Source organism: Nothobranchius furzeri, chromosome 13 (genome assembly GCF_043380555.1).
Source record: "Nothobranchius furzeri strain GRZ-AD chromosome 13, NfurGRZ-RIMD1, whole genome shotgun sequence".
In the NCBI taxonomy this organism is placed as follows: domain Eukaryota; kingdom Metazoa; phylum Chordata; class Actinopteri; order Cyprinodontiformes; family Nothobranchiidae; genus Nothobranchius; species Nothobranchius furzeri.
In genome coordinates this window covers 53175493-53246920 of record NC_091753.1, presented here as the reverse complement: position 1 = coordinate 53246920, position 71428 = coordinate 53175493, and the positions used below count along the sequence as shown (strand labels likewise).

General features: G+C 41.5%; 8 protein-coding genes across 8 annotated transcripts; all 8 read left to right on the top strand.

The window, feature by feature from the left end:
- Positions 1-8257: 8257 nt before the first annotated feature.
- LOC107380549 (olfactory receptor 10A3) lies at positions 8258-13214 on the top strand. The gene is made up of 2 exons (XM_015951851.3): positions 8258-9190; positions 12990-13214. Exons 1-2 carry the CDS (start codon positions 8258-8260, stop codon positions 13212-13214), a joined length of 1158 nt encoding a protein of 385 aa, XP_015807337.2.
- Positions 13215-17714: 4500 nt separating this feature from the next.
- On the top strand, positions 17715-18732 carry LOC107380551 (olfactory receptor 52E8). The gene has a single exon (XM_015951852.3). The coding sequence runs from the start codon at positions 17716-17718 to the stop codon at positions 18730-18732; it is 1017 nt and encodes a 338-aa protein (XP_015807338.3). The 5' UTR covers position 17715.
- A 4849-nt stretch (positions 18733-23581) lies between these two features.
- On the top strand, positions 23582-27530 carry LOC107380552 (olfactory receptor 2AT4-like). Its single transcript, XM_070543268.1, has 7 exons — positions 23582-23696; positions 24151-24245; positions 24985-25015; positions 25720-25786; positions 26024-26074; positions 26133-26160; positions 26547-27530. Exons 1-7 carry the CDS (start codon positions 23582-23584, stop codon positions 27528-27530), a joined length of 1371 nt encoding a protein of 456 aa, XP_070399369.1.
- A 12263-nt stretch (positions 27531-39793) lies between these two features.
- LOC107380553 (olfactory receptor 52N5-like) lies at positions 39794-40756 on the top strand. Its single transcript, XM_015951854.3, has one exon. The coding sequence runs from the start codon at positions 39794-39796 to the stop codon at positions 40754-40756; it is 963 nt and encodes a 320-aa protein (XP_015807340.1).
- A 10393-nt stretch (positions 40757-51149) lies between these two features.
- Positions 51150-53088, top strand: LOC129163790 (piggyBac transposable element-derived protein 4-like). The gene is made up of 3 exons (XM_054742461.2): positions 51150-51332; positions 51497-52435; positions 52522-53088. Exons 1-3 carry the CDS (start codon positions 51150-51152, stop codon positions 52930-52932), a joined length of 1533 nt encoding a protein of 510 aa, XP_054598436.2. The 3' UTR covers positions 52933-53088.
- Positions 53089-54892: 1804 nt separating this feature from the next.
- On the top strand, positions 54893-55867 carry LOC107380643 (olfactory receptor 2AT4-like). The gene has a single exon (XM_015951940.3). It carries the CDS (start codon positions 54893-54895, stop codon positions 55853-55855), a length of 963 nt encoding a protein of 320 aa, XP_015807426.1. The 3' UTR covers positions 55856-55867.
- Positions 55868-62034: 6167 nt separating this feature from the next.
- On the top strand, positions 62035-63326 carry LOC107380554 (olfactory receptor 52N5-like). The gene has a single exon (XM_015951856.3). It carries the CDS (start codon positions 62076-62078, stop codon positions 63033-63035), a length of 960 nt encoding a protein of 319 aa, XP_015807342.1. The 5' UTR covers positions 62035-62075; the 3' UTR covers positions 63036-63326.
- A 6855-nt stretch (positions 63327-70181) lies between these two features.
- Positions 70182-71141, top strand: LOC107380555 (olfactory receptor 1E16-like). Its single transcript, XM_015951857.3, has one exon. The coding sequence runs from the start codon at positions 70182-70184 to the stop codon at positions 71139-71141; it is 960 nt and encodes a 319-aa protein (XP_015807343.1).
- The last annotated feature ends 287 nt before the right edge of the window (positions 71142-71428 follow it).

Below are 71428 nucleotides of genomic sequence, written 5' to 3'. Positions count from 1 at the left end.
TATGTAAAAACAATAGAGTAACAATATATAGTTTTTTTTAAACTTTGAGCAAGTGCTTTATATTTTGACCAGTTTCATATTTGACACCATTTTGCAGCCTTCTGCTAACCAAAACTGTACAGTTTTGTGGAGCGAGTAGGTCAGTGGTACTCACTCCTGGTCCTGGAGAGTCAGTATCCAGCATGTTTTAGTTTTAACTCTGTTTCAACACACCTTATTTCAATCAGCAGGTGGTTGATAGGAATTTGCAGAGCTTGATGGGCTGCTGCACAGGTAATTCAACCACTGAATTAGGTGTGTTGGAGCAGAGAAACAAGGAAAACTTGTTGGATACCGGCTCTCCAGGACAAGGAGTGAGCACCACTGGGGTAGGTGTTCTAAAGGGCACTCTTTACGAATGTTAGCTGTAATGCTAGCAGTTGGCATTTTCCAATTTCAAACATTGAAGCCTCATTAAAAGCACAAGAAGAAGAAAAAGAAAGAAATGTTTTGTTTCTGTTGGCATCATGGCAGAGCCTGGAAGTAAAAGCTACAGGGTAATGTTTCTGGAGGCAAAGCAAAGAGCTAAAACCAGAGTGAACATTGGCGCAGCCTATACTAGTTTGACAGAGCTAAAGGTGGCTACAAAATCACCAACTGATGATGGCCTGGCTTTGTTGCTACTGGAGGTGTGAGTAATAATATTTTTTGTCGAACAGCGTGAATCTTTTAAATCTGTGGTTTATTGTAGTATTAGTTGAGTCATGTCACTGTTAGCCTGTTGTTAGCACTAGCTACAGCAGGCTGCAGCAGTTCTGTTCATGACAGTTGGAGATCCACTTTCAACCAGTAGGGCGGAGAAGCGGAGGAGCCCTATTGTCATGAAAACTGAATAAACGAGCATGTGGTGTCTCTGACATGATTCATTATAACATTACAATATGAGTGTGTAAATGTGTGTGTGAATGAAGGATACTGTAGTGTAAAGCGCTGTGAAGTTCTCTGACTCTGAAAGGCGCTATACAAGTTTATGTTTATTTATTTGGCAGATGCTTTTATCCAAAGTGACTTACAATTTATAACCTATAGGGCATGTTGTGATCTGTGGGGGAAACCGGAGTACCCGGAGGAAACCAACGCATGCATGGGGAGAACACGCAACTCCACGCAGAAAGGCCGCAGCCAAGTTTCAAACCTGCAACCTTCATGCTGCGAGGCAACAGTGCTAACAACTGTACCACCATGCAGCCATTTATCATTTATAAAAGTTGTTTGTTTTACATTTATACATGCATTTTCCATCTTTTATTTTTAATATTTTATACATGTATACCTTCATTTTAGATTTAAAGGAAAAAAAACTGATCCGCTACTAAATTCACTGCAGACTGCAATCTCTGTTTTTCAACTTGAAATGGATTCAGTGTAATTATATTCTAGGATGTTTTCTTTATTTCTAGAACTTTATCTGCATCATTTGAGTTTGGCAGTTTATAATAAAACAGCTAATTCATCAGACTGTTTTTCAATAATAAAAACCAAAGAATTTCTTCATTAAGTCTGCAGAGTTCACAGTTTGGGCTTCAACGTAATCCTCCCTAGGTAAAACGAAACATGCTTTGAGACTTCAATTAAACACCTGGGATATTAAAACCAATTTAACCGCACCACTGAGAGTTGGTAGGATATCATCCAGAGGGATTATTAAACCATTATTGTTATTAAATCAGTGGTTGCTCCATTGGGCACAGTAAGGTATGATTTGGTAAAACTTTTTATGTTCAATATTTAAATTTTATATTAGTTATTAAAGCATTTTTACATATTAGAAAACCACCTTTATCAAAAACTCCAGAAGATGTATGAAGGTAGGAAAAATGTATGCAAATTCAATGCAAATGACTTGTTTTGTGTTGTTTTTGTTTCTTGACAAATAAAATGTCACACTGGGCATTTTTTTATTTGTGCAAAGAAATTCAGTTGCAGAATTTATTTTGCATGATACATGCGGCATAAGTATTGATGCTTTTATTTTTTGCATAATAATTTAAACATGAGTTGAATGTTAAGCCTGTAAAATTATTCACACAAAGTGTTTGTTGCAACAGAAAACAGTAAAGGTTCTAAGCATGTAGATTCTTATACTTTTGGCAAAGCAGCACAAATCATTTACTTACCTTTACTTTGAATTTTTATAATGTTAATAATTAGAGTTTTGATGCAGAACAAAGTTGATACGCGAGGCTACATTTTATCATCATTTCCTGTTACTTTTTGGACAGAAATCTTGAATTACAACTTAAAATCTGGTTTGTGTGCTTTTATAGATAGAAAAATGACAAAGAAAATGACTTTAAAATGATTTTCTAATGAATTTTCTTAACATATATGGCAGAAGAAGTAGAAGAAAGTATCATTTCTATAGCGCCTCTCAAGATAAAAATCACGAGGTGCTTAGGCGAGAAAGAACCAGTCTGTAATGAAATTTGAACTGTTGTATATCTACACTCAACAAAAATATAAACGCAACACTTTTGTTTCTGCTCCGATTTTTCATGAGATGGACTTAAAGATCTAAAATTCATTCCAGATACACAATATTACCATTTCTCCCAAACATTGTTCACAAATCAGTCTAAATGTGTGATAGTGAGCACTTCTGCTTTGCTGAGATAATCCATCCCACATCACAGGTGTGCCACATCAAGATGCTAATCCGACATCATGAGTAGTGCACAGGTGTACCTTATACTGCCCACAATAAAAGGCCACCCTGGAATGTTCAGTTTAGTCTCACAGCAAAATGCCACAGATGCCACAAGCATTGAGGGAGAGTGCAATTGGCATGCTGACAGCAGGAACGTCAACCAGATCTGTTGCTCGTGCATTGAATGTTCATTTATCCACCATACGCCGTCTCCAAAGGCGTTTCAGAGAATATGGCAGTACATCCAACCAGCCTCACAACCGCAGACGACATGTAACCACACCAGCCCAGGACCTCCACATCCAGCGGGTTCACCTCCAAGATCGTCTGAGACCAGCCACTCAGACAGCTGCTGAAACAAAGGTCCACGTGGCAGGGGTGAGGTGATGCTCACTCCTCACCCCTGCCACGTGGACCCAAGGGATAAACCATCAACCCTGCTCAATGGTCAACTTTCCTCATGGGGTCACACCCATTAGGACAGTGGGAGGGTTAATAAGGACGACATCAAGTGTGGAAGAAGCCTGTTGGTGGGAAACATCTAAAACATGTAGGACATGGTGGTGTTGAGGACCACGGTTGAGCAACTCCGCTCTAAGCTTTGGAACAGTCTGCTAGTTAATTTTCAAATTGCTTCAGATTTTACTTTTGAATCGAACATCTGACTGCATGGACCATCAACTACCTCACCAACAGGACACAGTTGGGGAGGATGCACAATTGTACGTCTGAGGTGGTAACCCCAAAATTCCACTACCTCCGCTCCGCCCCCGCCTTCCGCAGCCGCTCGCTTCCGAACTCAATTTTTACTGGTACCCGCTCTACAATGGCTCCGCTTCGGTGCGGAGACCTGAGGTGCGCAAATAGGCATGCGCGGAATTTTCGAGATCTTGCGACAGTCCGAGCAATAAACGCGGAAGTTAGATCCAAACACCCGTTGTGTGGGAGAAGCATCAAAATGAACTGTTTAATCTGCCTACCATTTGTGTTGAGAGATCAGCAGTGTTTGGATCAACAAAGGGCGACTACTTTGATGGTGGAAACTGTATTAATGGCTTATTTTTGTGCATTTAAAGTTCAGCCGCCATTGATAGTTGTTAAATGTTGTTAAACCTGTGCATATGAAACAAAAAACGCTTTTTGTTTATCGATTTATTGTGAAATAATGGAAGTTGTGCTTGCTCCCTTTCCTGTTGGGCGGTTGTGATTTCTGTCCATTGACTGCGGAGGTACTCCGGCGTCCAGCAAAAATAGAATCGATCCTATTTTTGCCGGATGGCGGAACGGCAGGCGGCGCACTGCGCCGCACAGCCGTAGTACTGGAACAGCTCTGATTGACCACAACGGGACTGATTTTGCTGCGGAGTTCGTGCCGGAGCGGAGCGGAGGTAGTGGAATTTTGGGGTAAGTGTGCAGTACTGGAGCTCCACAGGGTATGGTGCTCTCACACTTTCTCTTCCCGTTTACACCTCTGACATCACCTACAACATCAGCAGCTGTCACCTCCAGAAGTTCTCTGGTGACTCGGCCATTGTCGGCTGCGTGTCATCATTGAATTTGTGGACTGGTGTGAGTGTAACCATCTTCACTTGAACACCAGTAAGACAAAGGAAAAGGCGATTGACTTCCAGAGAAACACTCCTCACTCACCAGTAAACATTCAGAGAGCAGACTTTGAGGTGGTGGATACCTTTAAGTACCTGGGTGTTCACTTCAACAGTAAACTGACCTGGTCCAACAACACAAATGCTCTGTATAAGAAGGATCTAAGCCACCTCCGCCTCTTGAGGAGGCTGAAGTTCTTCGGAGTAAATTCCCAGCTGCTAAAATCCTTTTATCACTCTGTGGTTGGCTCTGTTATGCATTCTGCTGTGGTCTGTTGGGGTGCAGGCAGTGGTCTGTTGGGGTGCAGGCAGCTCTGACCGAAACAGGAAGAGACTGAACAAGCTAGTCCACAAAGCTAGCTCGGTTCTGGGCTGCCCACAGTTGAGGAGATTTATGAAAGGAGGATGCTGGGGAAGGTGACCACCATCTTAAAATAAACCTCCCACCCACTGCATTCCACTGTGGAGACCATGGACAACTCCTTCAGAGGCAGACTGAGACATCCCAGATGTAAAACCGTAGATCTTTCTTCCCCTCTGCTGCAAGAGTGTATAACTCCTCAGTTTAAGCTGTACTGGCAATATTATGATACACAATACCACCAATGCAATACCGGACTTACATTGTATGTCTGTGTCTCTTGCAGTAGGCTGCATGTTGGAACCCAAGTTTTTTCAGTTTTTTAATTTTTTTATTCGTGGTTTTTAGTGGTCGTAGGTTACAATTCTAGATTACTGCCTATGTGTATATACATGTACCTTTGTTATTATCTTTCTTCAAATAATCCTCTTAAGCACTGGTGCTGCTGCAACAAGTACATTTCCCCACTGTGGGATCAATGAATTCTATTCTATTCTATATTTAAACACATATTTTATTCCTTGGCTCTAAAGAGTGTGACACTGTCCCTTTATTTTTATAATTTCCTAATTGTTCGTTTGTTCGACTAAGCGTAACATTGTATGTTATTTGCTGCTTTTTTCCAAGGCAGTTTCCGTTTTCAGGGTCTTTTATGTTTTATTTTTATCTTTGCTAAACACTTTGATTGGTAAAGTGTTTTTTTAAGTGCCATAGAAATAACTTTGATTTGATTTAATTTAATATAAAAATGTCTACAATACAAACCAAAGCAAATTATATATTATTAGTGATAGAAGACAATAATTGAAACTTATTGGTAACATAGTTTGTTTAATGATGAAAGTAGTACGGATTATAGTACATAGGGCTGCTTCAGTGTTCATTCTTCTATTTTATGTTTAACACTGAAACTTGGAACTTCCTGTTTAGTACAAAGTAAAGCATGCTAAACAGAAACATAAAGATCCTTGTCATACTGACCATCCAAGTAATTGGTATTGATATGTAAAAGTCAAATAAATATGGAAGGGTTAGTTTCTGTCATTCATTTAAGGAAAGTTTAAATCCTAGAGAAGAAATGATGACAATAACTCCACCTTCATCATGGAGCATGCAGGAGAAAGTCCTTTAAGCCAGTAACCAAACAGAAGACAAATCAGTGTTTTCTAGTTCTTTGTTATACTTACTTCTTAACTAAACAGACACACAATAGTTTAATATGTACTTCCTTGTAATAAGACAGTCTAGTAGTGGAAATACAAAACAATAAATATGTGAACAATGAATGAATGATTAGAGGTGGGTAAAAATATCTGTAAAATGAACAAATTGAAAGGATAATTGTGATCATATGTATTCTGCCTAATTTAAATGTCCGATGTTAGGGTTAAATGGTAGTTAACATGTCTTGAATGAGTATCTTTTGTTTCTTCAGCATGCTGTCAGAAATGAATAACAGCAAAGTGACGGAGTTCATACTAACTGGGTTCCCTGGCCTTCAACCTGAATACTACGGTCTTGTTTCTACTGTTTTGTTCTTAGTTTACTTTGTGGCTCTTCTTGCAAATATTACAGTTTTTTACTTATTTGGAACTAACCGTTGTCTTCACAAGCAGATGTATTTTATCATTTTAAATCTGTCAACATGTGACCTTCTCTTCAGAACTGCAACTTTACCTAAAATCATCAGCAGATACTGGTTTCAAGCCAGGACAATTTCTTTCACTGCTTGTTTTGTACAAATGTTTGGCCCAGCACAGTTCACTTCCCAATTACAGCAACAGCCTTATATCATAACCACATATGTGGAGAAAATGTTCAGTAGCAATGAGAGAGTTTGCTGTTGCATGTAAGTGATGTTAACTATTATTTAACATTTAAACTTATTTTCTGATTTTTTTTATTTCTTCAAAAAACCCTGGTAAGGGATGTTTTTCTGTATTTGGAGCATCAGAAAAAGTTTTATGGTGGTGGTGATGTTTTAAAGTCGCTGAGAAACTGCATGCATGCAGTTTGTTGTTTTGCTGCTAATACAGTAGCAGGTTCAGCTGCATATTTTTGCAATAAAAATGTTATGTTGTAATGGAATTCATGCATTAGTTTTTGTTTGCTTTGAACCCAGAGCAGACGTCACACGCCAGACGACATCAACACTGCATTCTTTAGTATTTGTTCATTTATTGTGAGTAATATCGATATCGCAATATTAAGCACTGTTATCGAACATCGCAGGTTTTCCTAATATCATACAGCCCTAATATATATATATATATATATATATATATATATATATACAGTATATATATCATCATGCCTAGTACCTATTGTACAAGCCTGTGTGTGTGTGTGTGTGTGGGGGGGGGGGGGGGGGGGGGGCAGTATTATGATCTGGGGTTTCTGCAGTTGGTCAGGTCAAGGGTCAGCAGCAGGATGTGCTCCAAGAATGACCAGGTTATTCCATCTTCCCTGATGGCACGGCCATATTCCAAGATGACAATGCCAGGATTCATCAGGTTCAAATTGTGAAAGAGTGGTTCAGGGAAGATAAAACATCATTTTTATACATGGATTGGCCATCGCAGAGTCCAGACCTGAACCCCCTTGAGAATCTTTGGGATGTGCTGGAGAAGGCTTTGTGCAGCAGTCAGACTCTACCATCATCAATGCAAGACCTTGATGAAAGATTATTGCCACACTAGATGGAAATAGATCTAGTGACATAGTGGAAGCTTATCAAAACAATACCACAGCAAAAGTGTGCCGAAATCAAAGCTGACGGGAATCTGACAAAATATTAGATTATGTGAACTTATTTTTGGTGGCGACTTTTTTTTTGCCGGCCAGCATACTTCCCCATTAATACAGAGAAAATAACTGATTTAATAAAATGTGTTAATAAAAACAATTTACCCTGCTCATCAACTATTTTCTACTTAGCACATTAGCTTCACCATGTCCATGCATTTCCTCACCTGCCAATACTGGGCATTTTACAGATTTCTGAGAGTATTCACCATTATTCCAAGGGTTACATACGTTTTGTCATATTTTTGTCTTTTTCTGCCACTGTTTAATACTAGCTCTGTGATTACGTTTGATCTAGTGTGACTTCCTGTCCGACCTGAGAATGTTTGCGTGTTAAATTGGGCAGTGTGTAGTTTTTCCTCACTGTAGGAAAAAACATTTCTGTTATTTTTCATCCCCGTGTGTGGTCTCTCATGCTTTGAAAATTGTCCAACAAATCCTGCCATGTGAACAGGGCCATAGAGAATAGGAATGACGGACAATAACTCCACCTTCATCATGGAGCATGTAAGAGAAAGTCATCTTAGGCCATGACCAAACAGAAGAGAAATCAGTGTCCTGCTGCCCTGTCTGTGAAATAGGTACTTGCACTTTGTGTTAGTTCATAAATAGTAAAGAACTGTGTTTGTTATTGCAAAGAGTACATATCATTAAAAATAAATCACTGGTTAAGTGTTAAAGTTAAAATAACTGTTTTGTTAAGAAAATATAAATTGTTGTTTGTTAAATTTCCAAAATGAAGGTTCAATGTGAGTTCTGATGTCTTGAATGAGTTTCAGTTTTTAAAGGATCTTTCACAACATGTCAGAGATGAATACTAGCAGAGTATCAGAGTTCATACTGACTGGGTTTCCTGGGCTTCATCCTGAATACTACGGTCTTGCTTCTGCAGTTTTGTTCTTGGTGTACTTTGTGACTGTTCTTGCAAATATTACAGTGTTTTACTTATTTGCAACTAACCGGTGTCTTCACAAGCCGATGTATTATATCATTTTAAATCTGTCAGCATGTGACCTTCTCTTCAGCACAGCAACTTTACCTAAAATCATCAGCAGATACTGGTTTCAAGCCGGGACAATTTCCTTTACTGGTTGTTTTGTACAAATGTTTTTTGTTCACTATCTCGGCTCAGTAAATTCTTTCATTCTGTTTCTGATGGCTTTTGATAGGTATTTGGCAATCTGCCATCCTCTCAGATATGCAACGTATCTTAAACAAACAACTTTATTCTTTCTCAGTCTGAGTGCATGGATCATTGCTATCATAGTCCCAGTGATATTAGTTATTAGAGCATATCCTCTCCCATTTTGTGGACCAAATAAAATCAGTCACTGTTTCTGTGATCATGTTGGAATAACAGGACTAGCCTGCACTGACAGGACACCTTACTCCTTTGCTGCATTTGTTGGTGCAATGATTACTCTTCTTGTACCTCTTTCCTTTATTGTTTTTTCATACTCTGCTATACTCATAGATGTAAGTAAGATAGCAGGTTTCAAAAATCGTATTAAGTCTCTGTCTACATGTAGTACTCATTTGATAATTATCTCACTCTATTATTTACCCAGATGTTTTGTCTATTTAACCAGCTATGTTGGGATTGTATTTAGCACTGATGTGCGAATAGTGATTATAATGCTTTATAGCCTCGGCCCTCCAATGGTCAATCCACTAATTTACTGCCTGAGAGCTAAAGACATACGACAATGTTTGTGGAAGCATTTTTACAGAATGGCACCCCCAAAAACAATTTCAGCAATCACTAACTGATAAATAGGTGGAATTTTAACATCATATTATGAGTTTGTTGTCAGTTCCAATCATGTTGTAGCTGAAACTAAGTTCTATTCTGAATAAACAGGCTATTTAAATAAAGAAGTGTTTGTTTTTACAATATTTCACAGAAATACCTGATACTATCACAGACCTAACATGTTTTCAAATGGTTCCTTCCTTCTGACATTTTGGATCATTATTTATTATGTTACAAAGAGCACAATGAAAATGTTGTTAGGTAATCTAATATTCTGTTTGTTTTGTGTTTGACCAATTTGGACATGCCTCATATTTTAAAACGTCGTCGTCGTCGTCTTCCTCCGCTTATCCGGGTCCGGGTCGCGGGGGCAGCATCCCAACTAGGGAGCTCCAGGCCGTCCTCTCCCCGGCCTTGTCCACCAGCTCCTCCGGCAGGACCCCAAGGCGTTCCCGGACCAGATTGGAGATGTAACCTCTCCAACGTGTCCTGGGTCGACCCGGGGGCCTTCTGCCGGCAGGACATGCCCGAAACACCTCCCCGGGGAGGCGTCCAGGAGGCATCCTGACCAGATGCCCAAACCACCTCAACTGGCTCCTTTCGATCCGGAGGAGCAGCGGTTCTACTCCGAGTCCCTCCCGAATGTCCGAGCTCCTCACCCTATCTCTAAGGCTGAGCCCGGCCACCCTACGGAGGAAATTCATTTCGGCCGCTTGTATCCGCGATCTCGTTCTTTCGGTCATTACCCAAAGCTCATGACCATAGGTGAGGATTGGGACGTAGATCGACCGGTAAATCAAGAGCCTGGCTTTCTGGCTCAGCTCCCTCTTCCCCACGACAGATCGGCTCAGCGTCCGCATCACTGCAGACGCCGAACCAATCCGCCTGTCGATCTCCCAATCCCTCCTACCCTTACTCGTGAACAAGACCCCGAGATACTTAAACTCCTCCACTTGAGGTAGGACCTCTCCCCCGACCCGGAGGTGGCAAGCCACCCTTTTCCGGTCGAGAACCATGGTCTCAGATTTGGAGGTGCTGATCCTCATCCCAGCCGCTTCACATTCGGCCGCGAACCTACCCAGCAAGAGCTGAAGGTCAGAGCTGGATGAAGCTAGGAGGACCACATCATCCGCAAAAAGCAGAGACGAGATTCTCCTGCCACCAAACTCGACACACTCCACACCACGGCTGCGTCTAGAAATTCTGTCCATAAAAGTGATGAACAGAACCGGTGACAAAGGGCAGCCCTGGCGGAGTCCAACCCTCACTGGGAACAGGTCCGACTTACTACCGGCTATGCGGATCAAACTCACGCTCCTCTGGTAAAGGGACTGAATGGCCCTTAACAGAAAGCCACCCACCCCATACTCCTGGAGCGTCCCCCACAGGGTGCCCCTGGGGACACGGTCATAAGCCTTCTCCAAATCTACAAAGCACATGTGGATTGGTTGGGCAAACTCCCATGCCCCCTCCATCACCCTATCAAGGGTATAGAGCTGGTCCACAGTTCCACGGCCAGAACGAAAACCACATTGCTCCTCCTCTATCTGAGATTCAACTATCGATCGGACCCTCCTCTCCAGTACCTTGGAGTAGACCTTTCCAGGGAGGCTGAGGAGTGTGATCCCCCTATAGTTGGAACACACCCTCAGGTCACCCTTCTTAAAGATGGGGACCACCACCCCGGTCTGCCACTCCCTAGGAACTGCCCCCGATGACCACGCAATGTTGTAGAGACGTGTCAACCATGACAGCCCTACAACATCCATAGCCTTGAGATACCCAGGACGAACCTCATCCGCCCCCGGGGCTCCGCCGCTGTGTAGTTGTTTGACTACCTCAGCAACTTCTGCCCCCGAGATCGGACAGTCCATCCCCAGGCCTCCCAGCTCTGGTTCCTCCTCGGAATGCGCATTGGTGGGATTGAGGAGCTCCTCAAAGTATTCCTTCCACCGTCCGACTATAGCCTCAGTTGACGTCAGCAGCTCCCCATCCCCACTGTAAACAGTGTGAGCGAGTTGCTGCCTTCCTCTCCTGAGGCGCCGGACAGTTTGCCAGAACCTCTTTGGAGCCGATCGATAGTCTTTCTCCATGGCCTCACCAAACTCCTCCCACGCCCGAGATTTTGCCTCGGCAACTGCCACTGCTGCACCCCGCTTGGCTATCCGGTACCTGTCTGCTGCCTCCGGAGACCCACAGACCAGCCACGCCCTGTAGGCCTCCTTCTTCAGCCTGACGGCTCCCCGAACCTCTGGTGTCCACCAGCGGGTACGGGGGTTGCCACCACGACTGGCACCGGCCACCTTACGACCACAGCTAGCAACAGCTGCCTCGACAATCGCAGAGTGGAACAAGGCCCACTCGGACTCAATGTCCCCCACTGCTCTCGGGACGTGGTCAAAGCTCTGCCGGAGGTGGGAGTTGAAGACCGTCTTGACAGGTTCTTCTGCCAGGCGTTCCCAGCAGACCCTCACTATGCGTTTGGGTCTGCCAGGTCTACGCGGCATGTTCCCTTGCCATCTGATCCAACTCACCACCAGGTGGTGATCAGTTGACAGCTCCGCCCCTCTCTTCACTCGGGTGTCCAAAACATACGGCCGCAGGTCAGATGATACGACTACAAAATCTATCATCGACCTGCGACCTAGGCTGCCCTGGTACCAAGTGTACCGGTGGGCATCCTTATGTTCGAACATGGTGTTCTTTGTATTTTAAAACGGTTGAATTTTATTGTTGTCTTAAATCATCAATCCTTAATCAGGCTCTTTTTGTCACAGCTTAGTTTGCATCACCACATTATTGGCAGGTAGGGCTGCTCGATTATGGCAAAAATAATAATCACGATTTTAGTGACTGAAATTGAGATCACGATTATTTAGGACGATTTTTCAATTTATGTTGATGTTATTTGTTTTTATTCAGTCATAAAATTGCTCAGGGCACAATCAGGACAAAAATAAGAAACAAGATGATCACTAAAATAACTCCTGATTCCCAGTATTAAAAGACCAATATACTTATAGCTCATAGTTTATGACCCAAGGGCTATAGACCTTGGTTTAACTCATTTAGGTCTAACCAGTACAGACCCAAATACCAATATCTTGCAAATACTGACAGCAAGAATTATACAGTGGCATTTATAACAAATAAATGCAAATAAATTGATGTTCACAAAATGTTGCATAACATTTATTGAGTCGTGTCAAGGTGCTGTAGGAGAGTGCACTAGCACCGTGTCCTCAGAGAGATTAGTTATTAGTTATCAGCGTGAGGAACTTATTTCTACCTTATTTATAAACTATTTATTTACAGGTCCATCAGTTAATGTAATAATTGTCCCAACCACAGCTGCACCCCCCACCCCCCAACCCGGTCTCACAGCAATCGGGGCAAGCTGCGCGTGTGTTTAGCACGCTGCACGCGCACATTTAGCTGTTTTTAGCTGCTCAGGAGTCCGCAGGTGCGGTGTGTGTGTCACTCACTCTGGTTAATCCAACAAGGAGCCGGCTCCGAATTTGTTTCCGGCTTGTCTCCGGCTTTATTTGCAACTCAGGGCAGCACAAGCGGGAGGAGCAAATAATCGGCTTGTTTTGTTTTTTATAATCGTTCAAAACTCAGATCGTAATCGTGATTAAAATTCGATTAATTGAGCAGCCCTATCGGCAGGGATGGCAGCTAAGGGGTACTGAAGTTCGCAGGCTTCATTTGTGTAAGCCTAAAATATTCCCCAGCTAGCTGAAACATAGTCCCTCCAGTGTGTCCTTAGTCTTCCTTTAGGTCTCTTCTCAGTTGGACATGCCTGAAATATCTCACCAAGGAGGCATCCCTAACCTGATGCCCAAGCCACCTCAACTGGCTTCTTCTGATGCGGAGGTGCAGTGGATCTACTCAGAGCCACTCCTGGATGAACAAGCTTCCCACTCTTTCTCTAAGGGACAGCCCAGAAACCCAGCAGCGAAGACTAATTTCAGCCGCTTGTACCCGCACTCTCACTTCCCATAGCTTGTGAACATAGAAGACAGTTGGAACATAGATTGACTGCTGTCTCAGCTCTCTCTTCACAACGACAGACTAGTACAATGCCCACATCACCGTGGAAGCAGCAGCAATCCACTTATTGATTTGCTGCTCCAATTTTCCCTCATTTGTGAAGAAGGCCCTAAGATACTTTAACTCCTCCACTTGGGGCAGGACCTTGTTCCTGACCTGGAGAAAACAGTCTACCCTTTCCAACTCAAGACCATGGTCTCGCATTTAAAGGAGCTGATTCTCATGCCAGCCACTTCCCACTCGGCTGTGAACGTCTCCAGTGACAGCTGGAGATCATGTTCTGATGAAGCCAACAGGACCACATCATTTGCAAAAACAGGCCTGATCCTTAGTCCACCCAAATGGAACCTCTCAACATTTTGACTGCACCTAGCGATACTTTTTATGAAAGTTAAACATAATCGGTGACAAAGAACAATCTTGGTGGAGTGTAACGAGAACAAGCTGTAACTCTCTTCAAGTTGAATCACGGACACAAGGCGCTCTTCGTTAACTGGCATTTATTAACACGTTCGTGCCATTGACCATGCCGTGAGAACTCATTGGCCACATGAACTCAAAGGGGTTAAGAAAGGTTACATCCTGCAGTAGAACTCTTGATTCTTGATGGAGGAAAATGGTCTCCTTTAGCTTAACGTGCCTTACCAAGTGCACGTCTTGTCAATAAGAACGCTGCCCTCCGTTGACTGAAGTGCGTCACAATTACAGACCGGACCGCAACAACATATATAACATTAGTTCCACCTCGAAGAATAGAAAATAAATGCCTATTTAAATGTATGCTTAAAACAAACCTAAATAAACCATATTTTCATTAAACATAAATTGCTCTTTCAACCATAAAAAGAAAATCGTATAACTGTCTCTGATGGCAGCGACACTCCCACCAAATCACTGGAGATTTCTAATCAAAGCTAAAGTAAAGTAAACTATTCAGCTTCAAGCAGGGTTACTGTTTTATGAATTGGTCTCTCAAGATACACTGGCTTGCTGAGCCTTCGTCCTTGATTGTCCAGTACAGCATCACTCATTAGAAGCTAGAGTTTCCTCACAAATCCGTCGTCACTGGGATACACTTTAGTGACCTTGGCCAGCTTCCACTCGTTTCTGGGAATATTATTGTCCATCAAGATCACTATGTCATTAATCCTCGCATTTCTGTGCTTCTTGTGCCACTTTTCTCTTTGCTGCAGATTTAGCAGGTACTCTCTCTTCCACCTATTCCAAAATTCGTTTGCCAAATACTGTATCCGGTGCCATCTCTTTCGAAGATAAAGATCTTCCTTTGTGAACACACCAGGAGGTGGCAAAACAATTGATGACTTCACTGTCAGAATGTGATTGGGTGTGAGGCTGTGGACCAGTACGATCATAAAGTAGGTGTGCTTTTAAAGGTCTACTACCATAAATCCTCTAATATTAGCCTGTATTTAATTAACTGCCGGGTATCATATTTTGGTCGGTGTCGGGAATCGGCGGAGGTGAATAATGGCCGGTTTTTTATTGTGGCCGGGTGGAATGTGGTAACAAGCAAGTACGGGGGGCGGTTGTGTCATCCGTCTCACTTTTGATTTGCCAGTGATAGACCGCGAGGGTAACTTTAACCGTGCGGAGACGAAGAGGAGGCGAAAATTTGATATCAAGTTCAAAGAGAACGTGCTGATTATGCTGCAGAACACTCTGGGGAGCAGGGTTGTATGAACTAGTCGACTTTACCGCTCTATGGTGACTTTTTATGCCTGTCATCGACTAGTCGCTGTCACGTGATAATGACTGGCAAGTTGCAGTCCACGGAAAAGACAGCAGCCTGCTGTCAGCAGGTGACAGGTTATGCGCCCCGATCCACAGCAGTGAAACGCATCAAGCACCAATAACAGAATAAAAAAACAAAAAACATAAAAGGAAATGAAACGACATGAACGATTGCGTGTTAAATTAGTTTTTGAGGTGGCGACACCTGATTTGATAATGTTACTGTGGCCATGCTCAGGACGCAGACGTCTGGAGCGCGTCAACAATCAGAGCTTTGCATGCGCAAGCTGGTTAAGGTTAGGATGGGGGTGAGGGGAAGGTTAAATTGCAAGAGGGTAAACGTCACAATTTGGTTAAATGTCCGTTTTAAGGCGGGTGTCAGTACCAACGCCCTGGCACAGCGCGTTGCCTCCCGTGGCTGGCAAGCAGCGCGCACTCCGCTGTTTTTGCGGTCGGTAGATCTTTTAGAACTGCAGTTCAAAGGTAACTCATAAGGTGAATATGAACCCAGGTAGCAGTTTTTCTTTAGGATTGAGAGGAGATGCAGGAAGATAATAAACAGGCAGTACAGAAAAATAGTCCAAAAAAAAAAACAAATTAGTTTTTGTACCTGGTGGTTGCAACAGACACCATTGAAGGTAATTAGAAGTGAGGAACAGAAAATGAAATAATTATTTTAATGTTTAGAGCAGCAGAAACTCAGAGGCTGCAGGTGCATCAGTGAGTTTGCGGCCGCTGCGAAGGAGGAGGGGGGAGAGGGCTGAAGCAGAAACTACCGTTGTTAAAAGAAATGTGTTTAACTTGGAAAATGTGGGTGCAATTTTAATTGTCAAAAACTCCAGCGAACCATTAGTTAATTTGGCTCAAATAGAAATTGAGGCCTGCCTCTAATTCTGGTCCTCCTTCCAATAAAGGCCTGGAGCTTGATGAGCTTGAGTCAAATACAGACCCGGGCCTGTATTAAGAGGATTTACGGTATTTATGATCGCCATGACTTGTCACAAATACAGACCGGACCGCAACAACATATGTAACATTAGTTCCACCTCGAAGAAAATAAAAATAAATGCCCATTTAAATGTATGCTTAAAACAAACCCAAATAAACCATATTTTCCTTAAATATAAATTGCTCTTTCAACCGTAAAAAGAAAATCGTATAACTGTCTCTGATGGCAGCTACACGAGCCCTCTGCTAGTTCAGTAATACTGCCCCTGACGTTCACGTAATATTGCAGAGCTGCATCAGCCAACACAGCCCCACAGCATCTGGAGCTATAAGGAACTCTGGGCTGATCTCATCCACCCCTGGATCCTTTGCACTGAGGAGCTTTTGACCACATCTGTGACCTCAGAGCCCGACCCAAAGTCCCCAGGCTCCTCTTCCTCATTGGAAGGTGTGCTGTGGGTCTTTAAAGTACTCTGTCCAGTGACTCACAATGTCTGGAAGCGAGGTGAGCAATACACCATCACCACAACCATAAATAGTATTGGTAGGGCACTGCTTCCTACTCCTGAGATGCCAGATAGTGGACCTTGATCTCCTCAAAGCCGTACAGAAGTCCATGTCAATTGTCTCACTAAACTCCTCCCACGCATTGGTTTTTGCCTCAGTGATGACCCGAGCCTTATTCTGCTTCAGCTTTCTCCAGAGACCTACTAGCCAAAAAGACCCAATAGGACTCCATCTGTTTGACAGCATTCTTCACCGCTGGTGTCTTCCAGCTGGTTGGAGTTAGCTGCCACAACAGGCACCAATCAACCGGTGGCCACAGTACTGGTCAGCCACCCCAACTATGGAAGAGAGAGAAAATATGTCTTTTTTCTAAACTAATGACATAAGTAGATGTTGGGGAAATGTTAAAAATAAAATAAAATAAAATAAATGTAATTTATATTTTTCTTTTCTTTTTTTTATGATTCAGTGGAAGAAAACAAGAACAAGAAAGTCTACTTTAAATCACAGCTGTGGCCTGTTCTTTTCAAAACAAAACAAAACTATGTTTAACTGAATATTACCGAAACAAATGTCAATGCAATAAGTGCTAAAAGTGAACAAAAAGGGGGAAAAAACATCCTTTGGAACTTGTTGCTGGTATTACATTAGAACAGAGTTTGTAGGTTAAAAAGAAAACTAGTTTTTATTCCCATTTAGATTGCAAGAGGATTACATAACTGTGTCAGTTCATTTGCAATCGAGGAAATGTAAAGACTCATGAGGGACATTCGGTCTCCGGGGATGTGTCTGGTTGGACACAACATGCGGATATTAACCTTGTTACTCAGCCTTTGCTGTTAGGTTTCAGCCTCTGATCTGCTTTGACGAGGTGAGGCTCCTGGAGCTGACTGAGAAACACTCACACTAGAATCCATTTCTGATATCATATAGTTCAAGTACAAGAGCTTAGTTGTTAGATAACAAATAACCAAAGTTAAATTCAGAAGAAATGCTTGCTTGGCTGTCTAAAAGAGTTTTGATTGTAATTGAATCACTGCTTGAACTTTTTTTTATTACACAAAACTTTAAGGTATAAACATGCCAATGAAACTACAGAATGTCCATGCTGTTTTTAGTCTAGATTCGTTGTTAAAATGAACAATGAAATAATATTTTTGTTTATGTGTTAAAGTCATGTTTTGTGCACATGTAAAACATATTAAAATAATAAAAGTATATGTTTTATTCTTCCTTCTAGGAGTTTATGAAAATGGTGGTCATATTTAACGCCAATATGACGAGAGTGAGAAGCTTCATCATCCTCGGATTCCCTGGACTTCCCCCACAGTACTACGGACATGTATCAGCTATCCTGTTTTTGGTCTACCTAACTATTGTAGTTGGAAATATTTCAATTCTATCTACTGTGTTCAGTGAGAAGTCCCTTCAGAAACCCATGTATCTGGTGTTCTGTCATCTAGCTTTGAATGACTTAACATTTGGCACCATCACACTCCCAAAGATCATATCAAAATACTGGTTTGGAGACAGCATCATCTCTTTTTTTGGATGTTTCACACAAATGTTTTTTGTTCATTATTTGGGAGCAGTGACTTCCTTTATCCTTTTAGTTATGGCTCTTGATAGATTTGTTGCAATTTGTCTCCCCCTCCGTTATCCTGTCTTGATTACAAACAACATCATATCTGCTCTCTGTGGAGTAGCTTGGTTAATACCACTGCCTTTGATGCTGACTATAATACTTCAAGCCCTTGATTTGCTTTATTGTAATTCAAATGTAATTGCACAGTGCTATTGTGACCACTTTTCTATAACAAGTCAGGCATGTGGAAATGATGTTAAAATAGTCCAGGTAACCACGTTTGGCATGGCCATGTTTTGTCTTTTGCTGCCTCTTGCATTTATCATATTTTCCTATGCTTCCATTATTGTGGTTATCCTGAAGATATCCACTTCTGCAGGGCGTAGAAAAACCTTATCAACCTGCACGCCACAAATATTCATAACCTGTCTTTTCTATTTACCCAGATGCTTTGTTTATGTAGCTAATACTGTTGGCTTTTCTTTCAGTTTGGACACTCGCATTGTATTAATACTGCTGTACAGTTTACTTCCTGCTGCAGTGAATCCAACCATTTACTGTTTCAAGACTCTGGAAATCAAGCAAACTTTGGTCAGGAAATTCAAAACTTCTAAATTTGGATTACAAGTAAAAAATTGGACCCTACATGTGAATGTACAGAAGATCACGTCTATATGAGAAAAAATAAAAACATATGAAGTCACTCCTAAACATATATCAGATGCTACTAACTGGTGACTCGTGGGGCAAAAATATAGCCAGCAAGTTGGTTCCATTCACCCCACAAAATGTCTAGAACATGAAAAAATGAAGGAAAAAAAAAGGAATTTAGCATCAATTTGCTTACTCACACCAGATATTCAGATTAGTTATTTTTATTAAATTTATTTCATTATCTTTTTGGCAATCACTATACTATTACATTCAGTGGGCTAATGTTAAATTACAAGGGGCGATGGTTGCACAAGGGTCTAAGAGTTCGCCCTGTAACCAGAGGATTGCCGGTTGACACTTCATCCTCCTTGCCTGCCGCTTGTGGTTAGGGTTAGGGAAGGCATTGGTGGTACCAGTGTAGAGCAGCCTTGCTTTTGTCAGTGTTGTCCACGGCAGCTGTGGCTACAGCTCAAAGTGGAAGGCCGTGCACTTGGTAACTTGGCCCTCAGTGCAGGTTTACTGACTTTATTACAATCCACCAATATTATACACAAACGTAATATGGTATTACAGAGCTCTTTTTCAGACCACCTAAACCCAGATTTGCCATATTTAATATTTTATATTAGCAGGATGTTTATGGAGAGCATTGAGTGGAAGGGGGGTGAGGGAGCTAGTGGCAGGGTTTGGTTTAATCTAGAGATTACGTATTGCTGTTATTTCATCAATTAATAAATAATTCTAAGAGCCATTTTGCTAATTCAGAATGAATACAGATGTTATCAAACCAAGAAACCCAGTCAAGACAACTTGAAACTATAGCCACAACTGTATATCAGCAGTTCATGATCAATATTTACATTTTTATTCATGATTAAAAAATTAATATAAATAAAATACATTTACTCACTTGAGATGCTGATTTTTTATCCATCCTCCTTTCTTTATGCAGGAAAACTTCAATGACTATAAAGCTGATCTCTGTGTTTTAGTTCCATTCACAAGCAAGTGACTAGTGTGAACATGGAGTTTTAATATTTTCTGAGACCAAATCCTGTTCTCCTTCTCTGTCAGCCATTTTGGGCATAAAATATAAACTACAAAGTTTTATCATGTGCAGATTAGTGATGACGTACTGCTACCAAAACTTGGTACTGTGATCATCGTATCGGAGGGCGGAAAAGTCTTGCCGCTATTGTGAGCCAGCTAGCTGGCCCAGCGAGGTGAGTCTGAAAGCTGATTGGTTGAGAAAACAGCTCCCCTGCTATATAGTATAACTAACAAAGGCCTTCTCTGCTGGTTCTGAAAACTTTGAGCAGATTAGACTCCTCCTGACAACAAACCTGATTGGATGAAACACAGATAATCCACAGATATTTACTAACGATGGCAGAGCTAAGAAAAATGCTCCCAAAAAGCTAATTATTTAAACTACTGAAATTAAATTCATATAATTTTATTGAACAAACATAATTAAGGTGGTAGATATGGGTTAGTGACTCTGATCATATTTAGGCCAGCTGAGAATACCTTGCTGGTCCTGATGGCACACCACTGGCAGCTCATGTCCATCAGTGAGTGAATGGATGAATGACTGAATATCGTGTACAGCACTTCGCAGCCCTCTGACTCAGAAAAGCACTAAAAAGAACCTGGGGTCAATGGCAGTTAGAGGAAACAATGTTAGACATTAGGGTTTCAGCTATCAGATATTTTAGTATTCAAATATTCTATCAAATACTCCATTGATTAATCGAATATTCTATTTCACGATGTTTCACGTGAAACAAGACTGTGGTCTGCTGGTAAAAATATAAAAATAAAACAAATAAATTATAAAAGGTTCATTAACGTGTATAAAATTTGTGTCATCTAGTTTCTGTTTTCCCAGCTGATATTTATATTTACAGTGGGGCAAAAAAGTATTTAGTCAGCCACCGATTGTGAAAGTTCTCCCACGTAAAATGATGACAGAGGTCAGTAATTTACATCATAGGTACACTTCAAATGTGAGAGACAGAATGTGAAAAAAAAATCCATGAATTCACATGGCAGGATTTTTAAAGAATTTATTTGTAAATCAGGGTGGAAAATAAGTATTTGGTCACTTCAAACAAGGAAAACCTCTGGCTCTCACAGACCTGTAACGTCTTCTTTAAGAAGCTTTTCTGTCCTCCACTCGTTAACTGTATTAATGTTACCTGTTTGAACACATTATCTATATAAAATACACCTGTGCCTCAAACAGTCAGACTCCAAACTCCACTATGGCCAAGACCAAAGAGCTTTCGAAGGACACCAGGAAAATAATTGTAGACCTGCACCAGACTGGGAAGAGTGAATCTACAATAGGCAAGCAGCTTGGTGTGAAAAAATCAACTGTGGGAGCAATTATCAGAAAATGGAAGACATACAAGACCACTGATAATCTCCCTCGATCTGGGGCTCCACGCAAGATCTCATCCCGTGGGGTCAAAATGATCATGAGAACGGTGAGCAAGAATCCCAGAACCACACGGGGGGACCTGCTGAATGACCTGCAGAGAGCTGGGACCACAGTAACAAAGGTCACCATCAGTAGCACACTACAACGGCAGGGAATCAAATCCTGCAGTGCCAGACGTGTTCCGCTGCTGAAGCCAGTGCATGTCCAGGCCCGTCTGAAGTTTGCCAGAGAGCACATGGATGATACAGCAGAGGATTGGGAGAATGTCATGTGGTCAGATGAAACCAAAGTAGAACTTTTTGGTATAAACTCAACTCGTCGTGTTTGGAGGAAGAAGAATACTGAGTTGCATCCCAAGAACACCATACCTACTGTGAAGCATGGGGGTGGGAACATCATGCTTTGGGGCTGTTTTTCTGCTAAGGGGACAGGACGACTGATCCGTGTTAAGGACAGAATGAATGGGGCCATGTATCGTGAGATTCTGAGCCAAAACCTCCTTCCATCAGTGAGAGCTTTGAAGATGAAACGTGGCTGGGTCTTCCAACACGACAATGATCCCAAACACACCGCCCGGGCAACAAAGGAGTGGCTCCGTAAGAAGCATTTGAAAGTCCTGGAGTGGCCTAGCCAGTCTCCAGACCTCAACCCCATAGAAAATCTGTGGAGGGAGTTGAAAGTCTGTGTTGCTCGGCGACAGCCCCAAAACATCACTGCTCTCGAGAAGATCTGCATGGAGGAATGGGCCAAAATACCAGGTACTGTGTGTGCAAACCTGGTAAAGACCTATAGTAATTGTTTGACCTCTGTTATTGCCAACAAAGGTTATGTTACAAAGTATTGAGTTGAATTTTTGTTATTGACCAAATACTTATTTTCCACCCTGATTTACAAATAAATTCTTTAAAAATCCTGCCATGTGAATTCATGGATTTTTTTTTCACATTCTGTCTCTCACAGTTGAAGTGTACCTATGATGAAAATTACTGGCCTCTGTCATCATTTTAAGTGGGAGAACTTGCACAATCGGTGGCTGACTAAATACTTTTTTGCCCACTGTAAATTTTTAATGGAACAAAATTTGACTTATATTTCATTAACATTTTAGGTTTTTATTAAAATCCCTCACCCTAGTCAAAATAACATATGTAAATATTTCCACATAAGATCAGTAGAATTTAATTATTTCATTAACACGTTTGGTAATAAGCTACTGGAAATGTTAATAACACTTACATTTCTACTGGTGACAATGTAATGCTGACATATACATTTTATTATGTACGGGTTGGCAACATAATCCAGTCTAAACTGTATTCAAATGTAAGCGTTTGTGAATTACATGCTACAACGGCTTGACGTATGCCTGCCGCGGTGTGTGGAGCAGACTAGTGGCAACAACCCTGGCTCCAGTCAGCTGCTGCTCTGCTATAGTGCTGCAGACATCTACAAATAAACGGGGTGGTGGGAATTTTTCTTCCCCTTATAGAGTTTAGTCATTCACAACTGTCATGGATTTTATCAATATGTTTATCAATAACCCATTTCCTGTAGTCGAAAAGAAAAAGGAGACAATGAACAGACAAGTCAAACAGTTATAACTGGCACAATGCACGAGGCAAAATGCCCCGAACATCTGGTCACAGAGTTTATTTATACCAAGAGGTAAGAAAGGAATGAGAGAGAGAGAGAGAGAGAGAGAGAGAGAGAGAGAGAGAGAGAGAGAGAGAGAGAGAGAGAGAGAGAGAGAGAGAGAGAGAGAGAGAGAGAGAGAGAGAGAGAGAGAGAGAAGTCAAGAATGTGTGTGGGTGGGTGTGGCTTGTGTGGGTGTGTCCGAATAAGTGGGCATGCAAAGAGGCATAGAGCAACACATACTACATTCAGTTGATTGAATCAATGATCAGGAATTAATAAACATAAAATTTCCATATCAACAACCATCACATTTTTTCTGAACCCCACTTGATCATGAGCATACTACGCGCTAGCTTAGCATTAGCAATTCTGCTAGTAGTTTCACTCTTGATTTTAAACTTTGGACCGTCTCTGCTTTTGTCAGAGGTATCTGTCTTTGCCGGTTATTCTGTTTCCTCCACAGCACCCGGATCACCACATTGTGTGCCAGTTAAATGTGTTTAAACTGTGGTGCGCACATTTAACAATGCTTCAAATCAGTAAAGAAAATGAATCGAGGAGTTTAATGAATCAAACCATTGGAATCATTCGATGATTTGTTTCAGCTCTATTAGAAATAAAGTGAAAGTTAAGTTGCTGTAGTTTTCTTCTACTACAAAAAGCATGCTACAACAATCGAATATATTTCTGTAGTGTCTGACGAATTTTATTCAGTGGGTGATTAACGGAGATAGATGAGCTGCTGAAAAGGTCAGTAAAATGGATGTCTTGGAGCAGCAAAACAACTAAAACATGCTGGATAGTAGCCCTCGGCCTTCTTTTGAGTTAGCCTGTCTCCTTAAGACTCCCATCAGCATATGTCTAGTGCCCCACACACCCCAAACCCACAGATTTTCTTCCACACCAAGTGAGTATTTTAATCAAACAAGCACACCCAAAAGAAGACGGTGATGAGCTCTGTGTTAAAGGGGCATTATGGAAGTTTGACAGCCAAAACATGTATAGAAATAATACATTTCTTCTTCATACATTCTCCTGCAATGCCCTGGTCCTGTAGAATGAGCCCTGGCATTTTTACTGTGATTGCCTCTTTTTCTGTAAAATCACAGAAAAAGAGAGATGCTCGGGTCGAGCAGGCTGCTTCATGCGCTTTCACGCTCAGGCATCGCCCGTAGCATTTGCTATCCGTAGCTTTAGCAGCAGAGAGAGAGGCAGTGCCACTTTGTCGCTGTTCCTAACACCTAGTGACAAAGCTAGCTACATTTCTGAGGACACTTAGCTAATTTCTTCTAGATATTTCCTGCAAATTAGCAACAAAATAGCCATTTTCGCTCCGAACCGTTCTTTGAACGTTGTTTCAGCTGTCATCAAGGATATAAATGTTACAGTTACAATAGATGTCACTGGTGCTTTAGCTCACCTAGTTAAATGTCGGATTCTCGTACAGAAGACCTGGGTTCGATTCTGGATGTGAACATAGTTTATTTAGAGTTTCTTTTTTACATTAATGGTATATTTTTTTACAGTAAGATGCCCAAATTTTTATTTGAGGCTCGCCGAACGGCATTGAATTCACAGATAAAAAAGATGTGGGTTCAACTTTCATTTTGGAACAATTTTTCAAGCAAGGGAAGGGAATGATCTGAGCATGCAGGAGGACTGACCCATCATAAACCTTTGTCGGCTGTGCTGAAGAGAAAGGTACAGAACCAAATTAATTAATTAATTAGCTGCACGTTCTCCTGTCCTCTGTCCTCCGGGACACACACACACACACACACACACACACAAACACACACACACACACACACACACACACACACACACACACACACACACACACACACACACACACACACACACACACACACACGGGACTGTCTCAGCTGTTATTTTCGTTAAGGAGTGTGCACGTACAGCATGTGCGCCTCGTGCACGAGCCTACTATTGAAGCAGCCGTTACGCTTTTGGCCTTAGGGGGCAATCGCGAGCATAAAAATTCAAAACTCCGTAAAGTCCCTTTAAGCATCATATCTGGCTTCTTATTGGCTGGGGGACCTTCGGCAGCATCGTGTTGCTTCAGCCCATTACTGATTACTATTCTGATTGGCTAACAGCAACACAACTCTTCTGTGGCCTTCATTCGCTCTTCTCTCTTGTGTAAACAATTAAATGCTGATGTTTTATCTCTACAGATAAACACAAGCCTGAACGTGTTCTGCCATGGTGTGAAGTCACTAACGGTTAGCTTATGCTAGCTAAGGTATCTGCAGGTTTACGGGAGCCAAATTTAAGACTTTACGACCTTTTTTAAGGCCACTTCGACCAAAATGTAAGCTATTATTTAAAATTAAACTTAAGCTATAATTTCCATCTATTGCCTGGAACCGGTGCTAACCACGTCGCGAACGTGGGACTAGCCATCCAGTTACCATTAAACTTGCACTTCCCCATGGCGCAGGCTCCCACTAGCTTAACCAGCTAGTGTGCTCATCTAAAAATAGCCCCATTTTACAACTAACTGAATTTGTACGGTTCCGCTTATGCCAATATCATACACAAAAAATGCTGAACACTAACTAGAAATTCAAGAAATTTTTATAGAAATAAAAGAATCGTTCATTGGGTCTTTGGTAATTTAAACCCTCTGGGAACTGTATTAAAGGATTATTTGTCATTTTTAAGGATTTTTAAGGCCTTAAATTTGGAAAAGCAAATTTAAGACTTTTTAAAACTTTTTAAGGACCCGCGGATACCCTGAGATGTGCTATGCTCTCTTCTGGCCACAAAATAGATACAGCCTTCTGCTGTAGCAAGCTAAGATAGGCAAGGCCATAAATGCACAATTTCCATTTGACATAAAAGAGACTGGCCTTTTCTGACCCAATCATTTCCCTTCTGTTGTGGTTTGCACTGTTCTCACACAACAGCAAAGGTCACTGCTTTACATCTCAGCTGTGACCTCGTTTTCAGAGGATTTACTAAATCTAGACATGGGTGAATAGGGGTTTGATTCCTCCCTCCAAAGATGTAACCCTTTACTTTTAATAATCTGAACTTTACTGGAAGAAATGACAACATTGTAAATGCTAAAATAATGGCTCAATAAAGGAGGGACAAACATTATAGTATTACGTCATAGGAAAGATTATGGATTAAAAAGATAAATTAAAAGAGGCTGTAGAGCTTTTATCCCATGCACAAAGATTGTATATCTGTTAGTTAATTTTCAAGTATTGCAATCAATGTCACTTGTGTCATCAGACACTTCCAGTCTCTGAGGATGTACGTGGGTGGACACAACAACTTGCAGATATTAACCTGAGCATGCCGTTGCTATCAGGATTCAGCCTCTGATCTGCTTCGATGAGGTAAGGCTCGTGGAGCTGACTGAGAAACATTAACACTAGAATCCATATCTAACATGTCACTGTTGCTTTGTTAGGTATGGGATATTATTTGCAAGATAATTAAATCATTCTCTTAGAATTCATTTAACATGTTTTCCAAAAAAATGGCTTTAATGTAAACAGATACGTTGCAGTGACTTTGTTATTTACACACACAAAAGTTTTAAACAAGCAGTTGTAACTACGGAAATTTTACAACAGTCTGTTCTCAACATGTTAGTTTATAAAATTTGTTTAAAATGACACAATGAAATAATAATATTTTTGTTTATGTGTTAAAGTCATGTTTTGTGCACATGTAAAACATATTAAAATAATAAAAGTATATGTTTTATTCTTCCTTCTAGGAGTTTATGAAAATGGTGGTCATATTTAACGCCAATATGACGAGAGTGAGAAGCTTCATCATCCTCGGATTCCCTGGACTTCCCCCACAGTACTACGGACATGTATCAGCTATCCTGTTTTTGGTCTACCTAACTATTATTGTGGGAAATATTTCAATTCTATCCATTGTGTTCAGTGAGAAGTCCCTTCAGAAACCCACGTATCTGGTGTTCTGTCATCTAGCTTTCAATGACTTAACATTTGGCACCGTCACACTCCCAAAGATCATATCAAAATACTGGTTTGGAGACAGCATCATCTCTTTTTCTGGATGTTTCACACAAATGTTTTTTGTTCATTATTTGGGAGTAGCGACTTCTTTTATCCTTTTAGTTATGGCTCTTGATAGATTTGTTGCAATTTGTCTCCCCCTCCGTTATCCTGTCTTGATTACAAACAACATCATATCTGCTCTCTGTGGAGTAGCTTGGTTAATACCACTGCCTTTGATGCTGACTACAATATTTCAAGCCCTTGATTTGCTTTATTGTAAGTCAAATGTAATTGCACAGTGCTATTGTGACCACATTTCCATAATGAGTCAAGCATGTGGAAATGATGTTAAAAATGCCCAGGTCGTTGGTCTTTGCATTGCCATGTTTTGTCTTTTGCTGCCTCTTGCATTTATCATATTTTCCTATGCTTCCATTATTGTGGTTATCCTGAAAATATCCACTTCTGCAGGGCGTAGAAGAACCTTATCAACCTGCACACCACAAATATTCATAACCGGTCTTTTCTATTTGCCCAGATGCTTTGTTTATGTTGCTAGTACTGTTGGCTTTTCTTTCAGTTTGGACACTCGCATTGTATTAATACTGCTGTACAGTTTACTTCCTGCTGCAGTGAATCCAACTATTTACTGTTTCAAGACTCAGGACATCAAGCAAACTTTGGTCAAGAAATTCACAACTACTAAAATTGGATTAAAAGTAAAACGTTAGACCTTGTAATCTGCAGGGATCAGACTCTAGGAGGTGTGACTGTACAGAAGATGACATAAGGAGGAATAAATAAATAGAATAAAAAGTCACTCCTTGAGTTAAATCAGATGTTTTCAACCAGTGGCCTGTGGGATATGGTTAGCAAGCTGCTTCAATTTGCATCACAAATAAAAAACATTAAGTAAAAGGAATTTCACACAAATTTGCTGGCCCTCATCAGATAATCAGATTAGTTATATTTACCACACTTATTTGCGTTTCTACATATTTCAGCCAGTGAGTGAATGCAAAGTCACAATCAAGCCTGTAGAGCTGTGAGCAGTAGTTGTACTAATACTCCACCGTAGCCTGGCCTGCCAGACTGGTCCTCTGTTTAATTCTACACAGGGAACTAGTCTGGTAACTCAGAGGCAGAGAGGCGCATTACGGGCATGACTTGCCAGCTCAAAAATAACCAATCAAAAAAAGAAAGACGGAAATGCAGACTGCACCGACGTAGTAGTTTTTTAGCTGTAGTCAAAAATGGCGTCTGGCAATGGCGCAAACATATTTTCTTTTAGAAGAAAGGCTTTTAGCGCTTCTTCTTGTTGTGGTTTTAAAGGTATTGGCCAGACTTGGCATTAAAATTGTTGAAATTCAGTATAACTACACTTTACCATCTATATAAATATGAACTGGGTTCAGTTTTTCATTTTGTTAAGGAATTTCTTCATAAATCATTACAGAAAATCATTATACTCTCCTCCAGAAAGTGAAGAACTGTTTGTCGCGTACGTCACTCCAACACGCAAAACAAGGCAGCTAAAACTCTGTTTGTATGAAGTTCATCTCAGCCTGGCTCTGAATGAAACCAGAACTGTAGTTTCACATTGTCTCACGCTTTATCCATCCAGTTTCACCAACTTATCTAATCACAGGTCATGGAGTTAGCAGCTCCAGAAAGGCCCAAAACATCCTTTCCCCAGCAACCTCCTCCACCAGCTACACCAGTGGCATTCCCAGGCCAACAAGGAGATAGAATCCCTATGACAGGATCTCCAAGAAGTTTCTTGCGACACACTTGACAGTTGCTTGCCTGGAAGCAGCCAGCCTGACTAAAGGTTGGTTTATGCTTGATGCGTCCACGAGGTCCGCACGGCTCCGCGCGGAAAAGTTGCGTCATTTTAACAACCACGCCCCTCCACCGCACCGCCGCATGGCCCAGAATTTCCGCAACGTGCACCTAGGAAATTTTCTAACCACGCGGACGGACAGACGGATGTGGAAAAACATGGCGGACCGGCAAGAACTAGTATGGCAGAGGTTCGGAAATACAGACATTTGTATGATTCAGCTCTCAGAGATCACCGTGATCAACATATATAAATAAATCTTGGAGAGAAATAGCTCGCACTGTCGGAAAAGACGAGAACGCTGTTAAAAAATGCTGAAATGCCATGTTGTAAACAGTAATTTCTACTTCTACTATGGTGTAGTGTTGGATGCATGCCGTAGAGCTCCATGCTGCCCCGTTCAGTTTGGGAGAATATTGGCTCACCGCAGAGACAAGCCGCATGAACCATAAACACTGCGAGTTGTGAAGCGCGTTCCATCTGCGAGCCGCATCACCGCGCGGAAAGTGAATGCGTCAAGCATAAACCAAGCTTTACGAGGGACAGCTTATAAATTTGATGGCAAGCTGTCCCTGTTTTCTGTAATGTCTAATCTAAAAATTAGCATTTTGTGGAAGTAAAATAAAAATCTGATTATTGCACAGATCTTTCACAAGGTATCTGCAGGTTAAAGGGAGCCAAATTTAAGACTTTTTAAGACCTTTTTAAGGCCACTTTGACCAAATTTAAGCAATTTTTTAAAATTAAATTGAAGCTGTGATTTCCTGCTATTGTCTGGAACCGGTGCTAACCATGTTACGAATGTTGGATTAGCCATCCAGTTAACATTAAACTTGCACTTCTCCATGGCGCAAGCTCCCACTAGCTTAACCAGCTAATGTGCTCATCTAAAAATAGCCCCTTTCACAACTAACTGAATGAGTACAGTTCCGCTTACGCCAACAACAGACACAAAAAATGCTGAACACTAACTAGAAAGTCACGGAAATTTTATAGAAACAAAATAATCTTGTTTATTGGGTCTTTGGTAATTTAAGACCTTTGGAAACTCTATTTAAGGATTATTTGTCATTTTTGAGGATTTTTAAGGCCTTAAATTTGGAAAAGCAAATTTAAGACTTTTCAAGACTTTTTAGGACCCGCGGATACCCTGCTTTCAGCCGACGTGTTCTACAAGAAATATGTGAATTAATTCCTCGGGTTGCAGAGCGGATCCCCTCTCTGTCAGCTTTGATCAGCGGCTGCAGCTGGAGGGGGGTGAAGACGTGCTTCTAAAGAAGATGGGGTGACGTTGGTTATACAGTCCTGGTTTCAGAAAAACATCCTCAGTAAAATATTCTTATGAATATGAACACAGGCTTCATAACTCTAGACATCTGTTGTGATTTAGTTTAAACTAAATTCAGTTTTCTCATTTAGAAATAAAACATGATTTTTAAATATCTCACTTTCTCTCTGTTGCGCATGGACGTAATTTTTTTTGGGCCGGGGGGGGGGGGGCACATGTCCACCACTTTCTCCAAAGTCAAGTTTTGACCCCTGCACTTTTTACCATCTCAAAACAATATTACTCTGTATTAAATTGACACTGGTTGAGCTCTAGAACCAAGCGGAAAACAACCGTTTGTGCTGAAGCCTGTTTCCCATTAGAACATACTGTAAAGATACAACCTCATGCCGGTTGTGTCCCCTCCACTTCTAAAGTGAAAATTACGTCCATGCTGCTGCACATAGCCGTCAGAACAGCGTATCAGCTGATTCAGAGACTGATAAAAAGGACAAACCTCCAACCTTATGTTAATATTGTCAAAAAACGCAGCAAAGCATCATTTACTAGCAGTTTTTGAAGCAAAATTTCACTTTTGTGAGCAAAATAGCCATTAAAAATTATTCAATAAATCAGTAAAGCAGGAAGAAATGTTATTTTTGTTTTTACATTTTTTACTTCAGTTCAGACTATTTAGAATTTTGTATTTTCATCATATTTTGCTTTAATTTTACTTTATTCATTTTTATTATTACTTGAAAGGTTTTGTACCGTATTTTCCGGACTATAAGCCGCTACTTTTTTCCCACTCTTTGAACCATGCGGCTTATAATGAGGTGCGGCTTTACTGAAGATTTTCCTTCACCTGCAGGGGGCGCTTTAGCAGAAAGTGAAACAGGTGGAAGTCAAAAGTGGAAATCGAACAAAGTGCTCATTTTAATTTAGCACATGCAAGCAGCCGGCACGACGGAGAATCTTTTTCAAACCCATACCCCCTCATCATGGTAACTACAGTATGAGTTCATATGATGCCGCATTTAAGCTGAAGGCCATCAATCTGGCAGTAAAGGAGGGAAACAGTGCTGCCGTACGTAAGCTTGGCATGAATGAATCCATGGTTCGGCGCTGGAGACGGCAGCGGGAAAAACTCATTCAAGCCAGCTTCACCCGGGGATGACAGCAACACGGACAGCGACACTGACATCGCCACAGAAAAGGTATGTGACGAAGCTCTTCTGAGGCTGTTCAACTCCGACACTGAAGAAGAGGACTTTAATGGCTTTAGTGCGCAAGAGGAAGATGAGAGCGAATGACTTTTTCTGGTAGGCAAGTGTGTTTTATTTACTAACCAGGCATGTTATGTGTGCAGTTTTTAATTTCTAATCATCCAGGGCTTATTAATGCTGTGTGAGCGCTGTTCTTTTCTTCTAAACATGCAAATCACCGGTAATAACGTGTCAGTTCTGTTTTTATTTTATACCCATCCAGAAATATGAATGCTATCAGTGCTGTTTTCTTTTCTAAACTTGCAGGCACGTTCACCTGGGTTTAAAATTTGTTTTGTTGAATTAAAACAACATCGAAAAACCTCTGTGTAGAGTCTTTCTTATGTTATGGCCATACTTGCGTTGTGCGCCGGAGACCTGCATGTGGCTGCTGCGCCGCAGCTTGTATTTGAGTGCGGCACCCCTGGCACCTCATGGTTACTGAGTTTCTGGCTGTCAGTCATAATTTAAAACTTCCTTTGTGGAGTGCTCTGCTTGGCAACAGGGAAGCTGGCAGCCACCCAGTAACTTGAGACTTCCTTTTTAGAAGGTCCCACCTAAAATAGAAGTAACAATGTTATTGGTTAAGTGTGGAGAGTGATGGGTTGTCCTTTGTCCTTGTCACCTGTGTTTCAATAAAACCAGCTGGAGAGAGAACGCACTAGAGAGTTGATTGGAACAGGGCCTAAACAGGTTCTGAGCTAGTCTCTCTCCGCTGCCTCTCCCGCAGCGTAAAAAGCCCTACTGACTTCTCTCCTGTGTGGTTCATTTCAAGGTTCATTTTCAGGATTTAAAAATACCCAACATTTCCTCAGGGTCCGGTCACCTCTTCTCGTTGTGCAGCGTTTTCTGCCACACTTTTTCCGTCCCACAGACTTCCCACTGAGGTGCCTTGATACAGCACTCTGGGAACAGCCTATTCCTTCAAAAATCTCTTTCTGTGTCTTACCCTCTTGCTTGAGGGTGTCGATGATGGCCTTCTGGACAGCAGTCAGGTCGGCAGTCTTACCCATGATTGCGGTTTTGAGTAATGAACCAGGCTGGGAGTTTTTAAAAGCCTCGGGAATCTTTTACAGCTGTTTAGAGTTAATTAGTTGATTCAGATGATTAGGTTAATAGCTCGTTTAGAGAACCTTTTCATGATATGCAAATTTTTTGAGATAGGAAGTTTGGGTTTGCATGAGCTGTATGCCAAAATCATCAATATTAGAAACAATAAAAGGCTTGAACTACATTAGGTGTGTGTAATGAATCTAATATATATGAAAGTCTAATGTTTATCAGTACATTACAGAAAATAATGAACTTTGTCACAATATGCTAATTTTTTGAGAAGGACCTGTATATACTTGACTCTGTCTGAATTAATACAAAGTGTGTTTATGGTCCCTGAACAAGTAAAAGTAACTATAATCTTCTGATTAAACATTCAAAGATCTGTCAGATTGACATTTCATATTTATATGGAACCATCACATCTTATTAGTCATAATTAATTTGCAGTTGTCACACTATAAAGTGTGACCGCAACATATTAAATGCCATTTTAAAAGGCATTCTAGTTTTTGTTCATTTATGACAAAATTGCTGAACACGTATGAAAAATGGACATTGCTGCTTAGGTTCCATGCAGGGAACAAGGTCAGGGACTGACCAGGAACAGGTTTGCTGTTCCAGTGTGCTCAAGAAGTTATGTTCAGTTCAACGCAGTTTATTTATATAGTGCCAAATCACGACAAGTCACCTCAAGGCACTTCACAAAGTAAGCATTCCAATACAGTTTAAATCGTTAAGCCAATCAGTAAAAAGTTTCCTATAAGGAACCAAGCAGATTGCATTGAGTCACTGACTAGTGTCAGAGTCTTTACAGCAATCCTTATATTAAGCAAGCATGTAGTGACAGTGGAGAGGAAAACTCCATTTAGAATAAAATAGCCTTCATTGTCGTACAAGGTACAGTGAAATATGAGTGCCACTCCGTTTGGTGCAAAATGTAAAAGAATACAAGTAAATAATACAGAATAATATAAATGTAAAATCAACAGTAATATTTACTAATATATACACAGAGTTGCAGCATTTATGATGTAGCAGCATTAGTGGGTTCTGTGCAAGTCACTATTGTAAGCAGAGAATTTGCATATTGAGCAAACACAGATAGCACATATAAATGTTACTACACATGGTCAATATTGAAACAGTAAATGTGTAGTTTGGGTTTACAGGTTCAACTGGTTTTGTGGTTGTTTACTACGGTGATAGCTCTGGGAAAGAAGCTATCCCTGAATCAATTTGTCCTGGTTTTATGTGATCTGTTACCGTCGGCCTGATGGTAACAGGTCAAACAGATGGCTACTGGGGTGAGAATAGTCCTTAATGATATTGCCTGCTTTACTGAGGTAACGAGAGTTGGCAATGCCCTCCAGGCTTGGCAGAGAGCAGCCAGTGGTCTTCTGGGCTGTGTTGATGACCCTCTGCAGTACTTTCCTGTCTGCAGTTGAGCACCCTGTATACCATGTTGCAGACCTGCCAACCTTGTCAAATTTTTTTTGGGTACCACTTGTGCTGTGTTTTTTCGCGGACTTTTGCAACTCCATTGCTTTTCACGCTGTAATCTCCCCATTCACTGGATGGAAAATTTTACACACACACACACACACACACACACACACACACACACACACACACACACACACACACACACACACACACACACACACACACACACACACACACACAGTTGTTCATAGTTCTTATTTTGACTAGTAAGGTTATAGACATGTTTAATGTTTGACCTGACTCCAAAGTATCATGTATTTTAATATTAAACAGTAAAACTCTAAAGTTTCCTTATATAATATTTGTGCTTATACAAGTTACTTGCATTAAATTATTTCAATACAAATTAATAAAAAAACATGTATATGTATTTAATGGTAAATATTTATTTTGTAAATTGCAATAGGTGTTTCTGTTCTCAAGAATGTAATATTAAATTGGCTAATAGCACATATGCACACATCACCAGGGCTAATTTACTAATTACCTGCAGCTCCATAGTGGCTTATGTCCACATCATATTTGCAGATTGTAAAAAATGCATGGTGAGGTTGTTTAGAGGGTCACAAGCATGGCCACTGTTCTTGATATTAGGACAAAAACTTCTGAGACACATGGACCCTCTTCTTTTTGGCAGGTCTGCTAACCAATCCATCCCTGTCTGCTTCTTCCTCATCTGCCATAGCAGCGAAAAAAAAAATAATGGCAGCATGTTTAAACTGTATAAATAATCACATTCCTCCTTATATACAGGCCAAATCGATCTGCAATGGATAAAGACAAACACACACACACACACACACACACACACACACACACACACACACACACACACACACACACAGTCACAGTTTTTATTTTTTTCACTCAGATTTTGGCTTGAATATTCAACAGTGAAATTAACGCTACATGTTCACATTCACCAAAAGATGGCCGGTCCGGCCCGTTGACACACATGCTCGCTCGCTCGCGCGCGCACACTCACACACACACACACACACACACACACACACACACACACACAGAGTTTACCTTACCAGAACAGCAGCGAGTGGCGAACCGGAGGGAGAGAGGAGCAGCGGGCAGGACGAAGCAGGGAGGAGGGGGGCGGGGTTAGGCAGGATAGTTAGCACAGGTTTTTCTCCGCTTTTCTACGATGGTTGGCTTAAACTTCTTCACCACGCCGCTGAGTCGTGTTGTCAGACATGAGTACCACACGTGCATATTTGCCACAGAACTCAACTCACATTTCCACAGCTTTTTGCGTAGTTTAGAGTGGTGAGTCGTACCAGCGTAAATAGAAGCCAAATTGCGTACTGGCTACACAAAATGCGTACAGGTTGGCAGGTCTGCATGTTGTGAGGACGTACATTAGGATGCTCTCTATGGTGGATCTGTAGAATATGACCAGCAGCCTCTCCTCTAGGTTGTTCCTCCTGAGCACCACAGGAAGTGGAGACGCTGCAGGGCTTTTTTTTTACCACCACCGTGGTATTTGCCATCCAGGAGAAATCATCAGAGATCTGCAAGCCGAGAAACCTTATGCAGTGTACCCTCTCCACACAGTCCTCATGAATGTTAAATGGGGTCGGGTCAGCTCTGCCCTTTACTGATCTATTCTTAAAACTCTGGGAACTGAGAGCAGCAACTGGTTCTCAGAGCAGCGTGCCAGACCAGGAACACGTGGCTGCAACACCTTTGACAAATAGGCACGGGCTAACCCATTCATTGTCTTGAACACCATTGAAATAAGTTCAAAATAAATACAAAAATTTACAGGTAGCCAGTGCAGAGCTACCAGAGTTGGAGTTGTGTGTTCATACTTTCTCTTGCTGTCCAAAAACCTCGCTGCAGCATTCTGAACAAAATAACTTTCATCGGTCCATAGTCTCCCATTCATTTTTTTGCAGTAGGGCAGTGAGTCCCAACCAATGGTACTCACATCCCTAGTGGTCCATGAGCACATTACAGTGGGTAAACGGAAACATTTATATTTCACTACCTATATGACAGCACTCGCATGTGCCCAGGTAAAAAATATAATAATAATACCTTTTCCTAGGATGCGTTATGCTAAATGAATACTCAAATAAAATAATGCACAGTAGTATATGGTTGATATTCTGTTATAAATTTTGGCCAAACGCGACTGTGCATGAATTTTGTCAAGTTGTGTAAGCTTTGGAGAGGCTGCTGCAGCAGCGGAGTGCGCGGAGTCCTGAAGATGGGGCAACGCCGGTTATTCAAACCTAGTTTGGGTTTAAAGAGCTTATGTTGAACAGAGAAACATCCTCAGTAAAATAATTATGGTGGCAGTAAAATTGTATCTGCATTGACAGCTTGTTAACGCTAATTTCTCAAATGCGGTTGTTTTTAAACACATGATAAACACGCAGGCTTCCAATTTTTCTGACGTCTCCCATGATTTAGTTGGAACAAATTTCCTTTCACAGCCGTTTATCTAATTAAAAACGCAAGTTTTGTGCAGCTCTCTCCCCGTCTGTCTCTCTCACTGCAGTCTGTGTGCACCGCGGGTCTGACCTCTAATAACTCCAGACCCACTGATCAGAGCGTTGCCAAACTAGGGGCAGAGAGAAAAAAAACCTCCAACCTTATTTAATATTTTCAACAAACATGCAGCAAATCTCTCTCTCTCTCTCTCTCTCTCTCTCTCTCTCTCTCTCTCTCTCTCTCTCTCTCTCTCTCTCTCTCTCTCTCTCTCTCTCTCTCTCTCTCTCTCTCTCTCTCTCTCTCTCTCTCTCTCTCTCTCTCTCTCTCTCTCTCTCTCTCTCTCTCTCTCTCTCTCTCTCTCTCTCTCTCTCTCTCTCTCTCTCTCTCTCTCTCTCTCTCTCTCTCTCTCTCTCTCTCTCTCTCTCTCTCTCTCTCTCTCTCTCTCTCTCTCTCCACTGTGACCATGTAAACATCAAAACTACCAAAAGAAAGTGTAGACTCACTTCTTACATCAAGAAGAATCAGCATGTTTCTAGCCTTTTGTGTTTTACAATCCATTGTCTAAGGCTATGTTCACACTGCAGGCCTTGATGCTCAATTCTGATTTTTTGAGTAAATCAGATTTTTCTGTGTGGCTGGTCACACTATGACTGAAATGCGGCATCAAACTCTCTCCAGTGTGAACACTTCACTACCCCAAAGCGACCTGCATGCGCAGAAGAGATGGAGACCGGTGAAATGGACTCGACACACGGGAGGCGACATCGCCTCTCCTCCATTCATTTTCAATGAGACATAACCGACAAAGCGATAATTGAGGGTCTTCCTCCTACCAAGCGAAACGCGAAAAACATGTGCGCTCGTGCACGTGTCGTACACAGGCGACCCAGCGACGCAATCCCAGAAAGTTGAAACATTTTCAACTTTTCATCGCTGTCGCTCGGACGAGGACCAATCAACGGAGGTTTCATTCACTGACCAATGAGCGGACAGGATGCTCCGTACATCTCCGAGCAAACATGAAGGAGAAGTTGATTATTATTATGTTTTATATAGTAAAATCAGAAGAAAGATTTCACATTACTCTAGCAGCACCTTGTGAAACATCATACTCTGAACCGCTTAAATAACCTTAATTCCCTCCAACCTGACACAGCCAAACAAAACAATGGAAGTTTCGATTTCGCCATGGAACAGAAGGCGTAGATGGCTTTGCCACTGGCCATGGATTACCTCCCGTGTGTCAGGTAATAAAAGCGACAGCGATAAGTTTTGCTGATCGCGGTCGTTTGTCGCCTCCCGTGTGTCGAGCCAAAAACACTTCGCTCCAGCAGTACCTCCCGCACCCGTTCACATTATCTCTTGTATTTTACATTCCTAAACCTAAAAAAGGATGTCCAGACAGACTCCTGGACCCTTCTGACAGCACTTCTCCTCAGGAACATCCACACATAACTAGGGTTGTCACGGTAACTGGTGTAGCGGTAAACCCCGGTAAAAAGTTGACAATAATAACCGTCTTGTTTTTAAAAACCTATATTATCTCTGTGGATTACCATGGCTGCGGTGTAGGCGCGGTGACCCTTACCAGCCACCGTATCATCTGCTGAAGTTGCCGGCGGCACATGCACACTTTGATGTTTACAACCAAAACTTTCTTGAAGCTAAAGCTGAAATAATGGCCAAAGGAGGAGACGGCAGCGCGCAGGACATTTCACATTTATTATCCCTCAAAGAAGACAAAGTGGGAAGTACGGGCATGTTTTTGGATATTTGAAGAATGCCGAGGGACAGGTGATAGAAGACGGCTATCCTGTTTGCAGCACGTGCAGAAAAAGTGTCTGTGAAAGGCAGCAACGCTTCAAATCTCATGACACATCTGCGTGACCATCACCCACAACTCTACAGTCAACGCAAGGCAAGCTAACATTAGCGTTTTAGCTAAAATGCGTCATCCGAGGATTTGGGTTGAGGGAGAATGCAACGAGTCGCTATATAAAGCAGCTGCAGCGCCGCTACCTGCATATAAACCGTGTCGTGGACACCCCCAGATTTAAATGACGCTATGCATTACGGGGCTCCCAGGGACAGATAAGAGTTGGTCTCTCTCCGAGAATAATTATGAATTTAACAATGATTACTACCTGATGACATTTTCCCACATCTGCAAAGCTCACTGGAAGGACACAAACCGAGGACAATATTTTCCTGATATAGGGTTTATTACTCAAGTAAGGGTAAAATAAGTATCTGATTAGAAGGCTACTTGAGTACTGAGTATCATCTGGTCTAATATTTTTTAAATGATGACATCAAACAGACAAAAAATAAGAAGTTATGGGCAAATATTGGTATTTTAAAGACTAAAGGGGACAAATGTAAACAAAAGAACAACATAATTACAAAATAACAAATTGTAGGCAAAATTTAGACACAAACTGAGGACAATATTTTCCTGATAAACAGGTTTTATTTAGTTTCCTGAAAATTTAACATGTTTAAAAAAATACCGAAAACCATGACAATTTTGGTCACAATAACCGTGAGGTAAAATTTTCACACCATGACAACCCTACATATAACGCTCACCTCCGCTGACTCAGTGACGTTGGAGACTGATTTAATGCGACATTACCGTTCAGACTGCAGTTGCTTTCAAAAACATCAGATATATGTTGGAATCAGTACCACGAATCACATTTTAAAAAACCGGATCTGTGTGTTCAGGCTGTTATAAAAAAAAAATCAGATATGGCTTGCATGTGGGGAAAATAGTGGATTTAATGCGCTTTTGCCTGCAGTGTGAACGTAGCCTAACCGTGAGCTGCAGAAACTTTTCCGAAGCGGCGTCCCGCAACGATCTCCTAAGTCATGACTTGTCTGTGTCATGATCACGTGATCAAAAATCGAAAATCAACTTGAGAGTTTTGATGTTTACTCTCAAGATGTTCAAGCTTGTTCACCAAGCCCGCCTCTTTAAAAAACACAATCGACGACTTTACACCAGCTGTTGTGCGGATGCACTATGTCTCTCAGCTGGCCAGGGAACACCTTGGGATTCCCCCGGAGGAGCTGGCCCGAGTAGCTGGGCAGAGGGATGTCCAGGCCTCTTGGCTTAGGCTGCTGCCCCCACGACCTGACCCCAGATAAGTGGCTGAAAATCGATGGATAGATGTGACACAAAAAGAAAAAAATTCAAATAAGACTAAAAGTACTTGGACTACTTTGTTTAACAAACTAAATGTTATTTACCTAAATGTGTCACAACCTAGAGGAAATCTTAAGGGAAAGTTTCCCGCCTGGGATCCATCAGCGTTCATAAACTGTGCACACAACATGCAAAGCACATAATAGGTGAGAGCACTCGAGTTGTTCAGTACGTTTATGTAAACAGATTTTACTTTACCTGTTTCTGCACAGTAATAATTTACTTATTTGTGGTCCATGTTCTATTTCCACACTTAGACCAAAAGAGGAGAAATACTGTTTAAATGTTTATATATTGTGATTAGAATTTCATGTTATTTCACATTTTTAGAAGTTTTCTAGACATTTTACATCTAACTGTTTAAATTCGATTTACCTACTGTGGTTATTTTAATTTCAGACATGTTGCTCACTAACATAACAACAATCAAAGACTTTTTCATTGTTGGATTTCCTGGCCTGTTGCCAGAGTATTATGGGCCTGTGTCAGCTCTTCTCTTTTTGCTTTTCTTGGCTATAGCTGTGGGGAATGTTTTCATCCTAGTGATTGTCAAATATGAAAAGTCTCTTCAAAAACCCACATATCTCATTTTTTGTCACTTAGCATTAACTGATTTGATGTTTGGCACAGTGACTCTCCCGAGGGTTATATCAAAATACTGGTCTGACAACAGCATTATTTCATTCTATGCCTGTTTTACACAAATGTTCTTTGTTCACTATTTAGCTTCAACACACTCTTTCATTCTGATGGTGATGGCTCTTGATCGTTTTATAGCTATTTGTGTTCCACTGCGTTACACATCACTTTTCACAAATACCACAGTAAATGGGCTTTGTGGGATTTCGTGGATCATGCCAATTTCATGGATGGTCACCTTAGTAGTTGATGCCATGAAACTACCCTTTTGTAATTCAAACATAATTGTTCAGTGTTATTGTGACCATAATTCAATAATAAGTTTGGGATGTGAGAATGTACGATTTTCTGCAATTTTAGCATTGGGATTTGCTATGTTTTGTTTGCTGGTCCCTCTTGCGTTCATCATTTTATCATATATTTTTATCATTGTTGTTGTTCTACAAAGGTCTTCATCTACGGGTCGCATTAAGACTCTGTCAACCTGCACACCACAGCTCATCATCACAGGTCTTTACTATTTTCCAAGATGCTTTGTGTACCTGGCAAATTTTGTGGGATTCACGTTCAATGTTTCACTTCACATTTTCATTGTAATGTTGTACAGTCATATACCTGCTGCTGTCAACCCACTCATTTACTGTTTCAAAACTCAAGACATCAAAGAAATATTGAAAATTAAATGGTCAAAAGTAAAAATTCATTTGACAACAAAAACTTTTTAAGTACTTAACTCTATAATGGATTTCAAATGAAAATGTTTAAAAGTATTTCTGACACCATCAATCTTGGCTCCACCCACTGATCAAATTAAAGCACGTCCTAATGTCTAACAACTTCTGCCAGAGGTCTAGAATTGTACATGTCTTAGAAAAGTTTACTACAATATGTGTTTTATTCTTTAATTTTACTTTTTTTCCTTATTTATTGTCCGCATGTGTTTTCTTGTAATATCTGAAAAAATTAATTAAGCCATATCAAAACCAAACACAGTGGGTAAAGTGCAATTAATAAAGTGATGATTTATGATTTAATCTCTATCTCTAGAGGTGACTTGAATCATGCTTCATCGCTGTGTAAAAATTATAAGTGAAGTTTGTTCAGCTGATGAAGCCAACTGTTTATTTTATTTGAGAAAATGCTAAAAAAAAAGGTTGTAATTTTATTAAATACAAGGTCATCAATTCAAATCAAACATGAGTTTGCAGATATTTGTCCATGTCTGATCTAGATTTTCCATCCATCCATCCATCCATCCATCCATTTTCATCCGCTTATCCAGAGTCGGGTTGCGGGGGCAGTAGCCTAAGGCGAGACGCCCAGACTTCCCTCTCCCCAGCCACTTGGGCCAGCTCCTCTGGGGGAATCCCAAGGTGTTCCCTGGTCAGGTGAGAGACATAGTCCCTCCACCGTGTCATGGGTCTACCTTTAGGTCTCCTCCCAGTTGGACGTGCCCGGAAAACCTCACCAGGGAGGCGTCCAGGAGGCATCCTGACCAGATGCCCGAGCCACCTCAACTGGCTCCTCTCGATGTGGAGGAGCAGCTGGTCTACTCCGAGCCCCTCCTGAATGACCGAGCATTTCACCCTATCTCTAAGGGAGAGCCCAGCCACTCTTCAGAGAAAACTCATTTTGGCTGCTTGTATCCGCGATCTTGTTCTTTCGGTCACTACCCAAAGCTCATGACCATAAGTGAGGGTAGGAACGTAGACCGACCGGTAAATCGAGAGCTTCGCCTTCTGACTCAGCTCTCTCTTCACCACGACAGACCAGTACAATGCCCGCATCAGTGCAGATGCAGCACAAATCCGCCTATCGATCTCATGCTCCAGTTTTCCCTCACTCGTGAACAAGACCCCAAGATACTTAAACTCCTCCACTTGGGGCAGGACCTCATCCCTGACCTGGAGAAGGCATTCTACCCTTTTACGAATCAAGACCATGGTCTCAGATTTAGAGGAGCTGATTCTCATCCCAGCTGCTTAACACTCGGCTGCGAACCGCTCCAGTGAAAGCTGACGTTCTGATGAAGCAAACAGGACCACATCATCTGCAAAAAGCAGAGACCTGATCCTCAGGCCACCAAAATGGATGCCCTCCACACCTTGGCTGTTCCTAGAAATCCTGTCCATAAAGGTTATGAACAGAATCAGTGACAATGGGCAGCCTTGGCGGAGTCCAACTCTCACTGGGAACGAGCCCGACTTACTGCCGGCAATGTGGACCAAGCTCTGACACCGGTCATACAGGGACCTAACAGCCCGTATCAGAGGGCCTGGTACCCCATACTCCCGGAGTACCCCCACAAGGCCCCCCGAGGGACACGGTCAAACGCCTTCTCCAAATCCACAAAACACGTGTAGACTGGTTGGACAAATTCCCACGCACCCTCCAGGATACTCCTAAGGGTATAGAGCTGGTCCAGTGTTCCACGGCCAGGACGAAAGCCACATTGCTCCTCCTGAATTTGAGGTTCAACAATCCGAATAGACCTTACCATGAAGGCTCAGGAGTGTGATCCCCCTGTAGTTGGAACACACCCTGCGGCCTCCCTTTTTAAATAAGGGGACCACCACCCCGGTCTGCAAGTCTAGTGGGACTGCCCCTGATGTCCACGCGATATTGCAGAGCTGCTTCAGCCAACACAGCCCCACAACATTCAGAGCCTTAAGGAACTCCAGGCGGATCTCATCCACCCCTGGAGCCTTGCCACAGAGGGGCGTTTTAAACACCTCAGTGACCTCAGCACCAGAGATTTGAGAGGCCAGCCCAAAGTCCCCAGACTCTGCTTCCTCACTGGAAGATGTGTCAGTGGGATTGAGGAGGACCGGAATCTCCTCAAAGCCGTACGGAAGTGTTGCTATATGGTCTAACCGAACTCCTCCCATGCCCGGGTTTTTGCCTTGGCGACCACCCGAGCCGCGTTCCACTTGGACTGCCGGTACCTGTCAGCTGCCTCTGGAGTCCCACAGGCCAAAAAGACCTGATAGGACTCTTTCTTCAGCTTGACAGCATCCCTAACCGCCGGTGTCCACCAGCGGGTTCGGAGGTTGCCACCACGACAGGCACAGACGATCCTGCGACCACAGCTCTGGTCGGCTGCCTCAACAATGGAGGCACGGAACAGGGTCCAATCAGACTCAATGTACCCCGCCTCCCCCAGAACATTTTGGAAGTTCTGTTGGAGGTGGGAATTGAAGCTCCTTCTGACAGGAGACTCTGCCAGGCATTCCCAGCAGACCCTCCCGATATGTTTGGGCCAGCCTGGTCAGACCGGCATTCTCCCCACCATCTGAGCCAACTTACCACCAGGTAGTGGTCAGTTGACAGCTCCGCCCTCCTCTTCACCCGAGTGTCCAAGGCATGTGGCCGCAGGTCAGATGAAACAACAACAAAGTTGATCATTGAGCTGTGGCCTAAGGTATTCTGGTGCCAAGAGCACATTTGGACACATTTGTGTCTGAACATGGTGTTCATTATGGGCAATCCATGACTGGCACAGATGTCCAATAACAAAACACCACTCGAATCCAGATCGGGGGGCCATTCCTCCCGACCACACCTCTCCAGGTCTCAATGCCATTGCCCACGTGAGCGTTAAAGTCCCCCAGCAGAACGAGGGAGTCACCGGAAGGAGCGCTTTTCAGCACCCCCGCCAAGGTCTCCAAAAAGGGTGGGTAGTCTGAACTGTACCTGCTCGGCGCCTCTCAGTGGGAGCAACTCCAGAGTGGTAGAAAGTCCAACCCCTCTCAAGGAAGCTGGTTCCAGAGCCATGCATTGAGGTGAGTCCGACTATATCTAGTCGGAACCTCTCAACCTCCCACACTAACTCAGGCTCATTCCCCACCAGAGCGGTGACATTCCATGTGCCAAAAGCCAGCTTCTGTAGCTGAGGATCAGACCGCCAAGGTCCCCGCCCTCGACTACCACCATCACACACTGCACCCGACCCCTTTGGCCCCTCCCACGAGTGGTGAGCCCTTGGGAAGGGGGACCCACGTTTCCTCTTCGGGCTGTGCCCGGCCAGGCTCCATGGGTGAGATCCCGGCCACCAGGCGCTTGCCAAAGTGCCCCACCTCCAGGTCTGGCTCCAGAGGGGGGCCCCGGGACCCACGTCTGGGTAAGGGAAAACGGTTTCAATTTATATAATTCATCATAAGAGGTCTTCGAGCTGCTCTTTGTCTGATCCCTCACCTAGGACCTGTTTGCCATGGGTGACCCTACCAGAGGCAGAAAGCTTCTGACAACTTAGCTCCTAGGATCATTGAGACACTCAAAACCCCTCCACCACGGTAAGGTGGCAGCCCAGAGGGAGGTTTTCTTTTATTTATATAAATTACATATATTTGTCACGCTGAGCAGGAGGTTAGGACCCAAAAACGTAGAACACACTAGACAGGAGCAGATGTAAATTAGTACCGTAAATCCTCTAATACAGGCCGGTATTCAATTAAAGGCCGGGTCTCCAATTTTGGCCGGTGTCGGAGTCAGCGGAGGTGAATAATGGCCGGTCTCATATTGTGGCCGGGTGGAATGTGGTAACAAGCAAGTATGAGCATTTTAGCAGCAGGGTTATAGTCCCCAAATCAACCAGCAGGAGGCAATAGAGGTTCACACAGACCTTTATTAGGCTTTTTCTTCAACGCTTTGTAACGCTACAGACACGCTCCTACCACACAGAAATATGGTGTCAGTTAACCATGCTAATTCAACCCGCTCCACAGAACAAACACATCACCTTCCCTGTGGCTTACAAAACACTCACACAACACGCAAATCAACACATAGGAACTAGCAGAAAGATAGGAAACACATATAACACAATACCCAGAATGCACCTGGCTTACAACCCCAGCCAGGTCATTACACTATCAAGTTCAAAGAGAACGTGCTGATTATGCTGCAGAACACTCTGGGGAGCAGCAGTAGGGGTTGTATGAACTAGTCAACTTCACTATACAGTAATCCCTCGCTACTTCGCGGTTCGTTCATCGCGGATTCGCTGCTTCGCGGATTTTTTCTTTGGAGCATTTTTCAGGGGGAATTCGCAGATTTGCGGTATTTTTCACTGATTCGCGGTATTTTTCTATGCGAAATATCAAGAAATTATTGTTTTTTTCTTCATCAATTTCATCATAAAATGCACTTTTTGTAATAAAACTAAAAAAAACAAGTATAAATTTTTTTTTCTTGAGTTTTACCCACAAAAAGAGAATGTGATCATACGATAATTCAATAGGGAGCGTGGTTTCACAGACGCGGAAGTGATAGCGTCGGTGAAACGCCGGCTGAGCTAGGAAACCCCCGAGCGTTCGAGCGTCAACGAAGTGACACGGAAATGCCGGGCTTTACAGAAGTAAGTAAGATAACTTACTATGAGCTGATAGTTCGTTGGATTGATCGGTAGGTTGGAAACTCTGATCATGAATCTGAAGAAACGATGACTGAGTGGTGAGCTGGAAAGGCGACTTCCGTTTATAGCCGCGGTTTGTGTAGATCTTTTAGAACTGCAGTTCAAAGGTAACTCATGAGGTGAATATGAACCCAGGTAGCAGTTTTTCTTTAGGATTGAGAGGAGATGCAGGAAGATAATAAACAGACAGGACAGAAAAATAGTCAAATAAAAACAAGTTAGTTTTTGTACCTGGTGGTTGCAACAAACAGACACCATTGAAGGTAATCAGAAGTGAGGAACAGAAAATGAAATAATTATTTTAATGTTTAGAGCAGCAGGAACTCCGAGAGGCTGCAGGCGCATCAGTGAGTTTGCGGCCGCTGCGCAGGGGGAGGGGGGAGAGGGCTGAAGCAGGGGGAGGGGGGAGATGGCTGAAGCAGAAACTACCGTTGTTAAAAGAAATGTGTTTAACTTTGAAAATGTGGGCGCAATTTTAATTGTCAAAAACTCCAGCGAACCATTAGTTCATTTTGCTCAAATAGAAATAGAGGCCTGCCTCTAATACTGGCCCTCCTTCCAATAAAGGCCTGGAGCTTGATGAGCTTGAGTCAAATACAGGCCCGGCCTGTATTAGAGGATTTACGGTAAATCCTTTATTTAAAGGAGGAGACTTGATCGAGTGATCCAAAAACAAAAACAGAAGCTCACAACTGAGCACTGACTCGGGCAAAACTCGGGAGGGAACAGAACAACGTAGACACAACGATGGACCGACAAACACTGAGGGACAAGACAGGGCTTTTAAACACAGAGGGAGGTGATCAGGGGAACAGTTGACAGGTGTGAGTGAGATCTAGAGGGAAGGCAGGTGCATTCAATAAACTAAATGGGGAAAGAACAAAGCAGGAAGGAATAATCATGGGACATAGGAGGAGAACCTGGAGGAGGCTGGGGACAGAGGGACACAGAACATGACAATAATTGTTAAAATGTTTTTTGAAATATTGTCAAAGGTCAGAATACATTTATGATGAACGGAAACAGACCATTAAAGGGGCATTATCGAAAACATGACGGAAACGTGATGGGACTGGACTGCGGCACCAGGTATGAATGTCAGCTCAGTTTTTTTTCCCAACAGAGGTGCCCACCAGTCTGAAGTTGCAAGTGGAATATTCTAGCCACGGGGGCAATGGGGGCTGGGTGGTCTTCCATTAACCCTTTAAAGGGTCATTTCAGAACATACTGGCTCAAGAAAACCCTTTAAAAATATGAAAAACTTGCAAAGTATCCCTTTAAATAACCAATTAAATAATATAAGAAATTAATCAACCATTTCAATACTTCATTAAATTAAATGGATTAAATAAAAAGACTTTTGAATTATTTATTACTTCTTTTGTTTCATTTTAAAATAGTAATCAACTAGGGCTGCACGATATTAGGAAAACCTGCGATATTCGATAACAGTGCTTAATATTGCGATATCAATATTACTCACGATAAATGAACAAATACTAAAGTATACAGTGTTGATGTCGTCTGGCGTGTGATGTCTGCTCTGGGTTCAAAGCAAACAAAAACTAATGCATGAATTCCATGACAACATAACATTTTTATTGCAAAAATATGCAGCTGCACCTGCTACTGTATTAGCAGCAAAACAACAAACTGCATGCATGCAGTTTCTCAGTGACTTTAAAACATCACCTCCAACATAGAACATTTTCTGATGCTCCAAATACAGAAAAACACCCCTTACCAGGGTTTTTTGAAGAAATAAAATAAATCAGAAAATATGTTTAAATGTTAAATAATAGTCAACATCACTTACATGCAACAGCAAATTCTCTCATTGCCACTGAGCATTTTCTCCACTTATGTGGTTATGATATAAGGCTGTTGCTGTAATTGGGAAGTGAACTGTGCTGGGCCAAACTAGGAGAATATTAAGATTTTCTGAGGGAAAGAGAAAAACAATTGTCTACCTTTCAGAAGAGGAACTGGCAAAAAAACTACATGGAAAATATGTGAAAACGTTTGTTTTTAACCCCAAATTGAACAAGTTTACCTAGATCTTAAAAAGCAGCTCAGATGATGAAACTGCCACTATAGCCCACTTCAGACAGGCCATGAAAAACGGAAATTTTCCGGACTCTGTCCGTAAGACCTTTGTGTCTGAATACAAACATCCGGATAACGTGTTCCGGAATTTAACAGGACGAAGCCCCTAGTAACAGGTCCGGACTTGTTACGGACAGGGTGGCTGCTTCAGACTGGTGAGGTAAAGTTCCGGACAAGGGGGAGGGGGAGGAGGAGGGGACCGGGGGACGCTGTGCGCACCTAGATAGCTCGCTGCTGTAGCATGCGGCGAACCATGGCAGCTCGCCTCCTACGGTACCGCCTAGACGCGCAACGGAGCGCTTCACACCGCTTCAGTGATTCCTTTAACCATTGAGCTTCATCATCCAGGTCTCTTATGCGTCTTAGTGTGCGCAGAATTATGCTTAAGCGCCTCGTGATTTTTATCTTGAGAGGCGCTATAGAAATGATATTTTCTTCTTCTTCTTCTTCTTAACATAAGTCCGATTCCCCCCCCACCCCACCCCCACCCCACCCCCCGCCGCCGTCAGGCATCTGGAACTTTTCCCTGCTGTGTGAACGCAGCCGAAAGGACAAGTTCCGGTACAAAAGTGGTTTGTCTGAAAACACAGTTCCGGTTAAAAACCGGATTGAATTGTCCGCAAATGTTCCAGAATGTCTATCTGAAAAGGGCTTATGATTCTGATAACAAGCTAACAAATTGAACTAGCTCCTCTTAAGATAACTGGCTAGCAGAGCTTCTGACTGACAGTTTATGTGCAGCAGCAAATGAACTATCCTGATTAACAAGGTTATAAAAGCTCATAAATGAAAAATCATTTGATGTGTGGGGGAACTTTTCCAGGCCCTCTTTAGCAGGGTGGGACTGGGAGGAGAGTGCTGTAGCCTTTTAGCTGGAAGCTAACCAGAGCCTGGGGCTAACATCACCACCTGATGGAACACTAGCAACATGAAGGTGGGTTGGTTCACCGGCATGTGTCGGAGTCAGCCCGGTTATTATCAGCTGCTTAACGACACCGAGCGGACTCATGTTCACGTTTGAAAGTAGCGCTGGTCCCAGAAACCTCAGCACAAAGTGCGTTCGTTAATCTGAGCCAGCATGACGAACAAGGGAAGCGAGCGGCAGCGGAAAGCGGGGGCGGAGCGGAGCAGAGATAGTGGAATTTTGGGGTAAGGGTCTACGTAGGGGACGGGCGTATTACGTGAACGGACCCATCTGATTGGCCGCATATCAGAAGGGCTACATTTGATTGGACAAATAATACTTCCACATAAAAAACAGAGCTGGTTTACAAAAAGTTGATGTATGACACGAATGGAAATGTTTGAACCAAACAAATGTTTGGTTCAAACATTTCCGTCGCCGTTTTTGACGTGCTTTGCGATGGGCCTATCGCACGTCCTGTTATCGCTATGACGATAATTTTTCCATATATTGTGCAGCCCTATAATCAATCAATTCGATTTCCTCTACTTATCTGACATGGGATCATGGGCAGCAGCCTAAGAAGAAAGGGCCAAATGTCCCTCTCCACTTGAGCCAGCTTCTCCGGGAGAATCCTAACCAGATGCCCAAGCCACCTACTCTGGCTCCTCTCAATGTGAAGGAACCCCTCCCTCCCATATTACCAAATTTCTCTCCCCATCTCTAAGGGTGAGCACAAACACTTTGCAGAGAAAACTAATTTCAGCCAGTTTTTTTCCATTATTTCATTCTTTAAGTCATTACCCAAAGCTTGTGACCATAGATGAAGGTACTTGGAAAGCAAATCAACTGCTAAATTGACAGCTTTGCCTTCCAGCTCAGCTCTTTCTTTACCATGACACACTGGGTACAACGGCCGCATCACTGCAGACGCAGCATCAATCCGCCAATCAATCTTGCGTGCCATCTTTCCCTTGTTTGTGAGCAAGACCCTGAGATACTTAAACTCCTCCATTTGGGACCTTGTCCCTGACCTGGAGAAGACATTCTACCCTTTTCTGACCCAAGACCATTCTAACCCAGTGTAAATAAATAAATAAATAAATATTGATTCTGCATTAAAAACACTCAGTTCACAATGACAATGAATAGTGATAAGATGATAAATAAGTTCATTACATAATTCATACACTGTTAAAAAACATAAAAAAGACAATATCTTTTTTATTGCAATCCAACAACTGAGCACACTGAACAGAAGCAGCAGTTATATGTACAGATTTGAAATGCAAGTGCTACAATTGAGTAGTTTAAAAAAAGAAAGAAGAAAAAAATGTACAGCTTATCCTTTTTAGTAAGCCACATACTCATGGAATCCATTACAAACACTAATAAAACTACACTTACTTAATGAAATTAAAACCAATACGCTGCAATGATAATTGTGTATCAGCCATTTTAAATAGGCTAGGTTGGCGTTTTTCTGCAAAACGCATAAAATGAAGTGCAACTGAGACATAAAACGTTTTCTGAACTGCTTTTAAATTAGTGTAAAAAAGTAATTAGTTAAAGATGTTCACTGAATCAATGACAACATTGCACTTTTAACCACAAATTTAACCCTTACCTCACATTAGAGCATTTTTTTGTGCTGACACGTGTATTTTTGTGAATAACTTTGGCTATGTTAATGCAATTTATCTAATTTTTATGGAGGATGTGTATTTTGGAAGGAATTACAAAAAAAAGTTTGAAAAAATATTCAACCTACTTTATTAAAACGTGGAAATCATTTTGTACAGTTAAGCACATTGAAGCATTTTTTTGTGCCATTGACTTTCATGTAAATCATATATTTTTAATTAGCATAAATATTGGCATAATTTTAAAAAATTATGATTGTGCCCGTGTTTACAGTCTCATCACAAATGTAAGAAGCAGTTTTTACTGTTTTTCACTACATGGCATACTTTCTCCATATATAGCAGGGCAATGGCTGACCCAGCATTTAAACTGAATGATTTAGCTGCATTTCTTTACCTCTGACTGCCCGTTATAATACATATTTTGCAAAAAAATGGTTTGTGTGTTATTTAGAGATGCCATACAATAGTTTGCATGTGTGTGTTCTGAATTTTTGGTAATTGTGCTTTTTCAGTGTTCTTTCAAAAAATAAGCCTGACTGAATGTACAAAATTAGCTTATTCTGCAAAATAGCATTTTGACATGTGTTCCTTTGTGTGTGATTGTTCAGGCATGCGTGTATGTAGGTATCAAAGCACTTTACAGATCTTCAAAGGACAGATCTGTGATCATTATCTGGAGTGGTTGAGCAGGTGTGGGCCATGGGAGTGTAGGGGGGGGGGCACAGGTTCTCACACTCTGTTGACTTCATGAATATTCATCAAAGGCATGCTATATATCAAAAATTAAAGGATTTTCTGCTAAATTTCAGATACTCATTCACAATTTTACTTTTGCAAAATGTTATTTCAATAAGTACAAAGCATTTGCATGGATGAAAGCTAAGATGAAGGCTGAAAAACTTCAAAGGCGTACATTTGTTTTTCAAAACAAATTCCTGCAGAATCGAATTTTGTTTACATTCAGTAGGGGCAGCTTACACAGGTGCACCAATTGACTAAAAGTACATATATGAGACTCAGATCAGGATTCATTTCTTTGAACCGCAACCATGAGAAGAAGATTCAATGTGAATGAAGCCCTGGAGGTGTTTCAGCAGCTTGAGGAAGAGGGAGAGTCAGCCTCATCCTCATCCACGGATGACAGCTCTTGTTCGGATGAAGAGGCTGAAGATCAGGCCTTTACCCCAGGGCCTGATTCAGGGGAAGAAATGGAAGAAGGTTCAGATGAGGAGGTGGTTGCTGCAGAGGAGAGATGGGACCATCCTTTGTGGCAATCAAAGAGCGGGATCGCCTGGTCCCCGACACCCGACACCAGGATCCCCTTTCGGGCTCCAGACGTCCGCCATTGTGGGATCACCCGCCTCGCTGTCAGCTACATCCAAACTATTGAGGACAGCTTCGATTTTTTTTAACTACAACAATCCTAGATGTAATAATAAAATACACCAATATAGAGGGAAGAAGAAAATATGACGATTGGACAGACGTTGACCGCGTGGAACTCCGGGCATTGTTTGGGTTGCTCATCCTCGCTGGTGTGCACCGTTCCCGTGGGGAATCATCTGCCAGCCTCTGGGGGGAGGAAACGGGGAGGCCGATATTCAGAGCCACGATGAGTTTGGGAAGGTTCCACATGCTGACTGCAACATTGCGCTTTGATGACCGCTTGACCAGGGCAGCCCGCCGGTTGGTGCAGCAGGACAAGCTCGCTCCCCTGCGGGAAGTGTGGGACCTCTGGGCGGCCCGGCTCCCTCTCGCCTACAACCCCGGTGAAGATGTCTGCGTTGATGAACAGCTCGTCGGATTCAGAGGTCGCTGCAACTTCAAGCAGTACATGCCCTCAAAACCGGCAAAATATGGCATCAAGCTGTGGGTGGTGTGCGATGTGGCCACTTCTTATGCCTGGGGGATTATTCCCTATCTGGGCAAGACGACTCGAGACGCCCCGGCAGAAAGGGGGCAAGGGAAGCGGGTGGTGCTGGAACTCACGGAGGGTCTGAGCGGCCGCACTGTCACCACGGACAATTTTTTCACCTCGCTGGTTCTTGGAGAGGAGCTGCTAAAAAAAAAAATCTGTCTTGTGGGAACAGTTAGGCGCAACAAGCCAGAGTTGCCCCCACAGCTGCTCCAGATGAAAAGCAGAGCGGTTCTGTCCTCCCTGTTCGGCTTCACCTCCACCGCCACCGCGGTGAGCTACATTCCAAAGCGCCGGCGGAACGTTCTGCTCCTCAGCACCAAACACCATCAGGTTCAGATCCAGGAGGGACCGCAGCAGAAGCCGACCGTAATCATCGATTACAACCGCTGCAAAGGGGCAGTTGACAACTTGGACAAGGTAATTTATTTATTTTATTTTGTTTTATTATAATTCACCAACCTAATTGCATATGTAATTTATTTATTCATTTATTTTTATTCCAGCTCGTTGCAACATACAGCTGCCGCCGCAAGACCAGACGTTGGCCCATGTCGCTCTTCTGCAACATGTTAGATGTGAGCGCCTACAATGCCCTGGTCCTGTGGCTGTCTGTGGAACCGGCCTGGAACCAACAGAAGAGGAGCATCCGTCGAAGGCTGTTCTTGCAGGAGCTTGGGACCTCCATGGTGAGACCAGCCCAGGCGAGGCGCACTCGCTTGCCGCGGTCCAGCAGCGCTGCAGCTCTGTTGGAGGTGCAGCAGCAAGTGGAGCCAGGTCCAGCCCAGGAGCAGACAAAGAAAAGATGCCACCTTTGCAGAGGGAAGAGGAGCGTGCATGCACGCTTTTGCCATGCATGTGGACAGGCTGTGTGCAAGGAGCACTCAACAGCTGTGTGCTCAGCCTGCAGCTGTTAGCTCACTCCCCTCTGTGTTTCTCTCTCTTTCTCTCTCTCTCTCTCTCTCTCTCTCTCTCTCTCTCTCTCTCTCTCTCACACACACACACACACACACACACACACACACACACACACACACACACACACACACACACACACACACACACACACTTTTTCTTTGTTCGTGTGCTTTAATAAAGTGTTCAACTGGTCATCTTTGTAAGTGCATTTTTTTGTGCTCTAATGACTTTAACGTGAGTATTTTAGAAAATATGACATTACACAAAAACTACAAAGTGAGCAAAAAATATTTTTATGCCTATTTGTGACACTCCAAGGCTGTGACAACTTACCCACAAAAAAGGTCATCTGGACATAACACACAAAAAATGATTTGATTTTTTCATTTTTTGTACAGTTTTCAAACTTCGGGTTTTGCTAATAAACCTAGCAATAAAGGGGTTAAATCTGAGAAACACACACATATTTTATTATATTTTGTTAGGGCTGAAGCCAAGGATGAAATTCATGTAAAAAAATTGGGACTTATGAAATATTATATAATATTTATATGGGAAGCTTTCTAAGTGCATTTTTTTGTGCTCTAATGACTTTAACGTGAGTATTTTAGAAAATATGACATTACACAAAAACTACAAAGTGAACAAAAAATATTTTTATGCCTATTTGTGACACTCCAAGGCTGTGACAACTTACCCACAAAAAAGGTAATCTGGACATAACACACAAAAAATGATTTGATTTTTTCATTTTTTGTACAGTTTTCAAACTTTGGGTTTTGCTAATAAACCTAGCAATGAAGGGGTTAAATCTGAGAAACACACACATATTTTATTATATTTTGTTAGGGCTGAAGCCAAGGATGAAATTCATGTAAAAAAATTGGGACTTATGAAATATTATATAATATTTCTATGGGAAGCTTTCTAAGTGCATTTTTTTGTGCTCTAATGACTTTAACGTGAGTATTTTAGAAAATGTGACATTACACAAAAACTACAAAGTGAGCAAAAAAATATTTTTATGCCTATTTGTGACACTCCAAGGCTGTGACAACTTACCCACAAAAAAGTTAATCTGGACATAACACACAAAAAATGATTTGATTTTTTCATTTTTTGTACAGTTTTCAAACTTCGGGTTTTGCTAATAAACCTAGCAATGAAGGGGTTAAATCTGAGAAACACACACATATTTTATTATATTTTGTTAGGGCTGAAGCCAAGGATGAAATTCATGTAAAAAAATTGGGACTTATGAAATATTATATAATATTTCTAAAGGAAGCTTTCTAAGTGCATTTTTTTGTGCTCTAATGACTTTAACGTTAGAAAATTTAAACGTTGGGTAAGGGTTAAAATAAAACAAAAACAACTTTTTTTTTAACAAAAAGTACAATTAAATTGGATTCAAGTGTATGAAATAATATTTTCTTCTAATTATCTTTTCAGTACCAATACTTAAACTACCTTAAAGAAAATTAGGTCACATTTTGATCTAAGTGTAACACTTTACATTATCAAGTTAGGAGTTTCAAGTTTATCAAGCTGCAGTCTGGAGACTTGGACTACTTTATTTAACAAAATAAATATTCTTCACATAAACATGTCACATCGGTGGTACAATTAGAAGAAATCTTGAGGGAAAGTTTCCCGCCTGGGATCCATCAGTGTACTTAAACTGTACACACAACATGCTCAGTGTATCCACAGAGTTTTTTCAGTATGTTCATGTAAACAGATTTAACTTTGCCTGTTTCTGCAGAGAAATAACTTATGTTCTGGTTTATGCTTTATTTACTTTGTTTGCAAACTTGTTAGACCCTAAGAAGACATTTTCATGTTTTGTGACAAAATTTTTTAAATGTTTGTTTGACATCTTCCATGATTTTCTTTTTAATATTTTACATCTAATAGCCTGAAGTATATTTTCCTAACTTGTTTAATGTAATCTCGAGCATGTTGCTCACTAACGTAACAACAATCAAAGACTTTTTCCTTCTTGGATTTCCTGGCCTGTTGCCAGAGTATTATGGACCTGTGTCAGCATTTCTCTTTTTGATTTACTTGGCTATATCTGTTGGGAATATTTTCATCCTAGTGATTGTCATTTGTGAAAAGTCTCTTCGAAAACCCACATATCTCATTTTTTGTCACTTGGCATTAACTGATTTATTATTTGGCACAGTGACTCTTCCAAAAGTTATATCAAAGTACTGGTCTGACAACAGCATTGTTTCATTCTATGCTTGTTTTACACAAATGTACTTCGTTACATTTTTAGGTGGAACACATTCTTTTATTCTAATGGTGATGGCTCTTGATCGTTTTATAGCTATTTGTTCTCCACTGCGTTACACATCACTTTTCACAAATACTACAGTTAATGGGCTTTGTGGGATTTCGTGGATCATGCCAATTTCATGGATGATTGGTATAGTTATTGATACAATGAAACTACCGTTTTGTAACTCCAACATCATTGTTCAGTGTTACTGTGACCATATTTCAATATTAAGGCTCGGATGTGAGAATGCACAAGCTTCTGCAATTGTACCATTCGGAATTGCTATGTTTTCTTTGCTGGTCCCTCTCGGATTCATCATTATATCATATATTTTTATCATGATTGTTGTTTTGAAAAGGTCTTCCTCCACGGGTCGCCTTAAGACTCTGTCTACCTGTACACCACAGCTCATCATCACTTGTCTTCACTACTTTCCAAGATGCTTCGTGTACATGGCATATATTGTGGGATTCACATTCAATATTTCACTTAATATAATCATTGTAATGATGTACACTCATATACCTGCTGCTGTCAACCCACTCATTTACTGTTTCAAAACTCAAGACATCAAAGAAATCTTAAAAAAGAAATGGTCAAGAGGAAAAATTAATTTTACTTCAAAAATAACTTAAATACCACATCTATTCTGGATACAAAAATATATTTTTCAAATGCATTTTTGACACAATCAAGTGGAGTTTATACGTTCAGATCAACTCTTTGTATAATCCTTAGATTATTTATCAGTTTCTTTTGTAATTCCTCAGATTAAAAAAAAAAGCATGGAAACATGCATTTTGTGTTAAAGCTCCCCGGGACTGGAGTAAGTTACCTGCAGATTTATGGCCAATCTCTTTGTTTTGTTTATTAGTAAATCTGTTTATGAACATGTGATGCATACCTGAAACTTTTTCATTCCACTGCTTTATAGCCCTTTTTTGGGGGGTGGGGGTCTTCTTGGTTTTCAGGTTTGCTATCGGTTTGTGCTTTACATCTTTGCACTTGCCTTTTTTGCTTATTGACTCTACTGTCTTATTCTTTATTTGTTGTAAGGTAGGAGGACCCACTCAAAGACAAGATGGTTCATCTCAAGTGGTTTTAATCTCCTAAAATATTTGTCAACAAATGAAAATAAAATAAATATATAAATAAATCAGCTCCACATACTATGTACAAATGTAAACATGTTTTAATGTATTTATCAGCAAATGACGGAGGTCTAGCACTACTGACTTACTTGTCTTTGAAATATTTGCAATGGTATTGTCATGATCCTGCCATGTTCTGACCTCCATGCTACCACCATCCACGTCATCACCCTTCATGCATCACACCTGGCCCCCTCATCAAGCTCATGCCATACACCTGCCTCACCAGCTATATATTCCACAGTCAACCACCAGCGCTCTGCCAGATTATTTAACGCGCCTGCAAGTAGATCTTCAAGCCTTTTCATCCAGCCTGATCATCGCCTACCGAACTCGTTTCACGCGTGACGCTCACCAAGAACTCTGCCTGCCTCCACAACCTACGCCTGACCACGACCACATCTTGAACCTACATTGTTCTGATCCACGCCTGTCTTCGAACACGTCTCTCACCTGCTCCTCGCATCTGCTTCGTCTCAGCCTGGTTCCGATCCACATCTGTCCTCAACCAAGTCTCTTGCCTGCTGCTCAAACCTGCTTCATATCATCCTGGTTCTGACCCACGCCTGCCCTCAACTCTGCCTTTAACTGAACTCTGCTCCGGTAACATCTCCTCTTAGCTTCAGGCTAATAAAGACCGTTTTCTACCGCCTACTGTGCTCTGGTGTCCTTACGGTCCTCCGCCATGCTTCACGACAGATATGTTTTATTTAGCAACAATATTTTAACCATTTAAATGGAAACTATGTAACTTTTAAATATTTTTTAATCATTTTCTTGGGCCAGTATGTGCTAACATGATCTTTTACATGATTAAAGGTGTGAAACACTCATTTAATCAATACCTGTGCACTGTTTCCAGGAACTAGAAATGAGCCAGATCACAGCTGAGCTTCAGATGGCAGGTTTTCAAGTCTTATTTCCTGATATGTGGACATCTCATCACAAATTGGATTAACTCATTCACTGCTAGCTGTTTCCTGATCGGTAAAGCCCTTCGCTGCCAGCGTTTCCCACAGTTTTTACTGTATTTTTTTTAAGAGTCACAGAATGTTGCGCGCTAGGATGATGTCGGCACCAAAACAACCAAAACAAAGCGGAGACTCACTTCTTACATCAGGAAGAATCCGAGTTTCGAGCGTTATCCGTTCTTTCATAATCCGTTGTTGAATTGTGATCGGCAGAAGCTTTTCCAGTTCGCGCCTCACTTTTTTTTTCTTTTTACAGGAACGGCCCAAAACGATCTAACACATGGATTTTCTGCTTTCTGATCACGTGACGTGTGACGTACGCGGATGAAGGTCGGCTTTAGAGCTGAGATGTTTGTTCTCATGGTGCGGGGACTCGTTCCGATACCCACACAGTAAAAAAAAATGCAAATGACGTCTTTAGTCGTCACTGGCAGTGAATGAGTTAACAGGAATGGACACTACCACTGGCTTGACATGTTTATTTTATATCCACAAATAACACGGGCCTAGAGGAGTTCTGCCGTGCGGTGAAGTTGCTAATTCAAATTAGCTTCTACTACCTGAGACATTCTCTGCTGACTCCTGGATGCTTACCAATGTTTCCCCTACATAGGCTCAGGCGTGGCACTGCGTTTCACCTTTTTTCTATCGGAAGCTAACACAGGAGATAGGGGTGTAGGAGACTATGTTCAGCCTGCTTGAAAAACTCAGAGTGATTGATTATAATCAGAAATAAGATTTTAAAATTGTTTTCCATTGTAACACACCTTGAACGAACAACCCAATCTGCTCCCTGTGTTCAGAAAACCACACTTGCAAGAATCAGAGTATCCTTCGGAGTATTCGGACTGCTCTCCTGAAGTCAAATCTTTCATGAAGCATTAACACTTCATGGCAATCCATGTTAACACCTCAGGACAGATGAGGTATACCGTTTAGCATTTATGGCATGATAATAAAATAAAATGACTATAAAATTGATTTTAATCTATATATTTATCAGATTATCCGCTGTGCCCCCCAATAAACAGAGAAGGAAGTGATGCCACCATTAGCGGCTAGCTCTGAAGAAGACCGCAGGAGTGGTCGAAACTGGTAAAACCCTCTCAGAGCTGCCAACTCTCATGCACTGAGCGTGGGACACATGCATTTGACCCTCTTCACACGCTCTCACGCCACACCTCCAATCTCTCATGCTAAACCAGCGCCTGCGCTCCCCAAACTTGCATCACGCACAGTGTGTAGGGCTTATGAAAAATTAAAACAGATTATATTAATTATAGCATTAGTTAATGAACAACAAGCACACAAACAACACTTAAGTAATAATTTAACTGGCATTAATTCACACACAGAGTCCCATCTGTAAAATCCAAGCCAATGTGCTTTTTTTCCCGCTCTGGTTGTGAGATGGGCGGAGCGGTGAGCTCCACCTGCTGTTGATGGGACGGGCATGCCCGGTTCTCCCAGAACCGTGAGTTGCGGCTGCGCGCGCCGCCAAAACGAAATGCTTTATTTAGAAATGCAGCCGCGTCGCCAGCCGGTGTTGACGGAGCTTCAGTCCCGAATGTTTCTCTTTTGTTTTCACTCATCAGCCACAGATCGCTCGCTCACAGCAAGCTGGGCTTCCTACCGTGGTGACTCACTCACATGTTCCCTCTCCTACATTAGTTGGTGACGCGGTGAATGAAAACATGACGAATCCTAATGTTTTAATGTTTCATCATCATAATATCATAATATCATAAACACAGGCCTATCATTCTTTCAGGTTTTTCTGAATTGTGTGAAATGGCCGAATAAAAAAAGGATAAACAAAACGATTTTGTGGTCACCCCCCCATCAAGGTCAAATCGTTTAGTCCTGACTAAAGGAAACTTACTGAGTCAAGAGCCAAACAGAAGAGATGAACATAAAAAAGCTAAAACCACCTTCAGTGTACTTCTGCTGTGAGTTCTTACTCTAAACTCTGCATGTGATTAATGACACACAATGAAATGTAACACTAAATTTATTTTAGGCGAATCACTGATTATTTCCTGATACATAGCCCAAACATTTCACCATTTTGTGTTACAATAATTCATAACTATATTTTCACTTATCCCTAAAGGTCAGCATAGGATTTTCAGCCGAAACTTGTCTGAATCAACTGAAATCCACCAAAAAGATATCAGAGAGGCAGGCACTGGAAATCAAGAAGGAATGCAAGACATTCTTGATTACCATCCTGGGGAAACTTCAGGATAAGAGCCCTGTGCATCATCAGCTTGTGAGAAGTGTGCAGTGCCTGGACCCCAGGAACATGGCTGGATTCAAAGAGAAGTCACTGATTCAAATGAAAAGGGTGCTACAAAATCTTGTTGCAGCCAACTGTGTGGATGAGAGAGCCTGTGATGATGTCCTTCGAGAATTTGGACAGTTTTGTGATTTTGCCTCCCTCCAAGACCGCATCAAGAATTTTGATCCCAGAAAAGACAGGGTGGACACTGTTCTGTACGAGTCCATGGGAATCACCAGAGCTTTCTCTAATGTGTGGAATGTGGTGAAGATGATTTTGGTTCTCTCTCATGGACAGGCCAGTGTTGAGAGAGGATTCTCAATTAATAAGGAGCTTATTGTTGAGAACCAGAAAGAAGCCTCTCTGGTTGCCCAAAGGCCATATCAGAGCGGTTGGTGGTGTAACAAATGTACAAATCACCAAAGAACTGTTGATATCTGTGTCCGGAGCAAGGCAAAAGTACCACAGCTACCTAGACGACCAGAGGAGGGCTGTTGAACAGAAAAGGCAGGGACAAAAGAGAAAAGCCCTGGCAGACGAGTTGGATGAGTTTAAAAGGAAGAAGGTCAGAGCAGAAAGCGGCATTGCCGTGTTGGAGAAGGCAGCTGATGAGTATGCTGAAAAAGCCGAATCTACTGGAAAACTGACCATCACAAAATCCAACAGTTTGCGTTGCACTGCCAAAGAAAAAAGAGCTTCTCTTCAAGACATCGACAAGCACATTGATGCTACGCTTTCTCAGATGAAGCAGTAAAGATGGTTACTGTGTGACATGCTAGGAGAGGATATTACAGAGATTAATTTCTCACCATGTTCCAGACTAATGTTCAGGCTCTTGTTTGAGGAGTAAAATTAAATTTTGTGAAGCCTATTTTAGTTTATGTAATGTGTTATTTTGGTAAAAAGTGAATACAAGTAGGGCATTACAATAAAGATCCAGTCTACATTAAATTCAAAATTTTGCACATTTTATGTTTTAAGAGAACATTTATTTTTGGAGAATTTTTATTTGTTTTAATAAGAATGCAAGTGCACTTTATTTTTCTTTATTTTTACATGTTTATGCAGCGTAGATACTTTGATTGGGAAATGGTATTCCTATCCCTTAAGCACCTTATGTTCTCCATTTCTGTTGCTCTCTGTGATGGGGAGAAGTCAGACGGTTCATCTGTTAAAACCTTAATGATAACTGTGTTAGTGCAATAAATCCTTACACAGTGTATCAAGATGTGTCTGGGTTTGATTTAGAGGCACCGACTATGATGGTCCGGCTGAAATGTGTTCATTTTTGGTCTTGGAAATTCAGTGAATGGTTATGGAAAAGTCATAGAAAAGTTATGGAAAACCATAGCTAAAAAAGTGTACGAACCCTGAACAATGTGCCTTCTAGATGGGTGCTTCTGTCTACATCGCCTTTGGTATCTCTAAGAAGGTGGAGGAGCTGGATGTGCCTGCAGAATCTAAAGGCTTCCTTTGTAAATCTACTGATACCATTCTCAACCTCTGTGCTGCTGCTCTGGTCAACTCTGCCCACATTGCCGCCTGGCTGACACTCATCCAACATGCTCTGTGGCTGCACACTCTGCCCTCCATTCTTGAACACCCTGACAAAGGACATGATGGGTCCCATCAGCCCTAAAATTGTAAGGGCTCTGTTTGGCCCTCACTTCAGGATCCCCCATTGCAAGAGAGCAGAAAACAGCGGCGCTTTCTGCCACTGTTGACCTAGTCCAGGCTCGATCAAACCCCAACCAGCCCCAGGAGGACGGAACTACTGCCATGATCAGCAGCAGGGTAACTTGCTTGCTCCCACACCTCAACTTTTTCATATTCACGTTCTGCATCAAAGCAGATTGTTTAAACTGATGACCCTGTTCCCACTCCAAATGTGTGCTGTGGTGTCTCCCTCACATGTGGGCACTCACAATCAAGGTTGAGCTGCGACACCAATGACTGGTCAGGATTCTGGACCTGACATGACGCCCTTTTGAACACTTGCCCCCATGGGTCTCTTGAACCAACTTCTCGGTTTGGACGACTGCTGTAGCTCAAGCCTGGCTCTCAGACTCGATGTACATGATGCACAGTAGAGGTCATTTGAGGTAATTGCTTTATTTAGCAAACAAATTTTATTTACCCAAACGTGTCACTTCAGTCGTGTAACTAGTAGAATTCTTGAGGGAAAGTTTCTCATCAGGGATCCCTCTGTCTATTTAAACTGTACACACAAATTGCAAAGCACATAATAGGTGAGAGTAAGCCGAGTTGTTTCAGAATGTTCATGAAAACAGATTTAACTTTGCCTGTTTTTGCATAGACATTACTTTCTTACTTTGTGATTAGAATTTTTTTAGTTTAATTTTACCTTCTTTTTTTAAAATCAATTTTCTTGAATTATCACATTGAATTATTTTAAGTCTCTTTGCCTACTCTGTTTAGTGTAATCTCGAGCATGTTGCTCACTAACGTAACAACAATCAAAGACTTTTTTCTCGTTGGATTTCCTGGCCTGCTGCCAGAGTATTACGGGCTTGTGTCAGCTCTGCTCTTTTTGCTTTACTTGACTATAGCTGTGGGGAATATTTTCATCCTAGTGATTGTAATTTGTGAAAAGTCGCTTCAAAAACCCACATATCTAATTTTTGGTCACTTAGCATTAACTGATTTAATATTTGGCACAGTGACTCTCCCGAGGGTTATATCAAAATACTGGTCTGACAACAGCATTGTTCCATTCTATGCTTGTTTTACACAAATATATTTTGTTCACTTTTTAGGTGCAACACACTCTTTCATTCTGATGGTGATGGCTCTTGATCGTTTTATAGCTATTTGTGTTCCACTGCGTTACACATCACTTTTCACAAATACCACAGTAAATGGGCTTTGTGGGATATCATGGTTCATGCCAATTTCATGGATGGTCGGCGTAGTTTTTGATGCCATGAAACTACCATTTTGTAATTCAAACTTAATTGTTCAGTGTTACTGTGACCATAATTCATTATTAAGGCTTGGATGTGAAAATGTACGATTTTCTGCAAGTCTAGCACTGGGACTTGCTATGTTTTCTTTGATGGTCCCTCTTGGATTCATCCTTTTATCATATTTTCTTGTCATCATTGTTGTTCTGAGAAAGTCCTCTTCCACGGGTCGCATGAAAACCTTGTCTACCTGCACACCACAACTCATCATTACAGGTCTTTTCTATCTTCCAAGATGCTTCGTGTACCTGGCAAATTTTGTGGGATTCACGTTCAATATTTCACTTCATGTTGTCATTGTGATGTTGTACAGTCATATACCTGCTGCTGTCAACCCACTCATTTACTGTTTCAAAACTCAAGACATTAAAGAAATGTTAAAAATTAAATGGGCTAGAGGAACAATACAATTTTCTAATAAAATTTAACTAAATATCTAATTGTGTAATAGATGCAAAAAGGTAAATGGTCTAAATTCATTTCTGACACTAGCAAGTGGAATTTCTAAGGTTTCAGCTGCACACACTATGGCTGGGCAAATTTAAACTGGTTTAATGTATTTATCAGCTACTGACAGAGGTCTTACTTGTTGTAGAATTGTTTACAATGTGCTTTATTATTTTCTTTTTAAATCTCTAATTTTTGCTCGCTATTTATTGTCTGTGTTTTACTGTAATACATGTGAAACTCAAAAAATTGGAATATCATGCAAAAGTTTTTTTTTTCAGTAGAAGCAAAAGGGGCCCAAACCAAGTACTGAGTGCAATATTATACTTTTCAGAGGTCTGACATTTCTCTATTTAAAATCTTTGTTTTATTGATTTCATGTAATAGTTTTTCTGAGATTTTGATTCAGGGATTTTTAAAATCTCAGAAAGCTGTAAGCCATAATCATCACAATTATATCAAATAAAAGCTTGAAATGTCTTGTGTTGCATTTTAGTCTCTCTTATATAAGTTTCACTTGAATTACTGAAATAAATGAACCTCTGCAAGATATTCAAGTTTTTTCGAGTTTCACCTGTATGTGAAGCGGCATTACAACCAAACACAGAGAACACAGAGAACTATAGCGCAATTAATCAGAGTGACCATATTTCCATTTCCAAAAAGGAGGTTGGGTTGTGCCTGCCGATAATATCACACTATGACAACACTGTCTACGTCCGGACCATGAACAAAGAAAAAACAAATGCTAGTCAATGGGGCTATAAAAGATATTTCTTAATCCCATTTGATATATGCCATGGATTTCACATATGATGTATGTAAATTATAAAGACACACTTTGACACCATGAAAGTGCAAATTTTGGAATGGCAGGACAATTTATTTTAGTTAGATTTTGTGTTAACTTATTCACTGCCAATGACGACTAAAGTAGTCATTTGCATTTTTTTTACTGTGTGGGTATCGGAACCAAGCCCCCATAATACTGGTATGAAATTGAAGCCAATACGGAAGTGAAATAAATTGCAGTTCCACCCTCATCCGCTGGGGGCTGGCGTCAGAAGCGAGGAAATCAACATTGACTCCCATGTTAAAAATACCAATTTCACAGCAGAAATAAACATGTTTACAGCCTGTTTCCAAAACATGTTTAAGGTTTAAATGATCTAGTTTACACTCATGACAACTCTGAGGGGGTGAATTTTTTTTGTAACTCTTCTGTTTAAGTGTATTAAATGCCTAAAATTCTGACTAATTAATGAGCATCAGACCCACGTGAACGCAGAGCTAGCTCTGAGGAAAGGCCTCAGTCTGAGTCTTGGTCTCGCCTGAAAACTGTTCCGCCATTTTCAGTCTCTCAACTTAGACCATTAGTTGTGCCGTTTGTGCATTCTTTTTGGATATTATTTGTGCAATTGTTGGACAAAATGACTTGCTGTGGTATTAATTGCACTAACTGAGCGTTCAAAGGGTCTCCATTTCATTTTTTCAGTAAGTAAAATTATATTTATGTATTTTAGGTCACTGCTGCTCTTGCACTAGCTGAGCTTAGATTTTAACATGTACTGTTTAACCATGGAATTTAAACGTAATAGGGTAAAACCCAGTGCATTTAACATAACGCTGCATTTTTGAAAATGGGTCGAAATATAACATGTTGGTGGAGCTGGGTTCCGACTATCGGTATGGTCCCCTGCCCGCAACTCGGCAAATCTCTGATCGCCGCTGCGCTTGTCTGCTGCGCGGCTGCCGGCTTGTGGAGCTCTCGGGAGACCTCTGTGTTCCACCCGGTTTTACCCAGCGGTCAGCCCGGCGTATCTCTGACTCAGAAGCTCTGGTGTTGTGCAGTTAACTCCGGTTGTAGCTAGGTTGCTACCTCCATTAGCTTAGCTCCCACCTCCGCGTTAGCTTGTAGCTACATCACTTCAGTTTGACGGGTGTGGTCATTAGATCTCAGCCTTACAGCCCCACCCTCAGCTCCACCTCTTTTCCCTTTTTTGGAATTATCTGGGCTTGACGGAACCTGTGACACGGTCAAAATGGCGGTGGTGGCCACCTCCCATTTTGGCTTAAAAACTTATTATTGGAGCCTATGGAAACAAATTGTCCATTATATATGTTGATGATCGGAACGAGCCCCCGCACCGTGAGAACAAACATCTTAGCTCTAAAGCCGATCGTCATCCGCATACGTCACACGTCACGTGAGCAGGAAGCAGAAAATCCATGTGCTAGGAGATCTTTTTGGGCCGCTGCAGTAAAAAAAGTGAGGCGCAAACCGGAAAAGCCAGGCCACAGACTAATCTTAGGAAGTTTAGTTTTGGGACTAAATGAACCACAAAAGAATGAAAACAGAATCTGTGATGATTCAGGTTTGTGCACCTTGTTTAAAAAGTGTCAGTAAAGTTGTGTTAGTAAAAAGTTAATGTTAGCAAATTCATGCTATGTAGGCGGCTTCATGGGGAGAGTCCACACAAGCTGGAAGGATTGTCATAAAAGTGAACGAATAACAGAGAAGCTGATGCTCTCTGCATCACTAAGAAGTTTAAAAGTGTAAAGTTGATGTATTAGTAATAAATAAAAATCTAATAAAATACTTTTTTGATGTTGAAAATATATGGAATTCAGTAATTTAATAATTTTTGTAATTTTTCATACTCTCCCATTACAGGAAAAAGAACAACTGTCATTGAAATGTGTTTGAAATGACAAAAGTAAATTTTGTCAAGCAGTCTGGTTCATCTCCGAAGACCTTGCATTCTTTCATGTTCTGATTGTTCCAAGACACCAATGTTTCTGCATTTGTCTTTCACAAGGACTACAATCAACTTCTGTTCGGTTATTTCCTCACTCTGCGCATCTTCTCCAAATGCATGGAGACAAAGCTGTGGAAAATGTGTGCGACAGGCATGAGACTTTTATTTTATCTGGATGATCTGTAGGGATGCACCGATCAGGTTTTTTGCTGCCGATTACCGATACCGATATCAAAGAATGCTGATCACCAATACCGATCACGTGGATTGGCCAGAAATTTTCTACAACATTACAATGAGTGCTACAAACTACATAATCTGGGAATAAAGGAAATGTAACCTAATCTAAAATGGTCTGTATTAGGGTTGGCACGGTGTGAAAATTTAACCTCACGGTTATTGTGACCAAAATTACCACGGTTTTCGGTATTATTGCGGTATTTTTTTTAAACATGCTACATTTTCACACAATTAAATAAACCCTGTATGTCAGGAAATATTGTCCTCAGTTTGTGTCTAAATTTAGCCTAAAATGTGTTATTTTGTAATTATGTTGTTTATGTGTTTACATTTTTTTCCCTTTAGTCTTTAAAATACCAATATTTGCCCATAACTTCTTATTTTATGTCTGTTTGATGTCATCATTTTAAAAATATTAGATCAGATGATACTCAGTACTCAAGTAGCCTTCTAATCAGATACTTTTTTACCCTTACTTGAGTAATAAACCCTATATCAGGAAAATATTGTCCTTGGTTTGTGTCCTTCCAGTGAGCTTTGCAGATTTGGGAAAATGTCATCAGGCAGTAATCATTGTTAAATTCATAATTATTCTCGGAGAGAGACCAACTCTTATCTGTCCCTGGGAGCCCCGTAATGCGTAGCGTCATTTCAACATGGGGGTGTCCGCGACACGGTTTATATGCAGGAAGCAGCGCTGCGGCTGCTTTATATAGCAACTGGTTGCATTCTCCCTCAACCCAAATCCTCGGATCACGCATTTTAGCTAAAACGCTAATGTTAGCTTGCCTTGCGTTGACTGTAGAGTTGTGGGTGATGGTCACGCAGATGTGTCATGAGATTTGAAGCGTTGCTGCCTTCACAGACACTTTTTCTGCACGTGCTGCAAACAGGATAGCCGTCTTCTATAAACTGTCCCTCGGCATTCTTCAAATATCCAAAAGATGCCCGTACTTCCCACTTTGTCTTCTTTGAGGGATAAAAAATGTCCTGAGCACTGCTGTCTCATCCTTTGGCCATTATTTCAGCTTTAGCTTCAAGAAAGTTTTGGTTGTAAACAACAAAGCGCGCATGTGCCGCGGCAACTTCAGCAGATGATACGGTGGCTGGTAAGGGTCATCGCGCCTACACCGCAGCCACGGTAAACCCACTGAGATAATATAGTTTTTTTTTTTAAACAAGACGGTTATTATTATTGTCAACTCTTTTTACCGGAGTTTACCGCTACACCGGTTACCGTGACAACCCTACCTGATCGGTCTGCTTTGATCTATTTTGAAAACTCCGATCAAAACCGATAGGGGCGCTATCGGCCGATTGGGATCAAATGCCGATCCATTGGTGCATCCCTAATGATCTGCTTCTACTGGCTCACTCCAGGAAGGAGGCACAGATCTGGAGCACCTGGCAAACCTGGGACTCTCCATAAACTGGATAAAAATCTCCTGGGCGTGGAACTAGATTAATTCCACATGAAAGCCACGGATCTCTTCGCTTTGACTCTCCATAGCCGTTTTAACAAAACAATGCCTTCAATTTGCCACAACATTGAAGCAGCATCAAGGACCCTTAGGTTAGTGGTCAGACTGTGGCGGTGATGTTGCGCAACTGTGTCCTTTTCACAAAAGATTACACAATGGTGGCATAAAAGCAGTATGGGGCAGTCTCTGCACTGCCACAGACTTCCATTTATCTTGGACAAAATTTGCTTTTTATTGTGATCGAAGCTGTACTCGTTACATATTTAAACAAGCCACTGCAAGAAGTGTCTGTCCCCTACAGTCTCTGTGCAGTCTCTGGTGATCTGACCTGCAACTCCAGAAGCACAGCATTGCTCCAGATGATCATCTCAGCTGGTTCTGTTTAGAAAAGCAAACCTCACAACCCGTGTTTGCTTTCCTTTTCAATACAGTTGCTGGCTAGAGTTTTGCAGTAACTCCCCAAGTGATTATGACACCTCCCTCTGTAGAAGCAATCACAATTTAGGAATCTGACAATTACTGCTATTTTACTACCAAACGAGGCAGGACAAAACGAATGCCACAAAATTCGTGCATCACCAAGACACATTATTGCGGTAAAATTACGCAGATTTGCCACCATGGTGTGTCTTGTGAAAAGGGCTTATGTGAGACCTTACAATACCAGCTGTTGATTATGAGGCTTTGGGGCATGGTTGCAGCCGCATGCATTGTGGAGCCAGTCGAATTACTACATTTGTGGCATCTCGACAGGGAAAGAAAAGTAGGAAGAAAAAAACTTGTATACATCCCCCCTCAAGATAAAAATCACGAGGCCCTTCACAAGAACAAAAGAGACAATAGAGCTCCGGGAGTTGACGTCACTTCTCCCAGCATGCAACAGTTCAAATCGAAATGGCGCCATATTGGCAGGCAGAAGCCCGCAGCTGGACTATTTGTTATTGTCAGAAAACTCAATCAAACGGGAAGTTTGGTACAGTAGATTCCTGTTGTGCCCCAGGATGCAGAACAGATGCAGACGACAGAAGGAATGAGCCATCTACAGGATTCCCTAAGATCCGGAGCGCCGCAAACGTTGGATCATTGTAATGAAACGCGCTAGTGACTGGGCTAAAATGAAACTGTGGGATCCAAAGAGTAAAAGTTTTCGCTTATGCAGCGACCACTTCATATCAGGTACTTAAACCAATGTTTCCTCAACTGTGTATGGTAATTATTTTAAATGCTTTTATTACGATTTTTTGTGGGCTTCCTAAACTTATTTTGGCGTGGCTTTTTCGGTCTTATTACTCATAGCAACAAGTAAACGTCACGTAAAACGTTGCCTCGTGATTTCTGCGTGCTGCCGTTTACGTGTTTTATGATCACAGCAATTAACCGGCTAAGCTGTATTTAATTTTTAAGCAATGGTTGATCAACTGTCAGATCACACACAAAAAGCACTTTGGATGCTATTATCTGTCTCACCGAGACAGATCTCAGACAGATCCTGAGACGCTCCTGCCTGACATATTTATTTTATTCACGGAAAAAAATCAAACTAGTGATTTCTCTTGGCGTTCAGTACATTCAAACAGCACAGCACTCCATTTAAACTACTTACATGTAAATCTATGTTATTTGTCCATCTATCCATTTTCATCCGCTTCTCCGGAGTCGGGTTGCGGGGGCAGTAGTGAGAGGCCCAGTTTTCCCTCTCCCCAGCCACTTGGGCCAGCTCCTCCGGGGGAATCCAAAGGCGTTCCCTGGCCAGGTCCGGTAAGAAGTCAGCTCCGACAGCTTCTGGCATTTTTAAAAAGTATCCCAGGGGCACGGTAAGGGTCGGAGATGTTTAGTCTATTTAATTACTGACTATATAAAATGATTTCTTCAGTTTTAAAGTGTGAAGTAAACTTCGACGAAGTAAAATCCAAGCCGATCCCGTTCATTTTGTTTACCTTTGTTCATTTTGTTTACCTTTGTTGCCTGCCAACATGGCGTCTACTCTCTGAGAGTCACGTGACGTCCGGAGCTCTATAGACAGAGTGATAGGCCTGAACTTTGTTTATTTTATAGACTTCAAATCTCCTCCCACAACACTGAACACAAAGATCCTCTAATGGTGCCAGACTGACATAAAAATTATCATTAATATAATTTATATGGTAAAGTTTGTAATTATTTGGAATGTGAACTGAACATTGTTTCATCTTATTCAACTGCTCTTGTGTATTATGATTTTTATTTCATCTGTGCAGCACACTGCAGGAAATTATTGAGATAAAATTTTATTGGATCTACTATTTGATCAAATACTAACCAAAATTCACCAAACATTAATGAATTAATTAATTTAACAAACTAAATGTTATTTACCTAAATGTGTCACATCAATGACATAACTAGTGGAATTCTTCAGGGAAAGTTTCCCGCCAGGGATCCATCCATGTACTTAAACTGTACACAAAACATGCAAAGCACATAGCGAAAACCGAGTAGTTTCAGTATGTTCATGTATACAGATTTAACTTTGTCTTTGCACAGAGAACTTTTCTCATTTGTGACTTGACTTTCTTTAGTTTATCTTACATTTTTATTACATTTCTTGTATTATCATATCAAACTCTTTAAAGTCTATTTGCCTACTCTGTTTAGTGTAATCTCGAGCATGTTGCTCACTAACGTAACAACAATCAAAGACTTTTTCCTCGTTGGATTTCCTGGCCTGCTGCCAGAGTATTACGGGCTTGTGTCAGCTCTGCTCTTTTTGCTTTACTTGATTATAGTTGTGGGGAATATTTTCATCCTGGTCATTGTCATTTGTGAAAAGTCACTTCAAAAACCAACATATCTAATTTTTGGTCACTTAGCATTAACTGATTTAATATTTGGCACAGTGACTCTCCCGAAGGTTATATCAAAATACTGGTCTGACAACAGCATTGTTCCATTCTATGCTTGTTTTACACAAATATATTTTGTTCACTTTTTAGCTGCAACACACTCTTTCATTCTGATGGTGATGGCTCTTGATCGTTTTATAGCTATTTGTGTTCCACTGCGTTACACATCACTTTTCACAAATACCACAGTAAACGGGCTTTGCGGGATATCGTGGTTCATGCCTATTGCATGGATGATTGGCGTGGTTTGTGATACAATGAAACTACCATTTTGTAATTCTAACATAATTGTTCAGTGTTACTGTGACCTTAATTCAGTAAGAAGCCTTTCTTGTGAGAATGTACGAGCTTCTGCAATTCTATCATTAGGACTTGCTATGTTTTCCTTGATGGTCCCTCTTGGATTCATCATCTTATCATATTTTTTTGTTATCATTGTTGTTCTGAGAAAGCCCTCCTCCACGGGTTGCATGAAAACCCTGTCTACCTGCACGCCACAACTCATCATTGCAGGTCTTTTCTATCTTCCAAGATGCTTCGTGTACCTGGCAAATTTTGTGGGATTCACGTTCAATATTTCACTTCATATTGTCATTGTAATGTTGTACAGTCATATACCTGCTGCTGTCAACCCACTCATTTACTGTTTCAAAACTCAAGACATCAAAGAAATGTTGAAAATTAAATGGGCTAGAAGAATAATACATTTTTCTACTAAAATTTAACTAAATACCTAATTTTATTATAGATGCAAAAGGACAACTGTCAAAATTAATTTCTGACACCAGCAAGTGGAATTTCTACGTTTTCAGCTGCACACACTATGCCCAGGCAAATTGGAACATAATTATTTAACAGCTACTCACAGAGGTCTACAGTTACTTTCATACTTGTCTTAGAATTATTTACAATGTGCTTTATTATTTCCTTTTAAATCCTCTCTAATGTTTGCTCTTTATTTATTATCTGTGTTTTACTGTAATACATGTGAAACTTTAAAACTGTGAACATT

Coding starts and splice junctions, on each gene's coding strand:
- LOC107380552 (XM_070543268.1), top strand. CDS start 23,582: ATGCTGGATAGTAGCCCTCGGCCTTCTTTTGAGTTAGCCTGTCTCCTT. Junction 25,016..25,719: donor CCTGAACGTGTTCTGCCATG/GTGTGAAGTCAC, acceptor CTCACACAACAG/CAAAGGTCACTGCTTTACAT. Junction 25,787..26,023: donor TTTACTAAATCTAGACATGG/GTGAATAGGGGT, acceptor TTAATTTTCAAG/TATTGCAATCAATGTCACTT.
- LOC107380643 (XM_015951940.3), top strand. CDS start 54,893: ATGTTGCTCACTAACGTAACAACAATCAAAGACTTTTTCCTTCTTGGA.
- LOC107380554 (XM_015951856.3), top strand. CDS start 62,076: ATGTTGCTCACTAACGTAACAACAATCAAAGACTTTTTTCTCGTTGGA.
- LOC107380553 (XM_015951854.3), top strand. CDS start 39,794: ATGTTGCTCACTAACATAACAACAATCAAAGACTTTTTCATTGTTGGA.
- LOC129163790 (XM_054742461.2), top strand. CDS start 51,150: ATGAGAAGAAGATTCAATGTGAATGAAGCCCTGGAGGTGTTTCAGCAG. Junction 51,333..51,496: donor AAGAAGGTTCAGATGAGGAG/GTGGTTGCTGCA, acceptor TATTGAGGACAG/CTTCGATTTTTTTTAACTAC. Junction 52,436..52,521: donor CAGTTGACAACTTGGACAAG/GTAATTTATTTA, acceptor TTTTTATTCCAG/CTCGTTGCAACATACAGCTG.
- LOC107380551 (XM_015951852.3), top strand. CDS start 17,716: ATGAAAATGGTGGTCATATTTAACGCCAATATGACGAGAGTGAGAAGC.
- LOC107380549 (XM_015951851.3), top strand. CDS start 8,258: ATGTCAGAGATGAATACTAGCAGAGTATCAGAGTTCATACTGACTGGG. Junction 9,191..12,989: donor GGAAGCATTTTTACAGAATG/GCACCCCCAAAA, acceptor GTCTTCCTTTAG/GTCTCTTCTCAGTTGGACAT.
- LOC107380555 (XM_015951857.3), top strand. CDS start 70,182: ATGTTGCTCACTAACGTAACAACAATCAAAGACTTTTTCCTCGTTGGA.